Here is a 57436-nt window from a genome sequence, read left to right as displayed (position 1 = left end):
GACAATATAAACATTCAATCTTTGTAGAAAATAAACACTTTATGTACACATGTCAAAGGACTTGAGTCACATTCACACCCCTCAGAACAACAACAAATAGATGGATTCACAATTACAGGCAACAGCTGATATGAAGGAACAGTAATTAGCTTGAGGGAAGTCTAATGAAACACGAGGGGTTAAACAGTCATGACTGAGCATTTAGGGAACATGTCTTATTTACTGTACTTTGTACACAGACTGTTACGTAGACTATGAACATGATGTAGTAAGATTGACTCCTCCCCAGATTGTGCATTGTGTTTAGGAACCCCAACGTGCGTCTGCTTGTTTTTCTTTTGCCACATAGATACAAAATGCACATCACAATATTTTCTGCCACCACATACACCATGATTCAGTTCAGTTCAGTGCAGAAACACAAAACACATAATTTTGCATGTCATGACAGTTACAATGAGACAATAAAAAAAACAATATTATAATAAAGTGCACAAGCTCCAAGTAAATACTAGCAATTTATATTAAAATCAGTAAAAAAAATCAATATATTTAATATTTTCTTTCAGGGATGTACAAATTAAAGTTGTTTTCTATAAGACATATTTTTTAGACCATATGTTCACAGACATAACATTTAATTCCAAAAAAGCAAATGCATTCAAACACATCTATGTTGCATAGAATTAAGAACCAATGTGTCTGGAATTTAAAAAAAATCTAAATTGGCACAGCAAAATAATTATCTGAAAGATCAACAACGTTCCCTTTCTTATTGTATTCTCTTTTTTTAAATCCTTTTCTATAAGACTTAAGTGACATCTTGTTCTAAGAGTGTCTGTTGTTTCCTCTGTTATATTTAAAAATTGCATCAGCCCTGTGATATGTCTAAATACACAACAGTAGTTATGAGGGTCACTTGATAGTATTTTTTTCATTCTGCAGATATGGCGGCAAAACATTACAAGATGAATACATGTGTCACCTGCTCCACATTAGTACTGAGACTTAAATATGACTGAACCCCAGTGAGCCTGAGTGAGTCTTTTGGTCACAGGCAGTGAAAGAGGCTGGTTCACTGTGTTGCGGGAGTCACTGACACAAAACAGCAGAGTGAGTTTTACAGCACAGCCAGACACTCAGAGAGACCTTGACATTTGACTGGTAAGAATTGTTTTTTTTTCTTGATTTTCAATATTTTTACGTAAAACTCAGACCAGGGGGGTTTACTAATCAGAGCTGTCATAATGAGGTGATGCCAGTTGCAGACCCACGTGTGGTTTTGACACAACTTGTGTGAATTACATGTCCATTCCAACACTGCAATTACATTAAAGGCTACACAGACGGAAATATCAGCACACTCTGAGCAACTACAACAGCCTTAAAGTAAAATGTCGTGTATATATGACACAGTTGGACAAACTCTTGTCATCCTCTGTGGTTGGCATGTAACTTTCAACACAGCAACTTCAAAACACAAATGCTTTTCATTTCATTGTAATTCTAACCGGCCTTACACAACAGCGTGCCAGTGAAATAGCAATATGTCACTGTTTTTCATCCTTGACCTTTACAATTTGTAATCCATCACAGCCCTGTTGAATATCTAATGGTGTATCAGTGTGATCAGAGGACTGAAGGAGCTATATCCTTGAGCTCACGTAGGTCCACGTTCACATAACGGCTATTAAGACTGCCTACACCATAGACTGAAGTAGCATACTGGATTGTCAGTGCGCCACCCACAGCCTCAAATAAAGATCATACGTCTATATTTTATTATATATAATTCAGAGACAAGAGAACAACTCTTATAGTGTATATTGTATTTCGATATATTCTGGATCTGATATCTATGTATATTATATAAACATCACACTGTACAATGTGGTTCTCTGATAGGCTCTGTAATCGGTGTGATATCTACAGTCTGTAGTGCTGTACATATTTATCTTTACCCCATAGCAAAAGTCATCTGTCTCTTTTTTTGTCTCTTTAGACTATAATACAAAAACATTATGTGTTCCTTCACCATTAAACACTTCAAGACCACTGAATGAACATCATTTGGGAATTACAATAATGACACATTATCAGTTGATGATCAAAGTAAAAAAAAACATCTCTCCCTCTGTTAGATATGTTAGCTCAGTTGCACAGCACCAAAACAACAAAGTCGCATGTGGATTGTGGAATTGGAACTATGGTAAGAAAGACATCGCTGCTCTCAAAGCCATATTGCTGCTGAATGTGTTTCAGTGCCTGCTGTGGTGTTTGCATGTTTGCATCCTACAAGCAAAGTCCACAGCCAGCACAGACTCGATATGGGAAGAGGTGGACATGTGTGCTGGCAGTGTTGGACTGATAAAGTTGTCATGGTACTAGCACATAATTCCCTCTTTCTTATAACTTATGAACAGAGGAAGTTAATTCAATGGATCTTTTTATTTTGTCTTCATGACGTTTTGTCCCCCTCTTATTCTTCTTTTTGTCGAATCGATCGCTGAACTAGTACATTCTGGCTTCACCTTTTGTCGATCTATCGCATCTCCATCTTTTTGGTGCGGCGCTCAGGGGTTGGTCTGAGTGGAGCTGACGAACAACTTGTGCCAGCTGACCACTCTCTTCCTCATGTCCACCTTGTCCAGCCAGATGTAGGCTTCCCCGATCAGGGTCTTCTTCATGAACTTGCCTCCATTGGACACCAAGAAAAGCTGGAGATACATTGGAGAGGGAAACAGATTCGTCATGGCTTATTCTGTTGTTATCTGATGTTTTGGTGTTTGTCCTTTGTCAGCTCACACACCCATTCCATCTTGCAAAGTGCACTGGTAAAAGCATGTTATGTGTAGTGGTTACAAGACAGCAAAGTCTGATCTAGTGATTAATATTAACCTAAGGAGAAGAAATAAGAAACAAAACAAAACATTTTAATCAGAAAAGAATAGTAGTGTTATCATTAATTACAAACTATAGACTCCAGTATAAATACATGTATTTATATTTCTAACACATCACACTTCATTTTTCCTTTAGCCTCAGCCCAAAAAATAGTCGGTGAGCATGAAATAAGATTGCCGGTATTTATTAAACTGCAACAGTCGACATATGTAGAATTTACCTTTTATAAAATGTACCAGCTACTTTTAGATGCTCGTATCCTGCAGCCCTCTAGAACGAGGGTTCAATCTCCCAGCTGCTACATGAGGCAGCAGAGCGGTTTATAAAACTTACCGTGAAGAGGTTTAAGACTTGTCTGACGATACAAGTCTCCAGTTTTAATGAGCTACAATAAACCATGTTTGAGATGCTGGATGTAAACTGAACTGGAATAGGATGAATACACCACAAATTACTGCAAATCTATACATGAAATCAATTCTCTGTGATTGATAGGCCAACCAGACTTTCAAAAAATGTATTAAACGTGATTAAAAAGGAGCAATATTGTGTGACACATCATGTTGGCCAGATGGACAGACCTAGATCCACATCTGTCAGTCTACAACTGTCTCATTTGGTGGCCTGTTGTACCTGTATGGAGTGTCCGGTTGAGTTGAGGGGGAATCTGAAGGTCTCATTGAAAGAGGGCTCTCTGTCGTGTCGACAAACTCTGGTCTTCTTCTTAATGATCCTCTTCTGAGTGGCTACATTGACCACATACAACTTCACATACAGATCTGAAGGCATATTAGATCAATCATGAATATGGATTAGTGAAGTGTCGGCTATTTTTCTGTTAGTTTCTGAAAACACACACCAATATATGTGCACTCATGCATGTGCACAAGTAGGCTTCACACGACTTGCAGACCTGGTAGGTGGTCGGGACTTTTAAACTTGTAAGTGATGTTTCTGCATTGAAGGATCTCCAATACCAGTTGGTCCCCTTCTGTCTTTACTTCCTTCTTGAGAGCCACCTTGATCTCCCCCATTACTTGTGTTTTACCGCCTGAAAATAAGCATGGAAAAGAGATGTCGGTGATCTGGATTTTAGAATAAGATGTCTATTTCATTATTTCTTTTATTTGGATAGCCCTGGCTGAACTTTGCTAAGTACTTCAAGGCAGATTCCTATGGTTGCACAGAAAAGGATTATCGACTGTTATGTATCTCCATTGCATTTAAGTATGAGAGTTTTACTAAGGCAGGCTGAGTTAAATGTGTCCAATGAGTTGCCAGGCACCACGGAAATGACCTCCAGACCCTGATCTGTGTAACAGCTGCCAGGCTACAGCCTGAGATGAACTTGGGCTCTTTGTTACAAATTGTAACTAGAGCTGGATGGGAGGCGCCATGACACCTGAGCTACATGAAATGTAGACATAGTTATGACAGTGGGTAGGATAGTGTGACATCCACTTCTCTTCCACGATCACGAGCCGTGCATTCGTTAGGCAGGGTAAATATTGTTTCTGGACAATAAGCACTTAACTGAGCGTTTGACTCCATAATTCAATGCAGTCATTTTGAAAACGCAGTGGAGGTGGTTGAAAGAGGGTCTCGGTAAATAAAGAATTATAAAATGTTATACAAAGTATCCAGCAGGTGGAGACCTACAAGCAAGTAACAACTGTAAACAGAGACCATTTATGGAACTTGCCTTCGTTTTCTGGGGTCCCTAGTTGGTTTTTGTCAGTGCCGTTCGGAATAGCCTTACCACTGTGAGAGGAAAAACATATGAGCATCATCAGAACTATTGAACAACAATTTAAAGCAAGGCATTACTTTCAGCCTTACACTTTACTGGATGTGCTAAGAATGCTCTACAAATGGTCTCACATGCGTGGCACTTGAAAAATGGCACTGTCCACTCCATTGCCTGCCTCTTCTTCCCCGTCCAGACCTCCATAGGCGTCTCCCACAAGACTCGGGGCAGACAGCACCACAGACCCTGAGACATCACCCAGTCGGTGTCCTGGTCCTGAGGGTGGCAAGAGCGAGCGTGATGGTGAGGAAATGATCAATCGATCGATCTGTCTATCTATCTATCTATCTATCTATCTATCTATCTATCTATCTATCTATCTATCTATCTATCTATCTATCTATCTATCTATCTATCTATCTATCTATCTATCTATCCATCCATGTGAACATTCATATCTCACCATTTGAACACAGAAACAAACAGAGAGTGTCTTTTACCGACTCAGTTTTTACCACGCATGCATACATGTCCAACAGAAACACTTCACACCCCCAGCTCACTGACGGTGACACTGTCTGCCACAGATAACGTGACTGAGCGTCACATAACAGCATATCAGGGGAGGGACAGATCACCGTAGAGGACAGCTTGTCCTTGCATTTAGCAGTGTAGTGTAAATTACCTCGGTTAACTCATGAAGATCACAGCTATTCCCTTCACTGGCCATGAATGAAGGTCACTCAGTATAATTCACAGATGAAAATGAATTTAGTGTGATAAATATGGATGTTCTTTCATATATTTCATTATTTAATTTTGGCTCCTGGCTGCTGTTGAGTTATGTTCTTACAGTGTGGAAGAGCGTGATTAGTTCAGGGAATATGTAAAGTGTTTCTGTCTAGACTGATGGTGGACACATTCTTTGCCTTCATGAGCTCGGTGTCCACTGCCTAAATGAGCTTTTAAACAATGACCGATAGTAGTTAGATTGTGTCTGAAAGATAATCTGTGGCACAAAGGCAATAACGAAAACATAATTTTATCAAGAAAGAAATAAACAAAACAATACACGCACATGCGCACTGTCAGACATTCACAGATGTACACACATGAAAATAATGAAATGATAATTATTCCGTTACTTCAATTATTTAAACATTTGGTAATATATTTAAGTTAATTTAGTTTCTTATCCATTTTTTGTTTTTGGTAATATTGCATTATGCTTCATAAGATAGGATTAATAATATTTAGCAGTACATTTTTCCTATGTTGTCTCACCTTCCCTCGACACTTCTGTTCCTCTCATGGTTAGCTGACCGCTTTACTCTCATTGGCCGGTGAGTGAGCCTCCTGTTGACTTTTGAACCTCTTGGTGTGACTGTGTTTCCTGGTGTGACTGCTTCAGTCTCAGATTTGTGTCCCCTTTGTTTAAGGCAGCAGGTTTTGGAGAGGATTGGGTAGGGAGGGGAGCCTGTGTGTCTGTGTGTCTGTTTTGTCACTTATCTAAGGGTTCATTCATATGGCACACGCATGCACACAAAGAGAGGCTGCAGCATCACAAAGTGGCCAGGGAACAGTAGCCAGGGAAGCTGCAACTGCATGCTTAAATATTTATGACACTGTGCTAACTTATCTCAGAAAGGGACGACAACATAGTCCTTTATTGTCAGGACATCACACTAAAAATGAAGCATAAACACAACAATGGATATTGTTTCAATCGTGTTAATATGGTGCAAGACGTGAGGGATTGCCATCCCAGTTTGGTTTCTATACTGGGGTTGCTGATCTCCACACTAGGGTTCTATAGAAACCATATGCTTGGGATTGGCACATGCACAATTCATGTCGAAATAGAAGGGTCTGGAGCTCTTATTTTGGAGCGAATTAAATGTATATTTTTCTTTAGTTTTGTTCGTGTTAAACTCTTCTGTGTGTAAATACTTTAGTAATAAAGCGCCTTTATGGCCTACTTAAGATTCCAAAAATAGACAGGAAAAAATGTTAAATAAATGGGAAATGTCAAATACAATATTTGGGATGTGTAGTGCACTTACTGTGCCAGATTAATAAATGTTTAATTTTAGATTTAAAGACTGAATAAAATAAGCTTTTAACAGTTAGTTTTGATATATCTCAGTTATTTGTCTTTTTGTTAAGGAGGTGAACGCTCAGTGGTTAAGGTTTTCATCAAACGATCTCAACAAAGCTTACATGCACAGGAAAAAAGGAAGCATGTCACAGGAAGTGTATCATGGGTAGGGTTGGGATTTACTTGGTTGCAGGCGGGACTGTTGCACGGCAGCCTCTGCGGCAGCAATGGCTATCCCAGCGTCCTCAAGGTGGGCCTGAGTGACGCTGCTCTTGCTTTGGCTTCTGGAGGGGCCATGGGAGCGCAGCTGACCATCAGAGGAAGACTTGGAGCTGCCGGGGCTGCTGTGTGACTTTTCCAACGGCATCATCTGCATGTCTGGAGGAAGAAGAAATGGATGGTTATAACTGCTAATGTAGATGAAAGAGATGTAGATGAATCAGTATTTATTTTTTCTGCTCCACAGCGACACGTATTGTGCCATGTTGCAGTTGACAAGCACATGAGGTGTAGTTACAGCTGTCAAACAATTATTCTAATTTTAGTTTATATTACGACCACCTCTATCTCTATGACAACTGAGAGCTAAGGTTATGAAAAACTGTTTTTGTTGCATATGGGCACCTGTGTATGTTTCCTGGTGTAAACAAATACTTATTGAGGATTACTTTACCTTTGGATGGATCAGGGAAGATTCCATGGCTTCTGCTCTTGATCACAGAGTTCTTAGGTGAATCATGACTCCCGCTTGGTCCTTGGACCTGTCCCACAGCATACCCAGGCCCCATTCCAGGGCCTGATATATGGCCCAGGCTGTGTGCGTGACCATAACCCTGATCTGACCCAGACCCTGGTGGGCCTTGAGAAGCATTGTGGGCTTTGCTATGCTCAATGCTCTCACTCTGCTCATTCAGAGGCATCCAGCGCGGAGTGTTGTCTAGCAGAGCAGTGTTCGACAAGTCAATCAACACCTGAGACACAATTAACAAACACACACACAGTGACATCAAGAGAAAGAAAAAGAAATATTCAAGACTCACTAATACAAGTGACCACCGAGAGGAATTTGTATGACGGTACATAACAATACAGTGTGCGCAAAAAGTCTATTTGCTGAAGAATTGTGATGCATTGGCTACTGCAATTTGCACAAAAATAGCTCTTCTCACTATAGAGGTTTACAGGCATGAAGCAAAGCTTGACTGAGTTTGTGAGAGGAGGGAGATAAGGCTAATAGTATAAGGTAGTTTTAAGAAAAGCCGGTCCATCGGGGGAGGGAAAGCAGCAGAAACCTCTTTTGTGAGGTAAAAACTAAATGCAGTTGACATTTTCACACACTTTTAATCAGATTCTAAAAGCACTCACTTCTCCAAGGAAGTCATTGGAGGAGGATCTGTCATAGTCCCACACTGTCACCTCCAGCGTCTTTTTCTTTAACTGGATAGTAAGAAGGAAGAAGAGGAGAGAGGGGCACAGATTATGATGCGGGATATTGTGTGCGTGTATGTGTGAGGGAGAGAAATGTGCATCTGTGATTGTTGTCTGTGTTTGTGTGCATGTGAGTGGAGGAAGCGTGAAAGAAACAGGCACACTGCATGTGTGTGCAGTGCATGAGTGAATGCGAGCCTACAATAGGAGGGTCATACTGTAATAAGAATGGAAGCAAGGACATCTACTTACGTTAGATTGTGTTTGTTCCAATACATGTTGCATGTGTGCATGAACTTGTGTATATGTATTTGTATTTAGAAAAGTGTGGGAGGAGATGAAAGTATATCTCGGGGAGGGAGCGGGCAAATGAAAGACGCATCGGCATTTTTAATGCCGGCAGTCTCCTGCCAGCAATGAGACGTGATTAACAGAAGGCAGCCCTGGAGGAGCCAATCTATTCTCTGACCACTACAGCTAGTGCAGCTGCACTCATCCCTCTCTGTGGTAGTTACAGTTTAGGTGGTGTCTCTGTCATGTGCTACCAGCGAACACAGAAATCCACAAAAAGCACACACCCATATACACAATGACATTTACAAAGTGACAGACTAGCACACAGGAACACCATCACAATGACTTTCTCTCACTCTTTTTGTTAAAACGACACGCAATTAGGCTGTCTGCGATGAGACTGCATGAGAGCAGAAATGAGGGTTGTAAACTTGAGTCTTGGGATGCTGATAAGAGGTTGCAAAGGGATACAGAGAACAGCCCTGGGGACAAGGCATGAGGACAGAATCCTAAGAGGAATGTTAGACATCCACTTCACCTAAAGTGACACACAGCAACAGCAACACAAGTACGAGGAAGGCAAAGTTTGTGTTTGTTTGTGTGTGTTAATGTCATTCTGAACTGTACCTGCTCCAAATGAATGTTCTTGTAGATGACGGTCTGGTTCCATTCTGGGTTCATGGTCTTCTGGGCATACTTGGTCCTTCTTTTGTTATCAGCACTGATAAGTCATGATATTCAGAATGATTGGTTGTCAGTAATAAATTAAAATGTCTTTTCCCTGCCTGACCCCATGGCAAACATTCACCAAACTATGATGTACTCAATACATGTGGACTGAATAGATGCTTGTAAAACAGTCAATCTCCTGGTGTGGAGACATCAGAAACAAATTCAAATGTCATTGTTCTGTAAATTGTCTAAGATGCTATCACAAAATGACAAAGTACTTCAGCGATAGAGGCTGTGGAGAGCTAAAAGTGAGAAGCATGGAGAGAAAAAGCAATGACAGGAGTGTTGTTAACACACCATGAAATAGAGCCGATAATTGGACGAACAACAAAGGCCACAACAAAAGGATGGAAAAACACTTTGGAAACATAATTTACAGAAAGAAAAACATAGCACCAACGAAAAACAAAGATCAGCACCACACTACCTTGCATTCTGGACAACCATGACTTGGCTGAGGGAGTCCAGAAGAGGAAGAGGAGGGCAGATATCACAAACAAGAAAAGCAAAAACACAAAAAAACAGTCAGAGAAGCTCAGAGAGCTCAAAGAAAAGGCAGTAAAGGATAGAGAGCTGAGGCAATCAACATTCTGGGTGCAGGGTGTATCACTGTGTTTGTGCCCAAGCAATGTATGTGACGCAAGACTGAAAAAACCTCACAATGATTACAACTGGTTCATGGGTGAATGACTAATTCACTATTCTGTTGTTGTTGTTGTTATACCGTGGCTCTGCACTCTACTGTTAATGTCTGACAACTACATTTCAAAATACTCTTCAAATGAAACAGCAGGGGAACAAAAGTGCTCTCCTACGGAGCTTTTATTCTTAATTTACACAGGGTGTAACAGAGAGGGCTTATAATCTCATGAACATGTCCAATGGGGTCATTATCTAAGAGCAGACACTGTTACAGAGTAGATAACGGCTGTATCGATCCTTTCCCTTGCTGTTCACAGACTCTTGGTGGGATGGTGGATCAGGCAATATGCTAGGGGATAATACTAAAATTCTCAATTAAGCAGCGTAAGAGAGAACTTGTGAATTCAGCATATAGTATGTTTGCACACATGTATGCTGTGTATGACCAGATCATTCAACATATTTTAATGTTGCAGTATGGGAATGGATCTCCTCTTGCAGCTTTGTATCAAGCCTAAAACACCCATCCATTGATTCACAGAGATTGAATCAAATTCAATGATCAATTACTCTACAAATGACTGCCTCATATCATCATGTCCAGTATCATTCTCTCATACAAACTCAGGTAGTTAGTCAGTTCCGTACAGGACAGTAAATATAAAGTCAGAAAGAAATAGGGGGAGAGAAAACAGGACAGACACAGATGCAGAAAGGCAGACACAGACCAGACATTTGTGAACACACAGACACACTCAGAGCTCACCCTCTCCCCGGCAAGAGGTAGACCTTGACAAAAGGGTCAGAGTAACCGTCGTTGTCCCTCTGGGCCAGGTTTCTAGCCTGCAGGACGTGGACGATCAGGTTTCCTAGGTTCCTGTCATAGTTGATCTGGAGCTGAGGGAAAACGAGTGGAGTGGAGGCTGTGTGAGACCAAGACCAAACTACAGCTGGACGTATTTCTTCAATATTTTAATACCTGAATTTCTCCAGTGATGGGATGAGGTGTCTTCATTGCATCGATCGGCTACAAGAAAATGAAGGAGGAGCATACAATGATTGTAAAATGATTGTTTTCGTGACCTGACCCACAAAGAAAAGCTTGTACCAGACTTGCCGGGGATTAGGATGCAGCAAATGTTGCTCTGACTTCACTCTTGAAATATATATTGCCAGCTTACAGATGAATAGGTTGTCCTTGTAGAAAAGATGCAGTGTAAAGATTTCTTACTGGATCTATATCTCGCTCAGGAGAGGTTTGACTATGGAAGCTGTCTAATTGACTGGGAAGTCCTTCAGTGCAGTTTGAGAAGGTTAATCAATTATTTGAGGTACTTAGACGTTAATAAAACATGTCAATTTCAGTTTAGATGATTTCCAAAGTACAAACACAATATATTCTGTACACGGCAGACATCACCGTTTGCTTTTACATGATGCATTCTCCTTTTTCTATCAGTGTGACATGCTTTTCAAAAATCAAGCATTTAAACATTTGCTTATAATAAAGCACGTATACATATGTTTCCCATTGCATGTGTAAAGAACACCCATACACAGGGTCATGCACTGCACCACAGGTTCTTATTCTGTAATTGGCCTGCCACTATTTGATGAACACAGCCACACCAGTTGACCTTCACATAAAACCTCCCCCTTGTAGTGTCAGTATGCATGATGTAATACTAATGGGGGTGCACGGGGTTCCATACTGCGGCTCAAAACAGATCCATACTATTATTCATTCAAAATAGAGTTACATTTTACACAATGTATCAACCTTTGACATATGAACCAGTTCTTCCCTTTCTATATTCCTTTTATTCATCACATTGCAAACGTAACTCTTTACAACTGAAGTGTGTGTCTGAGATGAGGCAGCAGAAAGTGCTACTAAATCAAATCCACAACCTTGTGTCGTTGTTTCTTGTTTATGGCAGGGGATGCGGGCTGGCCGGGGCTTGGCACACCACTGGAGGCAGTTGATCCAGTACCCGAGTGGAGGATGGCAGATCGCTCCAGTGCAGAGAGGACACCCAAACCTCCTGGCCCGAGCCCTGCCCCAGCCATACCAGGCGCCAGCTGCTGGGACACCTTCTGCAGTTCTGCCGCCAGCTGCTTAGGATCTACACCAGGGGAACGCTGCCCACCTACTGAAACAAATACGTATGGCAATTCACCTTGTATTTATGTGAAATAGGTACACAGATACATGCATGCATGCAGGCGTATCAACAAATCCTTGTACATACCAGCCTTAAGCTGGACATGGTGCTCCAGGGCTTGTGGGTGCTCAGGGTCAGACAGCATATTAAGGTCGCTGTTTGGATCCATACAGGATATAATGGAATATCAACCAGTGTATTTTAGCAGTAATCAGTCATAGAGTGATATTTGATGATGGGGTGTGGAATGAAGGGAAGGGAAAGGAGGGAGGAGAGGTGTACATTGGTGCAGAGTTACCATATTGCGACTAAACATGTTGACGTTTCAGTGGGATCGAGGGGTAAATGATGACAGATGTAACTCACAGTCTCACACTCAGCTCCGCCTCTGCACATGGCTGGCCCATGATGCACTGCACCTCTTCATAAGTCTTTCCCGTCAGAGGGATTCGGTTCCACTCCAACACCTGCATTCCTGGGGTGTGATAAAGGCAGGCAGGCAGATTCAGAGACAAAAGCGTATTATCAATTCCCACACAATATGTTGTAGCCTTTCAGCAAACTCCTTTCACCCCCTCTCTGTATATGAAACATGATTCCGCCTACATACTCACGTAGCAGAGGAAATGCTTTAATTTGTAGTACACCCAGTGGGAAACTAACATTTTTAATTTGGCTCTGGTGTTGACTTCATCATTGAATCATTACAGCATTGCACACACAGCACAGCAACATGCAAATTGATTTTAACAATCTTATTTGTTTTTACTCAAACGGCATATCAAATTTAAATAAATGAGACAAAACAATGCATCTCAAATAGTAATATTAAAATGTATACAGAAATGAGTGCACAGCAAACTCAAACTTGCAACCCAAGGCCAGAGCTTTAAGAGGCCTCACTTACAAACAAATCGAGTCTTCATATTAGACTTTTGCTTTCGAAGCAACTCGCCAGCTGCTGTGATAATAAAGGCTTGATTTAATATCTCTACATCCTTCTGCATGAGCCAGTGCTCACTTAGAGTATTCCCTCTTCTCTCTCTCCGTATCCTCCCCCACTTTATTTCACTTTGCACCTGAAGGCATGTTCCGCTGAAACATACACATCTTTCAATTCAGCATATGCTTGAACACTGCCAGCCTGACCACGATTCCTATTTCTTTATTCCAACTAATCATGCCATGAAAGGGGAACCCGGTCTAACCTTTTATATCCTATTATTTCCACACTAAGAAAATGAATAAAACGCATCAGACCAAGAAAAAATACATAAGCTGAATACATAATCTGTCCTTCACCACCCTCCCTTGTGCAATAACAATTCCCTATGATGTAGTTCCCTTTAAAGAGAGAAACTAGAACAAAACCAATTTTGTTCTCAAAACTATGGCAATTACGATTAATATTCAGGCTCATCTCTGTCCAAACAATAAACACAGGAAGATCATTTGAACAATTTAATGTACAAATGAATGATTTTGGATTTCTTAACATTTATAAAGCTCATTATTGTGTGTTTGTCTATGCCTGCCTCCATGTATTTGTGAGCCTATAACGATGCTAAATATAACCTATGACTAACACAGCCCAGCGCTGTCGAGTGTGAGTTGACAGGCTTTTTCTGTATTTGGATGTGTTGTGTTGGGGGAATGAGACATGACAGACCACAACACAGAAGGCTACTGCAGCCTCTCACATCTCCAGGGATTTAACTGAAAGCTTATGCACTGCCCTAAAAATAATAACAGTTTAAAGATTTGCATTTACACCCTTAATCTCTCCGGCTTCAGCAATGTTATTTCTTACCATGTGTAGCAAAGACAAATGAACACACCTTCTCTACCTTCATTTGAACAGCATGTTCTCTTGTTGAATGATGTGAATACCGTAAGTAGTATTTTTCTCACTATTACAAACTTAATTGTAATATTCCCTTTTTTCCATTCTAAATGTGAATGAAGTATTTCCAGATCAGAAAATAATAATAATGGACATTTTAAATATGCCAAATCAGCCAGTTGGGGCAGATATACACTCATTTATACCACCACTTTTTCTCATTTTCCTCTTACCCTCTGCAACGTTTCCTGTTTGTTCGGCCACACCACCAGGGATAACCTTGGCAATGTAGGCTCCAATCTCTCCTCGGCTACCCGGAACCTCCTTCCCACCTACCACACGGATCCCAAGACCGTTCCCTGAGGGAAAAATAAATAAAGCAAATACTAATTAGCTAAAAGGTGATAGAACATGATTGTGTGCAATCATTGAATGCAATGTCTTTGTGTTCTACCTGACACACTGGTGTCTTTTAGGTCTCTCTTCAGCTTGATGCAAGTGTGAGGGAAGGCATAAGGCGCCAGATTCATCTGAAATTTCAAAGAATTTACAACATGAAGAAAATTAAATTCCTTACAGAAAACATATCAGGTTCAGTGTTTGAGTGAAAATGTAAATAAAGAACGCAAACTGTGAAGTGTGCATAGTGTGAAGTTGAAGGATGTTAGCTTGGATCTCACCTGTCTCCTGTCCGACATGTTTCCACTCTGCGGATGTCCTTCTCTTGGCTTATCAAACCAATCTGTGTCCTCTCTTCTCAGGTGGTAGGCTAGACAGGGAGAGACTGCGGTTAACAGCCATGCTCACAGAAAAACACACCTACTTTATCCCCAATAGCTTGATAAATATCTGATATAAACAGGGTAATGACTACTTGGACAGAGATCCATCTTGCAATCAAGCTTTGGAAACAGTTAGTATGCATCACAAAGTGTATCACACATCCCTTCATGTTAATACAAATGCAGGAAGATCTTTCCTGAATGGATAGGTGAAAGCAAATAGGTATAACATATAGTTCACCCTATCAATGCCGACTGTGAGAACAAATGATCACTGCAAGCACTGAATGAAAGATGAATACATTTCAAGAGCATTTTAAGTTTAGCATGCTTTTGATACCATGCATTGCTCCCCGTCTCAGTGTGAGGGCTCTTCTTTGTCCATATTTTCATAGCTGCTGTGTATGAAACATTGTTGTTGAAAGAAGCCCTTGAAAATGATGTACTATTACTTAATAATTTCAGACAAAACACTGTGGGTTGGAGTTGTCCCATTGTGTGTTTTATTCCAATAATAAAAACAAAATAAAAATAATAATGCTCTTAATAATAGTAATAATATGAATAATAAGAATATAGTATAACAGTATGTTGTAGTATAGTAGTATAAATAATAGTGATAGTAATTATTTCGTACTTTTTTCTTAATAAAATAATTTTGAGAGTGAAGGGGGAGAAATATCTTCACAGTATCTTAGACCTTCCTATAGTCTATAGTAGAGGATCAAAAACCATATAACTGTAAAGTGATACTACACTACGCTAATGCATTGATGATGTACTATGTTCTGTGTACTGTGAAACCCCCCAAAGCCCATCATACAGACATCTAACACCTTTAAAGCATGATATGTAAAACCAGAAGACAATGAATGTCTTGTGGTACATTTGGCATCATTATTGCAAGGCTCAAAAACCATCTAAAGCCATGGTAACAAGGCAGGTTGGTGGAGAATGTTATATAATAGAAATGTGAGTCATCACTTTGGTGTTCCATGCAATGGATCGTCACTAAGGATAGAATGTGCATAGGTCTGCCAAATGTCTCTTTGTGTTATCAGTGATCTAATTCCACTAAAGAAAATGCGCCAATAACGATGAGAAGAAATGGGCTGATGACTTTATATGCTGAAGGTAAATGTTGCCTGTTCGCTAAATGTCTTTGATTAGAGAAGAAAGCACTTATCAGTTCTGATTTAGTATTCGGGTTTTCTTTGGCAACATCGACCTTCAGAATTCTCTAAACAAATTGGATAAAATGTCTTAACATATATGCGCTGCGATAGCATTTGAAACACATTTTGTGGTAACACTTATGCATGATCACGCAATACACATGTGCATTTTTTGCAAAAGTGCATGAACATTAATACTGGAAATGGGTCTGATATGCTTACAGAAGCATTGTAACGTGCAGTCATTGCAAAATGATTTATAACTGAAGTCACTTTAGTATATGACTTGTAAAAAAAAAACTTCTAGTGCCATTAAGATGGGGTTCATTCCAGAATGGATCTGACATGTCAACTAAGAGAGACCTGCTAAATGACATGTATTGTATACTACTGAGATGTGGGTCATTCCAGAATGAGTCTGGATTGGTTTCCAAAATCAACCAGAGAAGCGAACCAGTCAGAACGATGATATGCGGCATGGAGGCATACAGTCTATGTAACTACATGGAATTGTGATGCTGTCTCACCTTCTATATTCCAGTTTGGGCCTCCAGCTGGGGTACAAAGTTATATGTTTTTTTTAGAAATGCGTTCAACACATGTTCAGTCATCTAAAAAACTACAGGAACTGCGCTAACACTAGATTTGTATTGTGAGTATACTTCAGCACATGCACTGAAATCAGTATTCAATGTTCGATGCATGCTTGAAATTACTACAAGTCTGACATGACTAGCCTGTCGATCAGTTTAATTTAAGTGTAATTTAAGCAGTAGCGTTAAGTAAAAAGAAGCTGTCAACCTGTCAATTAATGTAAGATTGAGCCAAAGCAGTACTATTGAAATAATGTTTTTTAACTAGTACTGTAAAATACTCTACCGTGTCTGATACTTTCATGAAAGATTCTGGCATCATCTCTGTTCAAAGCCAGCATGGATTCACTTAGTGCTGTAATCAAGGCAGATGGACACTTTTACCTGGGGTCAGGACAAATATCACCTTCTTATCAAAGATTTAACCATACTGATCCTCAGTGTGCATAATGGTCCAGAAACATATCTAAAGTTGCTAAACATATTTGTTGTTGTTATGCATAATGATACTTATTTGATAACCAATGTGAATGACTTCAAACCTTCTTATTAAACTAGTCCCAATCAAGCAACTGTTTTGCAAAAGTCATTGGCCTTTCATATTGTATTTGTTTTATAATGTCTAAGTATAACTGTTTCTACTAAATGCATAACCTACTGTATCCAATTAAATCTTAAGAATAACTTTTCAAGTGGTATATTGAAATCTACAGAAATTGATTTGTCTGACCTAATGGAACACTACCAATCCCACTCTTACAAAATGGACATGGTACATGTCAATATTTGCCATCAATCACTTGGGGACATGGACATCTCACATTGCAACGACATCCACAGCAACAACCAACAAGCAGAAAACATTCACTTTATTGAAATGGAAATGGAAAACATAAATATTGCACAACATGCAAGGATGCAAAATCAGATACAGATAGACAATTAAAGACATACAATTACATACAAGACAAATAAGACACGATAATATGGTTCTTAATGTTATTTGTAACAGTACACATAACTGCACGGTAGTCCTTGAGAAAAAGTAATTGCATTGCAGTATGGGTTGAAATGTACTCCTGGACATTTGATTGTTCTTTAATTGGTAGGTGCGTGTCACTGACTTGCTAGTAGTTAAAGAAAAGTGAATGCCTTAACTGCACCCTGAGTACATCTAGACGCAATGATTCAGCAGTATTCCTTTAAACTTACTGCTGCTAGTTGTATTCCAAAATAGCTGAAACGATGTGTAAGACAAGTAAAAATATACTTCTCTTCTGAAACGAGGACCTACATATTGTGCTTTGCAGATTAGTGGGGGAGGGTTTGAAAAAAGACTGAGAGGATCCCTAGACACTCCTTGTCAATCCTTCATGTAAAAGTCCTTGACAGTAAAAGTCCTTTACAGCGTCTCAAACACTCTAAATGTCATTAACCAAACATTCTGAAACATGTATATCATTAGCATTATTATTATCATTAAACATGTGTATATGTACACATATAATCATACAATATGTAAGTGATGCATAAGTTATTGCAATTTAGTGTATATTTAAGAGGCACATATGATAAAATGGTAAAATATTTATTTGTTCTATTTGAACATACTTTTACGTGATTTAAGAAAGACTTACACGTCACACATTTTAGAGATTTTTTCTTAATCTTTTATGTAGCTTCTATCAAAAAATGCTCTGTGGTATCTCACTTTTAAAGATTAAAAAATGCATTTACCCTATCAGCAAGTTTCTGAATACCATTCATGTCTGCTATTATGTGCCACAGCTTTTTGTGCAATTACTGCATTATATCTACCATGTATTCACTGAATATGCCCAGTGAAGATAGTCCGGGTTGACTGTCAACAATATATTTCTTATAATTATAATAGTAATAATAATAATAATAATACATTTTTGGCTTTCACTAAGAATAAGGCAGCCTCAATGAGGACAATGTGTATGAATAACTTCAAGCCCTAGATTTTGTGCATACCAGTTGTGCTACCACTGAGTTTTAGAAGCAAGGATAATAATGTAACTATGAAGAGGTAGAGTCATTGTAAAATAAAAAGACAAAGCATGCTAAAGAAATTACATGACAAACATGGATAGAACTGATTAGTGACATACATAAACTCAGGCCAAGAGTATTATGTGTCGGTGAGTAAGATATTAAAAAGAAAGGAAACAGCAGGCAAACATCGAATGGGACATTTACCGTGAGAGAGGGAAATATAGTAATGAACAACCAACAACAACTATCTGGAGCACTGATGATTAAGAAAGAACCAGTTAATGCAGAAACTTAGTAAGACCACTCAGCATTTGCATGCATGACAAGCATGTCCACACAGTCGTGTTGCTGCAACATTATCAGGCTCCATTTACCTTCGCTGTCAGACATGGCACCTTGCAAGTCATCCATGATGAATGCGATGTCTCGATCATAGCCTCGTGTCCGAGATTCCTCCCTCATATGTTGCTGTACCTCTGGCAGGGAATGGCTGGACCCAAATTGATCCCTGGAATCAGCAGAGATGGGAGGAAGAGGTCCAGCTGAGGCTCGAGCCATACCCATAGGCTGCCCCACCGGGCTCAGAGGGCTCTCCTCCTCAGAATTCTGAGACACAAAAGGGATGCGTCCCCTACTTTGGCTAATAGGGAGACTGGTGGGCTTTGCTCTGGCCACCCCAGGAGCAAATGCTGCATCTAGGACCTCTCCTTCCGTTTTTAGTCGAAGTGAGGAGCTGGATAGGTCCCGTTTGATAGATAGATCCAAACCATAAACAGAAGAGGGGCGAGAGGAAGGGCGTGATGAGGGTCGGGAACAGCTGCCACTTGGGTAGGTACCATCATCCTGGGCAGGGGCCCTGATAGCGGATCCAACTCCGAGGGGCTGCCCAAAATTAAGAGAACCAGCTAAATTGGCCCCTAGGGAGGAGCCTAAATATTTTTGCTGCTCAGACAAGTTTTTTCTTAGCCCAAATGTAATCTCATCCTGAAGCAACCTAGCTGTAGCAGCCAGATTGGTCACAGAGGAGGCCCCAGATCCCATGTAGCTACCAAAGTCAGGCTCCAGGTCCCTACTCTCTTGAATTGGGGAACATTTTATGATAGCCTTAGGATCTATTACGGCCTTTTTGTTCTTCATCTGTTTCTGGTAAAGCACAGCTGCTGGGAGTTGCTTTGCAGCCTGTTTTTCAAGGGTGAGCCTGCCAATGCTGTACTTCTCTCCTTTAGGGAAGTGACGAAAACTGCCATCACTGGGGAGATAATGAGGAGGGCCAAGCACTGTTAAGTGTTCTAGTCCCTCAGTTCCTCGTCTGAACTCCTGTTTGATCTGCTGTTTCAGTAGCTTTAGCTCATAAGGCTCCTCCATTGTCTCATCTTCTCCTTTGCCATAACCCTGAAGTCGAGATGAGCCTAAAAAATCTGCCACCTAAAAGGGAAAAATAATATGTCACACATTGAATGTTTTCTGAAAAGTAATTTGACTTTACTAAGAATTAAACTCACACAACAAATACATTTTTCTGTTACCTACACGTCAAAAATGCATGATCAGTGACATATATACAGATGTGGCCAGACTGAACCAATGTGTCTTCATTTGTTTATGCAAGGGCTGAACGTTTAGGAACATAACCTTTCATACACCTCCACATCTGTTTGGCCAAAACCCTGTAGAATTGCGGCAGTGTATGGTTGATTGAGTACAGCGTAATGTAAATCTCCTTTACTTTTGCCTTTATGTTTTTAATGGTTTCATGTGAAGCACTTTGAATTACCTTGTTGTTGAAATGTGCTATACAAATAAACTTGCCTTGCCTTGCCTTGTAGTATCAACCCAACAGCTAAAGCTTTGTTTTGCTGCCATCCGTTTTGCATGCATTCATCATTGGAATAAAAACAGCAGTATAGCAATGCTCTCAAATTTCAAAATTGTGTATGTTCAGTGGCTGTACCCTTAAAAGCAAAATAGAAATATAGCACGAGGAGATAAGAAAGATAAAAATGCGTATGATGTAACAATACAGTATTTACCTCTGCTGTGCGCCTGACTTCTGCTGCCCTGAGTAGTCTGTCTGCCTTGGACAACTCCTTATCAGCAATGTTGAATCCAGAACCCAAGCCGGTGTTGCTCAGCCCCGTTGAGGCCTTGGTGAGCTCCCCTATGTCCTCTATCAGCACGTAGTTCCTGGAGTTGTGGTGGTCAATATCAGCATAGAAGGAATCAGCAGAAATGCTAGACATGGGGCGAGAGCCCATGCTCCTTTGGCCTAGCCCCAGCCTCAAGTCCAAGCTGCCATACTTGCCCCCCAGGTGAGCAACACTATAACCACTTTCTGTGGAGGTTGGCACAATGAGCAGAGGCTGGTTGTGTATCACTTCATAGTTGGTGGTGAGCTTAGGCTCTAAATCAGACAGGGTAGTTTGTCGCTGCTTTCCCTGCTGCAAGAGCAGCGCATGTTGGTAGTTGCTAGACTGACCCTGGGCATGGGGGAGGGATAGGGTTGAGTAAGGAGACACCTGTTGGTGGTAAAGGGACTGCTGCTGATATAGGTTCTGTTGGGTGTAGTGGCTGGTGGTTAGGGTCTGGGGAAGATACTGAGCATAGTGAGAGTAGGGACTAGTTAGTGTGTTGTACTGGGAATCAGCTTCAGTCTGGGGGGGGATGAACTGATCCAACTCAGACTGGGGAGCTGTCCGTGGTCTCTCCTGGCCATCACCCCTGGCCTCTCTGATGTTGCTAACCTCACTGTCTGACATGTAGTCTCTTTCCTCTGCCACCCCCTGGAGATAGGCCCTCTCTCTCTTCTCTCTCTCCTTCAGCAAGGCCTCCTTACGCCGGTTGATACCCATCTCAAGGTACCTACAGTAATAATGAAAAAGGATACATAGTTTTACAATTTAAGCATTATCAACTCTATCAACATTACAACCAAAGAGGAAAAAAAAAATTCCAGGTTCTCACACAATAGTACCTTTTGTATGAGTGTGACATGTGTGAGTGTTGAGAGGTCTCACTGAGTGATGTCAAGGCAGCCTTTTAGCCCATAAGCTATCAAGGTAAGAGGGGAATCATGTAGATTAATTAGGAATAATTATTGCATGAGAGGGACAAATGCAATGATATTAGTTGTAATTGATTCATGACATATTATTAGTTATTAAATTAGTTGTCAATGACATAATGTCACAGGGTCTGAAAAAAGGTGCAAGCCTAAATCCTGAATATTGTTGATGTCAAATCCGCAGCATCTTACCGTAGCTTTGCGTCAATCTCTTTCTCTTCTTCATCTAGCTCAGCTTGTTTCTTGCGAAGTTTAGAAGATTCTCTTTCCACCAGATCAAGCTCCTTGTCAATGTCCTGCAGGATCTTTGCCCGGGCCATTGTTGTACTGCGGGCAAGACGACGACGTGCAGAGTTGGTGCTGTAGCCTGAACGTCCTGCCAAAGAGTCATCCTCAGGAGGGGGATCTGGTAGTGTCCGTTTTACCTTCTTACCTGTACCAGAGGGAGAGCCTCGACTCTAGAACATAAAACAAATTATAAATCTGTCAATCATTGAATAATGATTAAAAACACAATTATATTACAATGCACTGTATTGTTCTCTATCATTTTTGAATTTAAAGCATTTTCATCATTCTGAAACTATCATAAGCAAAGTAATTATTGTTATCAATAATAATGAGACAGTTTTTTCCATTTACATTCTGCTACGACTTACAGAATAGCTGTCTGCGTAGTATCCACCCATCCTGTCATCTGTGGTAGGACTAATGGATTTAGGATCAGAGTGAGACTTCTGACCAGCCTTTAATATATGAGGGCCAGAGGAAAATCTGGTTGGGTCAGCAGTCAACATTCTTTGCCCTCCAAGGGACTTTTCCGGGGACATGGGGGAGACTGAGGTGTAGAAGACTTTTGACTTGAATGGGACATCTGCTGTTAGGTGTGTGCTGTACCCCACCTCAATTGGTGTGAGCCTTCTATCTGAGTCTGTCTGACAGCTCAGACTGCCACCTCTCTGAGAGTTCTCTGGAGCTGAAATATGCTTGATAATTTCCACCTTAGTGTCCATCTGGACTCTGGGTCGTTTGATTGTTCCAGAGTGGTCAGTCTGCACAGATATTTCGGCCACTGTTTGGATAGCAATGCTAGAGACTTTGGAGCCATGTTTCCCATCGCTGCTGTGTTTTCGAGAGCGTCGTCGAGCTTTTGTGGGAGCATCCCATTCATCTTGGTCCTCATCATCAGTCTGAGCTGAGCTATCAACATTTCTCTTATTCTTCTTTCTCCTTCCTACATGTTGCTTCTCTGCTGAGTCTTCATCATCTGTCTGCACTCCACTATCAATTATTCTTTTCCCTGTGTCCTGATCAGCCTTAAGGCTCTTTCCCAGATTAAACTGGTCCTGACTTTCCTCTAACTGTGTCCCAATTGATGGAGTTGTAGACTCATCTTTGACAGGCCAGTACTGGCCACTGTCCCCTACCCCTGCATATTTTGCATCTAGGAGGTTTCCTGTGGTACCAGTGCTACCATAGTGCTCATCAAGCTGGCGTTGGAGTTGCAGTTGGAGTTGTTGGATTTGCTGCAACTGCTCTTTCTGCTGGGTATAGGTCTCCTGCTGGGCCACCATGTGGGCATGGTGCTCTTCTTCTTGCTGCATGAGAAGCTGCTGTTTTAGAGCTTGAAGCTCCTCAAGCTCCCTTTGGACCATAAGCTGCTCCTGTTCACGGTAACGCTGGATCTCTTGCCTCTCCCACTCCAGCTCCTCAGCGAGACAAAGCTGCTTAAGCTTCTCTAGCTCTAGAAACTCTCTCTCCATCTGATACTGGGCCATCTTTGTGTTGTCTAAGCCAGGGAATATTGGGGAAGAGGCTAGGGCATCCAGAGAGGCAGCAATTGCTTCCAGGGTGGTGTCTGAGTACATGTCAGGATATCCTGTAATGATGTCAGCCAAAGCTGTGGGTAGAAGCTCCTTAGGTAGCCCTGTGTCAAAAGTAATTATCTGTCCAGGGTCTGTACTGGGAATGAAGCCATACGGATGAGGCAATGACTGGTTCTGGACTGTTGATGTAGGTGTTAAGGTATTGCGAAAGATGGAGCCCGGTTGAGTTATAATTGCATACATGGATGGAACTGGGGCAGCAATAGAGGAGTACACTATTCCATCTGAGGTTCTTAGAACACCATTCACACCAAACTCAGCTGCAGGGACCTGGGAGTATGGAGCAGCAATCGTCCCAGAGTAGATTCCAGTAGCTCTGCTAGTGTAGTCTAGAGCTTTACCTGCCATAATAAGTCCAAAGATATAGATTTTACTTTATCAAATACATTATTATTTCATAAACAAACATACTGAACTGTATGAGTTGAAGGTCATGCAATTTTGATTTAAAAAGACTCTCATTTCACATGCATATCTGTAGTCATTTTGGCTAGCAAGATGCAAAACCAAAATATTGAGGGAGCACACGGAGGCACACACATGCATCTGTATGAAGACAAAAGAAATAAAAGCAGGTTTTAATATTGATTGAAAACATGCATATACCAAAAAATCGAATTAAACAGTAATGGAAAGCACGACTTTATAAACTTAAAGGGAACAACACCACATATGCCTTAAGTAAGCAGAGAAATTAACTGTAATGATGTATGAGTTAAAGAGTAAGCACACTTGGTAAATAAAAGTTTCAAATCTATTAAAACATTAAATGCAAGCCCATAAAGCAAGCACAGAGCATGGTCATACAAATACTGCAAATATACAGAAAAAGCTCCATACTCACCAGAAGAAAGTTTGGCAGCAGTGAGGTCTATAGCGCCATCTGAAGATCCACTGAGATAGTCATAGTCATTCTTGGGATCATAGGAAAACAGTCCTGCCTCTGTCAGGTTGGTCTCAGACATTGAGGCTTTTATACCATCCATGCCTTTGATGCCATACAGTCCAGCATTATCATATTGGTAGTGGTCATCTCTATAGCCAAAACGGTTGTCAGGTTGGGTTGTAACAGGGGGCTGTGTTCTGCAGCTTCCTGTAAATGGTAGCTTGTAAATGACATCACAGCACACAATCCTCCTACCAGCTGTAAGGTCGACTGGAGTCCCATCATCCTCGACAACAGTGGTCACCACTCCTGGGCTTGTGTCAGACAAAGCGACCATCGCTCTCACTGGTCTGTAGTTTGACAGATCCATAGCCCCTGTGGCCTCTAGAGAAAGGACAGCACCTTCATTGCTGATAGCTGCTGAGGAAGTCATTGGCTGTTTGCCACCCGAGGAGACCAGAGCTCCAAAGGAAAGATTAATGGGTATGTCTTGAGCAGTGGATGCTACAGCACTGACTACAGGATGGGAATTCACAGGTCTGTATACAATCTGAGCTAGCGGTTCGAATGGTTTGTATGTAGTGAGAGGCAGCGGCAATGAAGAAACAGGGCCTTGCAAATCGAGGGGTTTCTCAGCTGGAGTAGTGTTGTATGAGGCAATGGTGGCTGTGCATGTGACTATTGTGATGATGTCTGTGACCACAGACAGCGTGGTTGCAGTGGTGATCTCTGCACTAAGATTTACTATCTCAGGCTGCACTGCTGTGATTTGGCGGCCACTAGAGTCACTTGAAAAAGACTGTCGACATGACTCTGGTGGTGTTAGGTCCATGCCTTGCTCAGTCATCTTTATTTCAATCTTCATGGTTTGTAAATCGATGACATCACCAGGGTAGATTATCTTTCCATTGTGTTTTGGCAGAGGTTGGACTTTAGCTACGTCTGGTTGTATGGTGATTGCTACACTGTGTCGAGGTACTTGTGGAAGTCTTTCATGAACAACAGATACAGTGGTCCTCTGGACCTCAGTGGTAACCACCTGAGTGACAAGGCTTGGCAGGCTTTCAGGAGGCTGGCCTGAGGTGGATATTGAGGAAGAATACATGTGACTCATACTGGAGACCACCTTTTCTTGTCGTCGAATCTCTTGGCTCTCAATAGACTCCTGCTGAATTTTAGTGATAGTGACTGGAGCCACAGATACACCCTGTGGAATGGCCTGTGCAGTGGGCATTGATGTTCTTCTAGTATATGCCTCAGTGGTTATTATCTCCAGAGGATGATCATATTCCGATGAATAAGTTGATACCTGTGGTATTTGTTCCGTTGAATAAATGGATCCTCTCCTGTAGGGGCTCTGAACAGCATAACCATCAATCGGAATATCTTTTTCAGCTGGCATGTTTACTACATGTGCCAATGGCAATGATTGCTGCATGGTTATGGATTCTCTCCTGGTGGCAGCAAAGGCCTCAGTTGCAATCACCTGGGTGGGTATTTCATACTCTGCAGGATAGGTATACATATCACTTGTGCTGTATGTTGGCTGCACTATGGACGATATAGATGACCTCCTCCTACTGGTAGTTTCCCCAGTTGAAATAAATCCAACTGGCATCCCAGCAGCTGCCAGGGACTGCAACACTGATGGTGACATTGAAGCTCTTACATCAACATCCTTTGGTATAATCTCTGTGGTTGTCTCACGTTCAGGCTCCAATGCTATGACCTCCAGTGGTGGCGTTGAAGGTGACATGACTGAGGATGTAATCGCTCCATAGACCTGTGGAATAGGTACTACTGGCTGTACTGCCATTGGTTGGACTTGCATCACGAGAGGTGATGGTGTCACATTTCCAATTGTAGGAGTTATCGTCTTTGTAACTGTAGTTAGTGGCATTAACTTAGCTACTTCTGGTGTTGGGGTAATTTCAACAATCACAGATAGAGGATAAGGAACTGGACATACTGTTGCTAATCCTGGTATTCTAGGAGCAGTCTCAATTGTAATAATCTCTTTAGGTAATTCAATTGCAGGGAGGGGCAACACTTCAGCAACAAGAAGTGGGTAGTGTGAGGATAGCTGCCGTGTCACTAAATGCAAAATTTCAGTTTGTGGTGCTAATGGGAGTTCAGCAATGGTGGGAATCTTGTTAAAAATGGTAGACAAGTCTTGCTCTGTAGAGTGAGTCACTACTTCAACTAATGTAAGTGGCTGTTGAGGAGGAATTTGCTCACTCACTCCTGGTATTGGTGATTTAACCATTACGGCCTCGGTGACTATGACATGAGTAGGCATATCTTGTTCTTGGTGTAGCATTCCTATTTGAGCTGCAACTTGTGGATAAGGAACAGTAGTGGGAACTGCAGCTGGTCTTTCTTGGGGAACTAGTGCAACTAAAGGTACCTCTGTTGTCAGTGGTACAGTAACAACTTCTGTCAAAGGCTGTGGCTGCACAGGTACAGTTGGTATTGGGGCCTGAGGAACTAATGCTTCAGTTGGAGGAACTGTTACAACTTCCGTGAATATGTTTGGATGTTGAGCAACAAGTGGTATAGACTGGGATCTTGCTGTGGCTTGAACTGTTAGTGGTTGAATAAGAACCTTTGGCTGTGGGGGCATTGTGATTACCTCATACATTATTTGAGGTGGTGGCAGTGGCTGAGTAATGAATTGCTGCTGTTGCACATAATATGGTTTCTTAATTGGAAGAGGTGCACTATGTGCCTGAATAGATGTGACCTGACCTGATGACACTACAATGACATCAGCAATAGATGGTGGTGGTAATACTGCAGAAGCCACGTAGTCTCTGCTGGCTGGCACTTTATTAGCCCCAACTTCATAGCATATTACCTGCTCTACTGCCACAGTTGGATCTATGGATATTGGAGGTGGGTGCCTTACATTGGGGACAGAGGCTCTCCTAACTGTAGCCTGTTCTGAGAATGCCTCAGTGGATGTTTTTTGCTCTGAAGGTGTGGTCCGTACCCCTGATACTTTTGTAGATGGGATGGAGCCTCGTCTTACAGGTGCCTGGACTGTTATAACTTCTGTTGGTGAGCCAGGCTCAGATGGAAGGGTTATCACCACATAGGTTTGCAAACATTTGGAGTGTCTAGGAGACAAAGGTGACTTAGGAGATGTTGCACTCAACTTAGATTCCACTGGCCGTGTCAGGCTAAGTGACAGAGCATTTGGAGGTTGTTTGATCCTAGGTAGTGTTGCAGCTTTGGGGGCCACAGGAGGAGGAGGTGGCTTGACACTCTCTCCTGGCTTATGGCTGAAAACCAGTCCAGCTGGAATTGATATAGGCTTAGGTGGTATGGGTGGAGGAGGCTTTGCGGTTTGACAAGAGCCAGCTGTTGTATCAGAAGCTTGTGCTACTGTTGCTGTGGCAATCATCACTGTAGTGGGAACCATCGGCTTTGGATACACAGTTGGCGTGGGTAAAGTGGTAGGAGGTGGTGGAGATGTATCTGCTACAGGTATTTCGACTGTGTCTACAACTTTTGTACCTGTCATAGGTTTCGGCGGAAGGGGTGGAGCTGAAGCTACTGGCACTGCTGACACCTTAGTGGATAGTGAATCTGTGTCTGTCCTGGGTATATCTGAAGCTATTTGACTACTTTGTTGCAGAGAAGTAGTGGCAGTTACTGACCCTGTGCTAGCTATATCTTGTGGGGTTTGTCTAAGCAGAGACATGTCTTCCCCACTTGGCACTATGATGACTACATGCCCTTGTCTGGTTGGGGTCACTACCTGAGGTACAGCCACACTATCTGGTGGCATGTCTTCCATTGCTGGCTGTATATCCACAAATACAGACTGCATTTGCTGGCCGGCCACTGTGGTTCCCCTAGCTATGGTGGTGGTCATAGTTGGGGTGACATGCTGAACAGTCCTTACCAGTGGAAGCTCTGTGCTAGTCTCAGGTAATGACACTGAAGTAGATCGAGGGGGAGGAGGGGGTGGGATCTTCCTTTTGGTTATAATAGTTGATGCTGGAGCTGGTGCAGGCACCTGGGCTGTTTGAACTGGAGCTGGGATTGCAACAGGGCTCATTGAAGAGACGGCTGCTCGGAAAGGGACTGAGTGTACCACTTTGGCTTGGACTTGAGCTGGGGTAGTTACGAGTTGTGAGACCGGTAGTGGGGTTTGTGCAGAGATTGGAGATGTAGTTGAAACAAGGTTGGGCATCTTCTGGTCTATGACTGGCCAAGGGTATGAGGCCAGAGTGACAGAATCAAAAACAACATGGGTTGAAGCTTGAGTGGGGACTGTAACAGGTGCAGCTGTAAATACAATTGTGGGTTGAGCTGAGACAACAACAGGTGCTGGACTTTGTGGTGAGACCTGTACAACAGCTGGTGCCACGATAGGCACCTGAGATGGAGATGAAACCAGGTCTGGCATCTGAACCACAACAGGCACAGAAGTATACATCCCCACTAGGGTTGGAGTTGGAGCTTCAGCTGAAGAAGCCTTACCTTGAACTACTGCAGTTGTTTGAGCTGTGGATGGATCAGACACCACATCTGGTATTGTAACAGTAACTGTGGTAAGGGTGGGATGAGAAACTGAGCCCCCACGAGACGGTACTGCTGCAATTGTGGCAGGAGATAGTGGTGAGATCTCTTGAGGTGATTGGGTTACGAATACAGTTGGAGGTGTTGGTGTAGACAGTGGAGTTGAATCTGATGAAAGAGGTGTTTGAGCCTGGAATGAGGATGAGGATGTAGCATTAGAAGCCAAACTGGAATCTGGAGTGGCTGGTGAAGTTGGAGGAGACATTGGTGATACAGGGGAGGGTGTAGTGTTTAGTTCTGGTGCTGAAATAGGAGTTGGAATAGGTTTTGGCTCTGGAATTTCACAGACTACACAGAAAGGCTCCATCTCAATGGTTTCAGACAAAGGTGGGCTTATGGATGGATCCTCTTTCGTCTCAGAGTCATCACTGGGGGTAATATCAGAGGAAATACCAACACCATACTCATCTGCAAGACTGTCATCATCTTCCTCCCCAGATGAACAGCGGGTAATTTTGAGGTCTGGTATTGGAAACAATGCCTTTCTGAGTGCAGGATCTTGAGGAACCATAGGCCTAACAAAACCAATAGATCCACTAGGAGTACTTGGAACAACATTCACTTCAGAAAGCTTAGGGGGTTCAGTGGGGCGTGGTGGGGCTGGCCTTTTCTTTTTCTTCACTGGCACTGCTTCAGAAGTTGCAGTGCCTGTAAGAAGCATGTCAAGTTGTTCAGTTAGGGATATCTCTTCTGTGGATATGATAACCACACAGGTCTCAGCAATCGAAGGAGGACCAGGGACAGAAGCCCATGATATGGATGAATCCATGGCAGTCTGGGCCTGTTGAAACTCTTGCTCTATCATCATCAGTTCTCTTTTTTTCTGCATCATCTCCTCATAAACCTCCTCTGGAGACCTAAGTTTTTTGAGACACTCAGAGCTTGTATCTTGTTTAACTTCCTCCTCTTGAGATTCATCCATCTTGATTTCAGGCTCCTCAACTAAGGATTCATAAAGATAGTCCTCTATTGCCATTCCTCCATAGAGTGGCTCAATATCAGGAGGACTCTCCCCAGGAATAGCTTTTGTCTTCTGAATAATTTCCACATATGCTTCTTCAGCACTCTTCAATGATTTTGTCACAGTATCCTCTTCGTTAAAGGGATCAGTAGGATTGTATGGTATCCCCGTTGGTGAAGGCTTACCCCCTCTCTGTACAGCTCGGCAAGCCTCTGGTTCTGATTCTATACTGGCAGAGTACTCCGAGCCAGATGTTCTACTGGTTTCATCCATTACGGTGACCTGCTTCAGATTCTCTGTGGAGGAAGTAGTTTCAGTTTGAGACAGTGGTGCACCATGGGTTCTAAGTTCCTCTTTGTCTTTTCTAGACTTCTCCCCCCCTCTCATTTCCTCTTCCTCAGATGAGTCTTCAATGGTTGATAGAGGCTGGGTTGGCTGCCTGTGTCTTCCTTTGCGATGCTGCTTGTCCCCACTGACTTTCCTGTGTCTGGGGCTGCTGTCACTGTCCTCCTCCAGAGATGAGGCTGACGTGGGTGAAGATCCTGGGGTAAAACTAGATACCTGAACACTGGACGATCCCTTTGACAGGGATTCTGTGATGCTCTCTACTTCTTCATCAGTGCTTTGTCTGTGTCTCATGACTGGAGTAGCTTTCTTGAATGTAGTGCAGGGCATTGTTTCAGGAACATCTTGAGTAGTTTCAGCATCCATTTTTGGGAGGGCTTTTTTCCTGGTTGGACTTTCTTCATTCTCTGTATTATCTTTTATAGACAGTGATTTGGCTGTCACTAAAGCATTATCAAGCTCAACCTTTTTGATAGCTTCCTCATCTACTAAATCCTTTTGTCTCTCATCATCTGAAAGATTAATTTCTTCTTCATCACCCATACCCATTATCTGCTTGCGGATGAATTCTTCATCTTCCATAGAGGAATCAGCGCTTTCAGTTTTAATGTCCTCACTGCTGGATGAAACATTGCTGACCTTCAGTCTTCTCCTCTGGACTTTAGGAGATGGTGTGAGTTCACTTTCACTGCTCTCAACCGTTGCTTGGAAACTTAGGCGCCTTCTCTCAGCTCTGAATTCCTCCTTTATTAGAATTGATGGGTCTGTATATTCCGGTAAATCATTTTTACTTGCATCACTAACCACCTGCCCATCTTTCAATTCTTCTGATATGGGTAAAATATGGGGTTGATCTTCATCATGGTCCCCTGTTTCGGATTCAGGCTTTGTAGGTGTTGCAGGTACAACTTTATTTTCAAATATACCCTGCGAAGTAGGTAGGGTGACCATTATTTCTTTCACTGGTTCTTTATTTCTTTCTTCTTGCTCCTAAAAATGTAAAAAAAACAACAAGATAACAGTAAATAAATTCCCTCTTTGAAAGAACACCTTGAGATACACACTACCAAATATTTCAACTTGCTTTTACTTGAAATTGAGCCTGAACATGATTAGACCCGACCCCCCAGGTTTGGGCCTGGCTGGGCTGTCATTTTTTCCCCCGGGCTCGAATCACGTCAGGTTCACGCCAATTTCCAGGAATGTCATACCATCTTTATTTATATGGCTGTACCGAATAGTTTGCTGCTTCATTCATTATGTTGACATTCAAATCTATCTACATCATTGGTATTTAAAGTACATTTTAACTAATAATGAAAATGGATAGCCAGAATGGCAGTACCTCTCCATCGTATCACATTGTTTTCATCTATAAAATATTTATTTTATCGATTTGGCAATACAAAAAAATATAGTTTTAACAAAGAGGATGCATACTTACTTTTATTATGATGTTATTTGTAGATACTTGTGTCTCTGGAGTTGAGGTGATGTCAATCATCTTTTCAATAAATTTATCATCCATTTCCTTGCTGTCCGCTTTCATGACTGGTTCTACTTCCAATACCAGCTGTGGTTCTTGCAACTTTGGTTGCACCTCAGATTGTGGTAAAGATTTAGTTGGCTCTGTCAGTTCAATATGATCATCAGTCAGTACCTCCTTCATGATCTTCTCTGGAGCAGACATTTGTTGCTTTGTTTCATTTCCTGGGACAACATCTGCAGCAATAGGGGAAGTAGGTACAACTGTAGCTTCAGTCCTAGGGAAAGAGGAACCTGAAGCAGCACCTGCTTCAACTTTGACTTTTGGAAGGTCAGGTTTAGACTCTTCAGCTTTGGGATATTCTGGTTTACTGAACTCCACTTTCACTGACTCTTCTCTATTCTCCACTGTTACAGTTTTGGGAGCATCTGTGTTTGGCACTTCAACCTTTGGTGGTCCTTCTATCTGTTGCACAGTGGCCATAGAGATTGTCATGAATTCTGCTGTGGATGCTGCCAATGGCTGTTTTTCTGCTATAACAAGTGAAACCTTTGCTGTTGTGGGTACGCGTGTGGGCTCGATCTTGATTTGTGCGGAAGCTGCTGTAGCAGGGGTTTCCATTTTGACAGATGTAGGTTCCATCTTTGGTTTTGGGTTTGGAACTGTTGGTACTGACTTGATGGATGCAGGTGTGGGCTGTGATTTTGTGGCCGCAGATGTAGGCTCTACCTTTGTAGGGGAGGTTTTGGGCTCTGCCTTTTTGGTTGCAGATGTGGCCAGGTTCCCTGGCTTGGCAGATACAAGTGAAAGCTGGGGTATTTTTCCTGAGTCTCCCAACTGTCCAGACAAAGCCCTCTGAGTCTGGCAGTTCAGGCACAGCCAGTCCTTCTGTGATCAAACAAACAAACACAATATGTGATCAGGATTTACAATTGAAGGCTTCAGTTATAAATCCAGGTGGTGCTAAAACAGCATTTTGCAGATTTCTCATCAGATCACCATTCAAAGTATAGGTCTAGAGCAGGGGTGTCAAACTCATTTTCACTCTGGGCCACATCAGCATCGCGGTCGCCCTCAAAGGGCCGGTTGTAAATGTAAGACGGTGTAAATGTAACTTCTCCTAACATATTGGTAAATAACTGTCTCTGCATTTGATTATTGTTTAGTCAAGTGTAAAAATATTGTACATGCAGTTATATAGATGTAAAAATATATTTAAGCACATTTCTGTTATGATAACTTAAATCCTTTTAACTTAGGGTTAAGAAACTCACATTACTCTATCATATATCAAAGACAAATATCAAACGCAAGTTATTACAATAACTTTGTTCAAAGCTTAAAATCATTACAAGGGTGCGTTCGCACAATCCCACATGAAGTATTTCATGTGTTGTAAAGCCACGTTTCAAGTAGTCTTCAATGTACTAACAATAGATTTCCATTTCAAGTGTAGGGTAACCTGCTAAAGAGCTGCTTCTATGGCTGTGTGTTAAAGTATCTCATCATTTTGACTTTCTATCTCACAATTTTTACTTTCTATCTCATAACTTCGACTTTCTATCTCATAATTTCGACAATGGGGATATTTTTATTATCAAGTCTAACTTTAAATTATTATTATTAGTATTATTAATTATTTCGTTTTTTTAATCTAATGGATTCGCGGACCACATAAAATGACATGGCCCGCCGGATCCGGGCCGCGGGCCGTATGTTTGACACCCCTGGTCTAGAGAGTTAATTCATAAAGGAGGATAAGAAAAGCAGGGCTTATTGTTGAATGTCTGACTTGAGTGAAACTAACTTACAGGTGCACAGGTACAGCTTTTGTAACCCTCTTCTTATAATTGACATGAAGATGATATAATACAACACAGTCTCTTATGCTGAGTAACACAACAGCACTCAAAGTAATATAAATCCAATCTTCATCCAGCTTTCGTTGCTGGACAATTCGCTCAACCAAAGCATTCACTAAGAAATGGCAACAATAAATAACATTTTTAATATATGCTTGTGGTTCCTTCACATTTTATAAGCATATGCTATTACTTTGAAAATGTAATCCTCAAAAGACACTTTTCTTATCATGTCTAAGCTCCATTAATGGACAGTTAAGGAAGAGAGAAAGACTGACAATAAATAAAGCAGCGTGTCTGAAGCAACCTAGCAGACCAAATCACAGCAATGTGCCTGGGTCTGCAGAGCCAGGGAGAGCAGTACTGATACACAGGACAGAGGAGATTACATTTCACACATAGAACGCATTAAATACATCTTAATAATGGAACAACAATTGCCACATGTGCATACCAATGTTCATGCAGTTTATAAAAAGGAGAATTTTCAGGATGTTGATGACATGATTACAGCTGATAAATAAAGTCTTGACTTGACTTAGTTAGGAGAAACCTAATACTTAAGCATCCACTTTGATTGATACTGAGATGCTTTTGTTCAGTCTGTTGTGATTCAGTCAGGAATATGATAATCCTATTGGCACCCAACAGTAACAAACAAAGCCTCACCAGCATAGTGCATGATGCTCATAATCGTGTTAACCAATAAATCATTAAAACCTCAATTTCATGTGATCTAATGCAAGCTCAGCCTCACTGATGTTTACGTTTAAAGTTTGACCCTAATCGTTATATGGGTCCACATAAAAGCTAAATCCTATTGAGGGGTAATTTATTTTTACTTGCAAAAACATAGGAAACTGTTTTTCCTTATTGTAACTAGTTTATCTACATTTAGAATAGCTTATAAACCAGTAAACAGAGTTGATAAAACAGATAGTTATTCAGGCTAATCTAGACATCTGTTTGCACACAGCTAAATCATGTCACTATTCATGACAAGTTAGTCTTCACAAACTCCAGCTCTTGCTACTTTCCTAATCATCTCATAGACCCACCACAATGGCCTTATCAGAAGCAGCTCATATGCACTGATGCTATCTTTGCTATGGAAACAAATGCAATTATATCCATGTATAAATGAAGAAGGAAAATATTCTTATCAAAAACTCATTTTCAACCACTGAAAATAATTGTACACTGACATTTTTTTTTTTTTTTACATTACACAGTTTGTTAAGAAGCAGGGTTGTCAAAACCCACATTTGCATAACTCATTACACATTTTGGCCTATTTCCCACTTTACTTCTGCTTCCTTGTAACAGGAACATCTTGAAAGAGCTATCAAGAACGATTGATAAAGAAGAATGAAACAGCACTGTTCGCAGATGGCCATGGCCGTGCACTCCTGAGCCTTTCTGCTGGTCTACTGTATTCTCCCTCTCATGCAATCTAAATGTGCTTCTGCCCCTCACACCTCTCCAGGTGCTGGTATTGCACAGGCCTATATTTTATCATGATAATGGAAAAAACAGATAAACAGATGGACAGAGCAATCACAGAATAATCCAATGTTAAACACCAAATATTTGCCAAAACGAATCAGCAAAGATAAACATGCACAAGCCACACCTGTACCAACCTTGCATCTGATAACTCATTTAACCTTAACCTAATTATAAATCAGACTGCAATGAAAAAAAAATAAAAATAAAAACTCTATCAACAAAAAATACATAATCCCATCACATTCCCCTCCAGTGCCAGTCACGGCCTCACAGCCACACAGTCTCAGAGCCATGCATCAGAGCCACAGGGTTTGGAAAGTCGCCATCATCCTTTTGTCTAATTAAATCAGTTTTATGTGTAAAGAGCAGGAGCCCCAAGCAGAGAGCTGTGGGAGAGGCTGCTCCCTACGATTAGCCTGAGCTGGATTACCAAACCTTCACAATGACAGCAGTCAAGAAATTATGCTCTTGACACACAGGCGTGCTGCATTAGGCTGGATCTGCTGAGCTTTATAAAGAAATGCCCACTTAACATTATTTACAGCAAGACATTCTGCATTAATGCGATACCTTGGGGAAGTAACCCATTTACTTTGGGCACAGATTACCTTAAAAATTTGACTTTTTAAGATACCTTAATATTTGGTACTTTCATTCCAATTACACAAATGTGTTTATTAGTTTTCAAATCGTACATACACATTTGGGACATCCATGCATGATGGATATCTGACCAGGGGAATAAATGTAGTTCACTATCAGCATTGGGTATAGTAAGTGTGTGGTTCAACAAAGAGATTTAAATGCCCGAACATCTATCAAACTGCTCTTAACAGGAAAGCCTGTCACTCTTTGCCCCACTAATGAATCAATTCCGTAATTTGAGTTTGCATTGTTTGTGCAAATCTACACCTTCTTATGATACACCAGTCACTGGGTATCAATGTTCCTGAAATTTACATTTAGTATATGACTAGACGGAAGGGATGGTCTTTGAACTGTGGACTACGCCACCATTTCTCAGCCTCTCTTCAGTGGTGTTGATTCTAGAACTGATAAGTTCCTTATTGATTTTCTGGCCGATGCCTTTGGCAAAAGCTGTAGCTGGCTAATATACTTGGCTTTCAGTGGCCCCTACAGAGCAGAACTCCTCATAAATCAAGCCCTCTGATAATAGAGAATGTTGACCCACTAATCTGTAATAAGCAGAGTGCTTTATTCTAAAGACAAAGAAATACACCTTCTGCCCACACTCTGACAAATGATGCTTCAGCAACCTTCCTGTTCATGGCAGGATGCGATGGGAAAAGAGAAAAAAAGAAAAAAGAAAAAAAGAGAAGGGATGCAGCAGGTGGGCAGTGTTTGGTCTCTCCACAGAGTGGATATTTTTAACAGTCACTGGGTGCACCGGTCTGTCGTCAGTCTCTCATGGAAGCTTTGCAGAACCTTACTTTAAGACAACATATAAAGGTCCACATTGCTTTGTAGTGGAAAATCAAAATACATGTCAGGCGAAAGATACAGGCACATGGTAACGTTTTAGAAAATGACTGAGAAAATATCATTCATGCTGCCTTGTCACACACAAAGCTTTAGCTGGCAAAGCACGACACACGTGTGTCCTACATATAAGCCAACAGTCACTCACAGGCTTTTGATGGCATCAGCTGAAGCAGAAAATGAAAACAGAAAAATGGATGGACTTGCTGTAAGCACTCACTTTGCTCAAAGTGGCTTTCTCATCTTTTGAACCTTACAGGTCCTTCTTATATTTTAAAAGGAGACATGTTTGCCCTTCCACTAAAAAGCCACACACATTCATACTTGTAGGCAGGCACAGCCCCTTTGGATAAAGCAGGTCGTAGGACAGCAATAAGTATGGCGGCTCATCCTGTCCAATGGTGTTAAGGGCAAGCTATTTCTTTTTTTCCGTGGCTATTATAATAAGAGGAATGAATCAATGTTGTACACACAGCAGCAATCATCCACGTGTGTCCCTTCCCCCTTCCCCATTAAACATCTTCCCTTAGGCTCTTCCCCCTCTCTAGTGTTCACAAAAAACGTGACAATTACATGAGAACCACATCTCTTCTGTTTCTATTTGTATTCTATTTCTCCACAGTAATGTGCCATTTGGGATGAGTGTATGGTAATCTGTCCCTGGAAAACCCAACTAAAAGCAGGAATAAATAAAAAAAATAATGCCTACAGCCACTCAATCCCTACAGAGATGAGTTTTGTTGTTTACTGAGAGTAAAGAATTCAAAAACATTGTCCCCAGTCGCAACTGTCAACTCTTAACTGTCAGACAGAAATACTTTGTCTTTCATAGAAAGTAGAAATAACGTCTTGCCCTAAATTTAATAAAAGGTAAAAAAAGAATATGTTTTTACATATTTTTCTGATTTAATGTAACCAACTTTGTCACTTGTTTATAGGATCTCACATTATGAAAGTATTAGCATCAACATTAACCTCATTCAAAAGCCTCCAGTAAAATGACTAACATGCCTGTCATGGCACATTATTGAACTGTACTGTTTCATAAATACTTGCCATGCACTGTTATATCATTTGAGCACCTTTAAACTGAGCATTGAAATAACTTTAATGTTTTCACCGAAACACTCACAAGATGGATCTGACAAAACCCATCTAACTAATTATTCAAGGCTTTAACTGCTAATACTGTTTGCAAGGGAAACAGACCAACCACACAGGGGAATGTGAGCTGTTCAGAGAAGAAAATATTACTGCACCACAACAACATGTAAGATATGAAAAAGCTCCACAGGGTACACAATCATGCATCTTGTGCTACTGCCACCCACATAAAACAAAGGGGGAAACTGTAGAATTATATGGCGCCACAGGTCTGAGTGAGCAGATGGCCTGAAAGGAAATGTCTGCAGCTCTAATGTACTGGACAGTGTTGTGTTGGACTTAATCTGTTTCACCTCTGCTTATTGGCATATCACAGGGCTTTACCATCTCAGATCTCTCACAGAGGCTGGAGGTTCCCTGGCAGCTGCGGCAGCAGATCCCATCTCACTAATGCTGTTGCACAACCCTCAATCACTTTTATACATTTGCAGTGCTGCCGGTCTGCTGAAGCTGCCTTCTCATGAGCTGTTGTGTAATAACTCGGGCCACTCTAGTGGAATGAAAGAAACCACTACATAGCCTGCATTTTGCTATGTTTTTAAAACTCTTTTTCATTAATTCAAATAGATTACATTAATTAACTGCACACAGCCTTCTTCAGTCATAGTCTGAAAACCAATTCAATCAAGCTCTCCCTACGTATATTTTCTCGGCTGTGGCATCTTCATCTGTTATTCCACCACACTTGGAGTACATGCTTTTGAAGAAATCTAATTAAATCAACAATGGTGTCAAATTCGGTCTATTGTGTACCACACTTTCAATAGAGGTGAGGCTGTATGCCGAACAATCTCCCAATTAGCCACACTTTACACTCTTATTCCACAAAGTAAAAAGAAAACAGTACTAAAAATCAATGGTATTGCTTGCATACTCCAACCGAAAAGAATGTGTCCTTGACTGCTAAAGAATGAACACTAAACAGCAGGGAAAACTTACTTACCAAACCTAAAAAGATGTATGTCAAAATGATATATATGAAATATATTGCACTTACCGCTCCTGTATGGGGCATGGGGTTAAATCCACAAAGGTTGCAGACAGTGTTCTTGCATTCGGTGCAGGTTTTGTAATTGGGAGGATCTGTGGAGCCCATGTTGAGGTCGACCTTACAGAGTGGACAGGTGGACAGAGCTGCTTTAGGAGCAACTTGGGTCACTTCTGTCGATTTTGGAGGCTGTGGTGGAGCTTTCTCTACTTTGGCCTCTGCTGATGGTGCAGGCTTGGTCTGTTGAGGTGGCTCTGATTTCCCTGCAGCAGGTGGTTTGGGGTCATTTGCAGCTGGAATCTTAGAAACTGGAGGTGTAGCTTTAGGAGAGACACTGGATGTAGTGGACATCTTACGTGGAGTAGGTGGTGTAGCTTTAGGAGAGACACTGGATGTAGTGGACATCTTACGTGGAGTAGGTGGTGTAGCTTTAGGAGAGACACTGGATGTAGTGGACATCTTACGTGGAGTAGGTGGTGTAGCTTTAGGAGAGACACTGGATGTAGTGGACATCTTACGTGGAGTAGGTGGTGTAGTCTTAGGTTCCACCTGAACAGCTGAGGTTATCAATGTAGATGCAGAACTGAAGATAGAGGAACCAAAACCAAACATCTTCCCACTCACTGACTCAGCAGGCTTAGCAGCAGCAGGTTGTGTTTTAGGGCCACCAAAGCCAAAAAAGCCTCCTGACTCCTGTTTAGCAGGCTGAACTGGTGGAGGTCCAGATTTGTCAGGAAGGGTTGCAGATTTTATGGGCTGTTGTGGTGTTTTTCCAACTTCTTGTTTTGCAAGTACAGTCTTAACTTCTGGCTTTAGAGTTTGTGAAAGCTGTACTTGTGGGGATTTTTCAACAGGTTGTTGCTGGCCAGCCACATCCTGGCCTTGGCCTTGCCCTTGTTCAGTACCCGAAAGGACCTGTGTCTTTTGCACAGAAACTCGTTGTGGTGTCTCCGTCTGTTGGACTGCAATCGGCACTGGAGCCTCAGGTTTGGGGGTTTCTTTTGTCTGTGGAGTTGCTTGAGTAACCTCTTTTTTGACTGCTGTATATTCTGTAGACTTCTCCTGCTGGACTAATGTCAGTATATCCTTCAGTTCAGAACCAGGAACCTTGCATGGGGGGGTCTGTGGTTTCAATACAGGATGTCCAGTTGGCTCAGATGCTCCTATGGCTCTCTGCATCTGACAGTTCAGACAAAGCCATTCTTTCACCTGAAAAAAGTTAAATATAATGTAAGTATCATTGTTGACAAACCAAGGGGCAAATGTTTTACGGCACAAATTTGAAGTAATTTCATAACTAAAGGAATACAGAGGATATTCAACCACTTTAAGCACCTTCATGTCACATGTTTATTCACAGATATTTAATTCATACCAACTAAAATCATGTCTATTGACCTGTGTCACCGTGGGTCCTTATGGGATAAAGATGAAATTGGTTGATTCCTAATTCATGTAGGTTTGGCAATTATGATACTGATATGATAGACAGAATAAACCTGTTGTACAGTACAAACCATGAGGTTAACCAAACAATGTATGTGAAAGAATTCTTTTTTCAGTGGCAAAGACTTGTAAGGACAGTGACTTACCTCTGCCAGAATTGCCATTGTATTAAATCCACATTGATTGCAAACAGTAGTCTTGCATGCTGTGCAAGTGTTGTAGTTGGGAGGATCTTTGGAGCCCGTGTTCAGGTTGACCTTGCAAAGTGTACAGATGGTTGGAACTGCTTTTGGAGCACCTTGGATGTCTGTTTGTGCCTTGGGGGTTTCTGGTAAAGCTTTGTCCACTTTGGGTTGTACTGTTGAAGGAGTCTTTTCCTGTGGTTTCTCTGGTTTCTTCTCCTCAGTTTTCGGGACAGCAGTTGGCTTGGTGTCATTTGCAAGTGCCATATTAGGGGAGGCTGCCAGTGTAGTTCTAGGTGAGTCATGGGTTGTAGTAGACATCTTACGTGGAGTTGGTGGTGTAGTCTTAGGTTCATCCTGGACTGCTGAGGTTATCAAAGTGGATGCAGAGCTTAAGAAAGATGACCCAAAGCCAAACATCTTTCCAGTCACTGACTCAGCAGACTTTGCTGGTGTTTTAGGACCACCAAAACTAAATAAGCCACCCGATGCCTGTTTTGCAGGCTGAGCTGATGGTGTGGAAGATTTGGCTGGAGAAGTAACAATTTTAGCAGGCTGTTGTGGAGGTGGCTTCCCCACTTCTCGATCCGGTGTAGGAGCAGACTTTGCAATAGAAGTCACGGCTTTTAGAGGCTGTTGTGGATGCAATTTTTCTGCCTCTGGATCTGGAGGAGGAGCAGACTTAGCGATAGAAGTCACTGCTTTTGGAGGCTGTTTTGGGGGTGGCTCTCCCGCTTGTTGGTCTGCTGAAAGAACAGACATAGCGATAGAAGTCACAGCTTTTGGAGGCTGTTGTGGATGCAGATTTTCTGCCTCTGGATCTGGAGCAGGAGCAGACTTAGCGAAAGAGGTCACTGCTTTTGGAGGATGTTTTGGGGGTGGCTCTCCAGCTTGTTGATCTGGTGAAGGAGCAGACTTAGCAATAGAGGTCATAGCTTTTATAGGCTGTTGTGGGGGTGCCTCTCCATCTTGTTGCTCTGGTGGAGAAGCAGCCATAGCAATAGAGGTCACAGCTTTTCGAGGTTGTTGTGGGGACGGATTTTCTGCCTCTTGATCTGGTGGAGGAGCAGATGTTACAGCTTTGGGAGGCTGTTGCTGGGGTGTACTAAGTTGTCCTTTGTGTGTGTCTTCATAAGGCTTTTGTAAAGCTGGTGAAACATCAGTCTGTGTCGTAGTGGATGGAACAGTTTTGTCAGGCAATGAAGCAGCTGCAGGGGTAACTTTCTTTGTTGGTGCACCAAGGGCTGGGGATTCAGTTTCCTTGGTTGTGGCAATAATAACAAGCTCATTTTTGGGTGTGGCTGGTTTATGGATGTCCTCCTGAGAAGCTGACATCAGGGTCTCTTTCTTCTGTGTGGTGGGAGGAACCTCTTTGCTTGGTAAAGGTTGGGGTTTCATCATGGGAAGGCCGAGAGGTTCAGAAGCTCCAAGTGCTCTCTGCATCTGGCAGTTGAGACAAAGCCATTCCTTAGCCTGAAAAACAAACATAGAACATGAATAACATTCTTTGCATTTGTTATTGACAAACACTCAAAACATTGTTGTATTGGTCCAAATTAATACTTTGTTAAACTGGAAGTGAAAACAGAGAAACGATGAACAAATTTCAATTGACATCAACTTAATTAAAAGGGCATGGGAACATGTCAATTTGCAACTAACAGTTTTCCAATACTTTTGTATTTCAAAATGTCAACCCAAAATTAAACCTGTGACTTGTACCATTGCCAATGTGTAAAGATAAAGCAGAACAACTGTCTGCTGACAAAAAATGCAGAATGCTCCAGCCATTTATTTACCTTTGCTACATTTGTCATAGGCCGAAATCCACATTTGTTGCAGACAGTGGTTTTGCATTCACAGCAGGTGTTGTAGTTGGGAAAATCTTTGGAGTCCATATTAAGTTCCGCCTTACAGAGTGGACAAGTAGTCTGGCCCACTTTGGGAGCAGCTTGGGAGGTTTCTGGTTTTGAAGGGTCTGATGGATCTTTGTCAACTTTGGCCTGTACTGATGGGAGAGCCTTGGCCTGCTGAAGTTGGCCTGGTATCTTATCCGGATGTGGTTTCTGAGCAGCAGGCAGTTTGGCCTCCTTTGCTGAAGTCATCCTCGGAGAAACTGGGGGGCTGGACTTTGGAGAAATCTGTGATGTTGCCATCTTGCCAGAGACTTGCGCTGGGGCAGACATTTTGCGGGAACTTGGTGGTGTTGTGCGGGACTCCTCCTTAACTGCAGTTGTTATCAAGGTAGATGCTGAGCTGAAGAGGGATGAACCAAATCCCAACATCTTCCCAGTCACAGCTTCAGTTGTTTTTGAGGCAGTACGCTGAGATTTAGGACTACCAAAGCTGAAGAAACCTCCTGATTCTTGATTTGTTGGCTGTGCTGCTGGTGGAGCAGATTTGGCAAGGGATGTTTCAACAGAGTTTGATTCTTTATTTAGGGCTTTTGGGGGATGTACTTCATCAGAGGATGTGACTGGTTTATCAGCTGATTTCTGAACTATTTCAGCTTTCTCCTCTTTCTTTTCTGATAGTTTGTTAGGTGCAGGGGAACTTGGTGGAGTGAAATCCTTTTTCTTCTGGAGAGAAGTTACAATATCTGTGTTGACAGGAGGAGGTTGAGCAGGCAATGTTTTATTGAGTTCTGAAACTACAGCTGTCGTCTCTTTGATGGGAGGTGCAAAAGAGTTTGTAATATCCTTGGTAGGTGGTGAAGCCGATTTCTCCACTTTTGTGGGGGCTGAAACAGTACCTGGGGTCTCTTTTGCAGGTGTTGTGGCAATGGTTGATGTTTGGGTGATGTCAATTTTAATTAAAGGTGTAGTTTCTTCTTTCTTTTGTGGTGCACCTGGTGTTGGACGGTACTTTGGATTATTTTCTGGCACTTCTACCTTTTCTGTGAAAACAATGTCTTTCCTTTGATTGGTAGTGGCCTCTTTTTTGTCAGCGGCAGGTGTGGACACTTTGTTTGGTGATGCCTGAGGTTTCATCAATGGAGGCTCTACTGATTCGGCTGCTTTGAGAGCTCTTTGCATCTGACAAGTCAGACACAACCACTCCATCATCTAAGGGGAAAACCATATTATTTTGAGTAAGTGTGTCTATTAAACATAAACAATGTTTTGTACAATAACATCATAGTATAGCACAATGACATCTATGTATGCATTCATACATTTTATCTTAGGTACACCACATCATATATTTATTTTATAGAGTGCAATTATATATTTTGAATGTAAAATTAAACCCATATAAAATGTAGATATTATACGAAATAAACATAATTAACATACACATCTTGAGCAAATCTTACTTACTTCTGACACATTTGGCATGGGGTTAAATCCACACTGGTTACAGACAGTGTTCTTGCACTCAGTGCAGGTATTGTAGTTGGGTGGATCTTCGGAAACCACGTTGAGTTCCACCTTACAGAGTGGACAGGTAGATTTGCCTGGTTTGACAGCTACTTGGGATGCTGCTGAGGCCTTTGGAGGCTCCGATGGGGCTTTGCTCAATTTAGCCTGTCCTAATGGAGGTGTCTTGGTCTGCTGGGATGACCCTGTTGTCTTCTGCTGATCAGGCTTATGGGCACTGGGAGACTTGATCTGTTTTGCAGGAGACATCTTGGGAGACACTGGAGGAGTAGTTTTGGGTTGGTCATGAACGGCTGAGGTCATCAAAGTAGATGCGGAACTGAAGATTGAAGACCCAAAGCCAAACATTTTCCCAGTCGCTGACTCTGCCAGCTTTCCAGGTTCGGGTTGAGTTTTACCACCACCGAAACCAAAAAAGCCTCCTGCCTGTTGTTGTGTTGCTGCTGAGGCATCACTCTGCTTAGGTTCAGTCTGCCTATTTGTTACTGACTCTGCAGGGTTTGCAGAATCAGGTTGCTTGCTTCCAGGTTGGCTTGCCTGATCTGGTGGCTTCTTCTGACCTGCCTTCTGTATTTCCTGTGGTCTTTCATGATCAGGCACTGGGCTGGCCTGTTTCAATGGTACAGAAGTAGCTTGAGGTTTCAATGACTGCACAGATGGTGATTGTTTTCCCTGTGGTGAGACTGGTTCTGAAGTCTCCTTCTTTAGTACAGCAGGGCCTGGAACATCCTTCTTTTGTGGTGTGGTTTGTTTGGGAGAATCTTTCAACTGGACTGCAGCAGGTGAAGTAACTTTACTCGTAGATGTGGCGGACTTCAATGTGGCTGGTGGCTCCGATGCTCCAACTGCTCTTTTCGTCTGACAGTTAAGACATAGCCACTCATTTGCCTGAAATACAGTAGACACCAGTTATGTGTTGCTTTGGAATTGAGCATTTCAATAATTGACAACAACCTGAGTATTTAGAGAAACAGACTCCTCAAAACTGTACTACTGGTCAATGAAGTAATTGTAAAAAAGACCACAGATCACAGATTATAGTATAAATGCATACAGTATGTTCAGAAATAATGTATTGTTTATTCACTTACCTTGCCTATAGGCATTGGGTTAAATCCGCATTGGGTACAGACAGTGGTCTTGCACTCAGTGCAGGTGTTGTAGTTTGGAAGGTCCTTGGAGCTGATGTTAATCTCAACCTTACACAGTGGACAGGTGGCCTGGCTTGTATTGGGAGATGTTTTGGAGGTTGTTGCTGCATTTGGTGGCTGTAATGGAGCTTTGTCATGTTTGTTCAGGTGGAATTCTTCTGGTTTCTTATCCAGGGTTTTGGGCTCTCTTGCTGGGGACATTTTGGGAGAAACTGCCGGTGTAGTTTTTGAAGAAATATTGGGTACAGCAGACATCTTGGGTGAGACTTTTGCTGGTGCAGACATCTTACGAGAGCTTGGTGGTGTAGTACGTGATTCTTCCTGAACAGCGGATGATATCAAAGTTGATGCTGAGCTGAAAATGGAAGAACCAAAGCCAAACATCTTCCCAGTCACTGACTCTGTTGTTTTTGAGGCATCAGGCTCTTTTTTAGGACCACTCAAGCCGAATAGGTTTCCTGACTCATGCTTTGTATCCGGGTTGACCTTACTCTGTTTTAGTTCACGTGCCTGGTCAGTTGGTTTCTGAGAAGCTGATGCCCCCCGGATATCTAGAGTAGTGTTCTGGCCAGGAGTAGAGCTAGCATGTGTGTCACATTCTGGTACTTTAGCAGCCTTTGTTGCCTGTGTCTTCTGAGGAGAACCTGGTGTTGGACTTCCCTTCTTTTGAAGTACATCAGGCACTGGAGTCTCCATCTTTGAAGGTGCATCCAATTTTGATGACTCCTTCTTTAGAGTTTCCACTTGATTGGGAGCTGTTATCTTCTGATGCACAGCTGATGGAGGAATTTTGTTAGCTGTATTGTGAGGTGTCAAAAGAGGTCCTGTGAGTTCAGATGCACGAAGAGCTCTCTGCATCTGACAGTTCAGGCATAACCATTCTTTTACCTACAGAAAGAAAGAATATTTAAATGAAATTAAAATATGAAACATGTACAACACCAGCATGCAATAAGTTCACTATGTCAAGATATGTACGTTATAGATCATGGTGTATTCCTGTTAAATTATGGGTTGCCGTATGCTACTTTTACCCTTCATAATTTTGTATATTATTGTATATTAAAATTCAATTCAGGAATTGTGTCATCTTTGCTGTTATTACCTCTGATACGTTTGGCATTGAATTAAATCCACATTGGTTGCAGACGTTGTTCTTGCATTCAGTGCACTTGTTGTAGTTAGGAGGATCCTCAGAGCCAAAGTTGAGTTCCACCTTACAGAGTGGACAGGTAGGTTGGCCTGCCTTGCGAACAACTGGGGAAACAGCTGCATTCATCGGAGGCCCTGATGGAGCTTTTTCTACTTTGGCTTGATGGGATGGAGAGGTCATGGGCTCTAGTTTCTTCTCCTCTTCTTGTTTCTCAGCAAGCTGAGATTTGGTTGCCTTTGCAGCAGGCATCCTGGGAGACAATGGTGGGGTTGTTTTGGAATCATCTTGGACAGCTGTGTTTATTAAAGTGGATGCAGAACTGATGATGGAGGAACCAAAGCCAAACATCTTTCCACCCAGTGATTCAACAGGCTTTGCGGCATCAGGTTGAGGTTTAGGACCGCCAAATCCAAAGAATCCTCCGGATTGTGTAGTTGAGGTAGTATTATTCTGCTTACGTCCAGTTTCACTTATCTGGTCCTGTGGTTTCTGAGGACCTGTCTTACGGCCTTGCATTGGAGTTTTCTGACCAGGAGCTGGGTTGACCTGTTTCTGACTTTCTGATCCTTTAATGTCTTCAGACTTTGCTGGCTGCTCTGCTGGTGTTGGTAGTTTCCTCTGAGGGGAGCCTGGTGCAGAGGTCTTCTTTAATTCAGCAGCTGTTTGACTGTCTGTCTTTTGAGATTTATCTAGTGGGGGAGTTTCCTTATTTATGGTATTGGCAGGTGCAGGGACTTTATTTGGTGAGGCCGGTACTTTCGTCATGGGAGTTCCTGGAGGCTCAGATGCTCCTAGTGCTCTCCGCATCTGGCAGTTGAGACACAACCACTCCTTTACCTATATTTGAGCAAACAGTAAAATTTAGATCAGTGTTCTTGTACAATTGAAATTGTTGTACTTCTAAATTAATTCTATCAATAATTAATTACAGCAATAATAATAAAAACATAATGCAACTATCACTGTTCTAGTAACTTTTCTGTAATCTACAGTACTCTTATCTTACCTCTTTAACATTTGTCATGGGATTAAAACCACATTGGTTACAGACAGTGTGTTTGCACTCGGTACAGGTGTTGTAGTTGGGAGGGTCTTTAGAGCCCAGGTTGAGTTCCACTTTACATAGAGGACAGGTAGACTGGCCTGCTTTGGAAACGACTTGGGAAGCTGATGCTTTCTTTGGCGGCTCTGATGGAAGTTTGTCTGCTTTCAGCTGTACTGATGGAGAGGTCTTGGCCTGTTGTTCTGGTTTCTTCTCCTGTTCTGATTTCTTGGCAGTGGAGTATTTAGAGTCCTCTGCAGCAGGCATTTTGGGAGAAGGTGGTGGTGTAGTTTTGGGCTCATCTTGAACAGCTGAGGTTATCAAAGTAGATGCGGAACTGAAGATGGAGGAACCAAAACCAAACATTTTCCCAGTCACTGCAGGCTTTGCAGCATCGGGCTGACTTTTAGGACCACCAAAACCAAAGAACTTCCCCGACTGTTGCTGTGTAGCTGCTGTGGCATGCCCATGCTTTTGTGCAGTTTGGCTTGTCTGGTCTGGTTGTTTCTGAGCTGTCGTCCAGCTCTCCTGAGGTGTCTTCTGACCAGTAGCAGGGCTAGCCTGTTTATAAATGTCTGGTCCTTTAGCAGTGTCAGTCTTGACTGCTTGTGCTGTAGGTGTAGATATTTTCCTCTGAGGAGAGCCTGGTGCAGATGTCTTTTGTAGTGCAGGCTGTGCTGGAGTAGTTTTTTTGAATGAGGAATTGACCAAAGATGTGTCTTTCTGAGGTTCAATTCCGCTGGCAGCTCGTTTCACCTGGCAGTTTAGACAAAGCCACTCCTTTCCCTTAAAAAAACACAAGAAACAAACAAATTATACATGTACATGTTTAAAAAATAAACCAAAAAAGTAATAGAATAGTTGAGGCGTCCTAATCTAAACAGAAAAACACACTCTCACACACACAAAGAACGATGGAATACAGTGAGCAGACTCTGGTTACATCTATTGTTTGCCGCAGTGTTGAGAAAATTGTATATAAGATGTTTGTATTTCATTAAATGTGTTTAATTAAATCAACAAATTCCATTAGGACAAAAATGCTAATGCAAGCTCATAAAAAAGTAAACCAAGTGACAGTGCTGCCAAAGTTTCAGTGGTTTAGACTATATTTATATAAAACATTCACTTTCACAGAGTGCTTCCAAAATGCAAAAGAGGATCTCCTCATCCTGATTTTGGGTTATTACTGTTTTAGCCATTAGTTGAGAAAGCAGTATCATGAGATCAAGTAGCCTTGGACTGTCCTTGGCAAGGTAGCTTACTAACTGTGCATTGAATTATAGAGTCAAATGTCAAGTCCTTTGAGTGTCACTATGCCATGTCCATCTACCGTGTATGTGGTATTCCCTGCAAGACAATTACCATGCGATTAACAGTTTAAATAATAAACTGGTTTCCAAGAGCGTTTAATCAATTATCTTAAAATTATATATGAGACCATGCAATAGTGGTAATATTATTACCCCAAAAACTGTTATTTATAGCAGGATTATTTTTGGTTCGATGAGAGTTAAGACTAAAGGGAACAACAGTGAAACTAGAGGTATGTGGAGTAGCATTTGTATGTGTGTCTAGCCCTCATCTGCCAGATCTGGCCTAGGTTCTGACACATAGCCAGCCATCTTGCTGTTTCGAGACTAGAGGCACTGTGAGTAGGCTATGGAATGAAAATGGCTTTGCAACTTTTGTCCAAGGATTTGACGTTCCAAAGACAGATACCACTCCAATAAATACATTTTTTTATGAGAAGAACATATAATATCTCAAACATGCCTCTGTCATAAGTCTGTAGCCTAAAAAATATTGCTGCCATGTCATCTGTTCATGTATTTGAGTTATACCATCTGGGAATAACACCCCAAATAATGAAATTAAAATTGCTTAGGCAACCACTCTGAACATCAAAAGGGAACTTAACGGCTTCAAATAGCTTCATTTACAAGTAGCATGTTTGTGCTACAGTTCTGTATCCAAGTCATGAACACTTTGGAGGCAATCATGTAACTGAACCAGCCTCCAGGTTATTTAGAACCAATCGAATCACTCAGGAAACAATAGCAATTTGTTTCCAAAATTATAAAATGATACAGTGATGTATATAACTTTAACATTTTTTTTTAAATGCTTCCTTTCCTTCCTCTTTTTCTACAATGATTCATTCATTTAGATGTTAGTTAATTTAATCAATATCACATGTGTCCTACCTCATTGACATTTGGCATGGGGTTGAATCCACATTGGTTGCAGACGGTGCTTTTGCATTCAGTGCAGGTGTTGTAGTTGGGAGGATCCTTCGAGCCCATATTGAGCACCATCTTACAGAGTGGACAAGTGGAGTGACCTCCTTTAGGAACACTGTGGATGGCTGCTGCTGCCTTTGGAGTCTCTGATGGAGCTTTGTCCACTTCGACCTGTCCTGCTGGATTAGCCTTTGCCTGCTGGGGTTGCTCTTGTGTCTTGTCTTTCACTGACTTTTGGACAGTAGCTGGTTTGGTCTCTTTTGTAGACTGCATTTTGGGAGATACTGGCGGTGTGGTTTTAGGCTCATCCTGAACAGCTGAGGCTATCAAAGTAGATGCAGAACTGAAAATGGAGGAACCAAAACCAAACATCTTTCCAGTCACTGACTCTTCAGGTTTTGCAGCTTCAGTTTTAACACCACCCAAGCCAAATAATCCTCCTGAATCTTGCTGGGCACTGCTTTGCTTGCGTCCACTTTGACTAGTCTGATCTGGTTTGTGAGACCCTGATGTACGCTGGGTCTCAGGTGTCATTTTCTGAACAGATGCTGGGCTGGCCTGTTTTTGACTTTCTGGATCTTTAGCAGCTTCACCCTTGGCTGGCACTTTTGCCGATGTAGACTGCATTTTCTGAGGTGAACCTGGTGCTGACATCTCTTTTTTGACAGGTGCAGCAGGAGATGGTGTCTGGTTTTGAGCAGCAGAATCTTTGTTGGGCGTGGGCTTTCTAATGGAAGGTCCCTGTCGTTCAGAAGCTCCTTGTGCTCTCTGTATCTGGCACGGAAGACAAAGCCACTCACGTCCCTATAAAAAAATGACAATGATGACATATATATATATATATATATATGCATGGAAAGTATAAGAAAAAAAAACTGCAGTTCACAAAAATAGTGAAGTGCCATTACAAATAAATGTTATAACTTATAACATTGAATAATTTCAACACACATTTAGCCATGCTAATGTAATTAATTTGTTGTTAAACAAATAAGAAAAAAGATTACTTACATCAGAGTCTGGTGGGCTGAAGCCACACAAGCTGCACGCTTCAGTTTTACACTGTGAACAGGTTTTATGGTTAGGAGATTCCTTGGTGGCCATATTTAGTTCTGTTGTGTTACACACTGGGCAAAGGGACTTAGCTATTGCTTTTGACTGAGGTCCAGCTTTGGTTGGTCCCGGTGCTGAAGACCCTGCTCGGCACAGGCCAGGTGTAACAGGTCCCTTAGGGCCTTGTTGTTGTGACCCAGGCTTGTCGGAGGACTGCTGCTGGGTTGTAGCCTTAAAGCCTTGCTGTTGCTGTCCCACTTTAGTTGAGCCCTGCTGTGCAACTTTAGGTAAACCCTGTTGCTGCTGTGAAAGTTTAGGTGAGCCCTGTTTTTGTTGTTCAATTCTTGGTGACCCCCGCTGTTGAGTTCCTACTTCAGGTGACGCTTGCTGTGAGCCAGTTTTTTGTGAGGCAACTTTTGTGGACTCTTGCACCCCAGTCTTTGCAGGTTGTTGTTGTGCACCAGTCTTAGCAGGCCCTTGTTGTTGCATCCCTATTTTAGGTGGAACCTGTTGGGATGATGCTTTTGGAGAACCTGGTTGAGCTCCACTCTTCCCAAACTGTTGTTGAGCTCCAGGCTTAGGCGAACCTTGCAGTGGTGGGCCCTTATGTTGACTTTTTTGAGGCTCTCCTTCAAGCTGGCCTTCAGCCTGTGTCCCTGCCTTTGGAGCAGCTTGTTGCCGACCAGGCTTGTTTGGGGGTCCAGCCTGTCTATTCCCATGCAGCTGTGGTGATCCTTCTTGAGGGAGTGGCTGGCCCTTTTGCATAGGGATGCCCTGGCCAGATTTTTGTGGTCCCTGCTGTTGTTGAGGGCCTTTGCCTGAGCCTGCTGCTGACTGCTGTTCTCCAGTTGGCTTCACCCCCTGCTGAGAAGGTGCTTTCTTATTCTTATCCCCATCATCTCCAAATAAACCAAACTTATTCACAGCAGAGGACACGGCATTGAGGGGGTTGGCCCCACTAAGGAATTTGGAGGAGAACATAGTTGGGTCTTCGTCTTTGTCCTCCTCCTCCTCCTCCTCCTCCTCCTCCTTGCAGGAGCTGGAATCTATAGGGCTGTCGGAGTCAGAGCAGGAGCTGTCTCCTCTCGGTCCTGGCTCTCCCGCAGAGGCCAGGGGGGGGGCTGGTGACGGAGCTGTGGAGAGGGCATCTACAGCCCCACTGCTGCTGCTGCTGCTCCCTGGGCTCTCCTCTGGCTCAGCATCTACATCAGACTTCCTAAATGCATGAGAAACAGACACAGAGGAAGTGTGAGATGACAGGGAACAAGACAAGAGGGAGGGATAATGAAAGAGAGCACGAGGGTTTGTGAACCACATTCCTGTACTGTCTGAGCTAATAAGATGTCTGGTAAACAAAATAAAAACCTGACGCAACAGGTATAATGGATGCAGAGGAAACATAATATCACTCATCAACTGAGTCACTGTCTAAGGTGAGTTTTTGATCCTGTTATACATATTGAGACAGCATTATAATATTGAATAACATACATATTATGATATGGCTAACACTTCTCTAGCGAAATCTGCAAACTGCACATTGTACTCTATATTAATTTACATTTGCACTATAAATGGGAAGAAACCGAGTCTGTGACACACTACAGTGCTTGACAAATACAATTTACTTCCATTTCAGTTGAAGCGATTATCATTTGGAAAGCAATCGCCGCCTTCACGGAGGAACCCATTAACGATTCAGCCTCACTTTGATTTACTCCGCTCAGACTGTTGCTTTCAGGACCGTGGACAGGGTCAGAGCCGCACTGTTGATCACAGCGTATAACCTCACAGCTCCCTTTCAGCCAGCAATACAATACTGGCCAATGTGTAACACAGGAGAGTGATACAGCTCTCAATAGATCCGACTACTATACAAACGCTAATTTAAATGACTATATGCAAGGTGGACTCACGGGTTACATTTTTCTTCCACCGTCAAAAAAATTGGACTTTCGCCACTAATCGCATCGTCGGATGTCACCCATCACCCGAATAGCACCGAGCGTTGGGGGTTGAGAAATCTCTTGCAGGACATGTTTTACAGCAGTAAAACGAGTAAACAGGAAATCTAGCGCTCTCTCTGGAGAAACTGCAGGCACATCCGGGTAGGGGCCCATCAAATAATGCATGGGAAGTGAATACTGATACTTTCCTTTACACAAGGAACAATAAGGGCAATGCCGGTCTGTGATGAGTAATTATTTTTTTGTATATGTACCAGCTGGATTTCGCTTAGCTACGCTCAGTCCACTGGCAGCGATGGTTCACCCAGAGGCGGTGAAGTGGATCCGATGTATCCAAAGCGTTTTACTGTATAGTAGCCGAATGGAAAAGCGGCATGCATTACGCCCGACCGCTCTAAACCCGATACCATGTTAGTCCGCATAGGGTGCGAGGTGATGACAGCTCCGTGCACACGGGTGAGCGGAGATTTAAAAAAACAAAAAAAAACACATTATCACCTACTTGTGTGCCCTTGACCGGGAGTCTGCTCAGATATCGGAAAAGTCAAAATGCTCCTACATTCCGGAACATGACACCAGCCTGCATAAGCGAGGAAACACAGCAAAAGCCATGTCATCGGTGGAATCTCCCGAAATACCCTCTGATCTCCGCTCTGTGTCCCCCCTACTCATCTCCTCCCATCCTGCAGCTGAGCATTCTTCACCCTCCACGGTCACAATGTCAAACGCAAAGCGCGGTATTCCAGTGAAAGCGAAGGAAATTGTACCTTCAACAACAGCAGGTCTGTCTCCCTATCCTCGCCCACCGTTCCTCGGATTTCCCCTGTCCGTGTCTGTCTGATCGCCGAGGGATGGAGGGCACAGGGCAGCAGATAGAGAGCGATCAGCATCCACTCCGCCTCCCACTCCAGTGCGCAGGCGCCGCATCTGACAGGTGATCACAATATATATCACGCACGGAAATTGAAATTAAAGGGGACAAGGCGATGTATTTCCCCGGAGTCACGTGTGATCTGCGTCGAAGACCTTAAGACTTAACCCTCCCCCCCGTGATATGTTCTACATTTTCTCAGCGACCGTTGACATATTTACTATCGTGAGTATAGAGGGGTAATGTGATTTTTGCCCTAAGTGTGCTGAGCCATGAGAGCGATAGATGTATTCAGTCAGCTTTGCATTCCATTTCACATGGCTATTTGTATTTTCTATGCAACATTGTTTCAAAGCACGCATAATCACATTTCTGTTTTATATATACACTGACAAATCTTACCTGATATAATCAAACAACAAATATTGTCAGACACTGATAGATCATATGTCCCCATCTACACCATCCATATGTCAACCATCCATGTCTTAATCAATAAATTACAGAACTATCATTAAAATTGCCTTTTCAAACTTCATTGTCTTTTCCGGTTTAGCGAACCTAATTTCTCCATCCACTTGCCGCCAGACCTGATACACCAGGCACAATATGTTGGATATAATCCACAAAGATTCCATTTTTGGACATCACTCAATACTTGTAAAGCAAAATGCAAAAGACAAATGCATCTTCGACGAGACGGCTTTCTTCAGTCCACAGCAATTTCACGAATGATGTTGGTTCCATTTTAGTTTGTAGAATACTTAATGGAGATGTACGTAACAGGAAGTGAACACCCACAGGCACACACTCTTCAGTCTGTGTAACCTGTCTCTTCTGTGCCGGCCTTCTTATTCTGGCATTACTCCCACAAGAGTTTTTCTACAAAGCAGATGTGATGTGAAGAGACAATCTGGGCAATCGTATCGTGTGCCACTGTCAACGTGATACAAAAAACAACTAGCCGGCTATCTTATTTTCTCCTTCCAGCTCCAGACCAGATGAATAGACATTCAGAGACTTTTGTCCAACCGTGAACTGATTATGATTCTTGATGATTACACAACTATAGAATTTAAATCTCTATCTATCTATCTATCTATCTATCTATCTATCTATCTATCTATCTATCTATCTATCTATCTATCTATCTATCTATCTATCTATCTATCTATCTATCTATCTATCTATCTATCTATCTATCTATCTATCTATCTATCTGTCGATCGAGAGCAAGAGGAACATTGCACCACAAAATAAGGAAAACAAATTCCCACATAGATCACCCTTCTGCCACAATGAAGATTATTCAACAGCAATGATAGGTCCCCAATTAAGAAAAGGATCTATCTATAATCCCCCCCCCCCCCACCCCTCGCACATGTACACACAACATACAGTAGATAAATTCCTATTCACTGTTCAGTATGTGATAAGCGTGAGAGAGAAGTGTGGGAAGGATGGAGAGCAAGTGGTATGTGGGCGTGTGGAAGAGTTACGTCATGTGTGATGTGTCAGAGGCAGAATCGATATGGTATCTCTGTGTAAAGCGCCAGATTTGGCTTCATTGCAGACACACACACATACACCCACACACACAAACCCACACAGGAAACATTCATCAGTATGTCCATCTGGGGAAATATGCTCTGGCTTTGCAGTGGGTTTGTACATGGTCCGGAAATCCTTCTCAGACTACTAATATCCCCCTCATCTTCACAATGTGGTACTTGGAAATGTTTTAGGTAGACATAATACATTATGATCCTCTTCCTCTTTTTGTGGAGTATCAAAATAGAACATATGTCCATTCAGGCCTAATGCCCTTACAGTATATGCCACTACTTATTATTAGGTGGGAGATGTAACTGAATGATTTTGTCTCATCCTTGGACCAACATATCCTGAGAGAAATACATAACTGCTGGTTCAAGAAACAGGCCCAGTAAACAAACCGCTGTTTGAAAATACAAGTTTTTCATTAATGTTTCTGATGTTGTTAAACAGTTTTCATCCTGCTCCACAAGTGAGTCGTGTTTGTCAGTCAACAGTATGATGTAAGACTGTGGGACAGCAGGCAATCAGATGCGGCACCATCGTGTTCTTTTCTTTTGATCTCTCCCCGCTTGTCAGTTTAAATGCAATAACTACAATCTCCTCTGTCGCCATTCCTTTCCCTCCCACGCACACTCTGATAACGCCAGAGTAGACTTAAATCCTGCGCTCACACAGCTGAAGCGTCATAGACTTTAACAGCATCACTCGTTCGTAGAGACGAACCCGAAAATGAATTGCATGCGCTCGAGTGTATTGAAGAGTGAAAAGAATTCAAGCTGCTCATTGGGAACAATTTGAAAAGGTTGAGTATTAAAACGTGTTTTACCTGCAGGTTTCTTTTATCTGGCTTTACCACATGTGTAGTGAGTCAATTCACATGAGGGACTGAGATTAAATTCCCATCAAAGGCCTTTTTAATATAGTTTTCTTCAATTCCTTTCCATCCAAGCAGATTCCCGAAGGAACCAGACAGGGATGATTAATCATCAGTCACTCTGCTTCCTTCTCTGTCGTGTGATTTAGTAGTCCTAATGGAGACACAAAGTCTCAATTTATTTACCAGAAGTTTGTAGTAATATATTTCTTTCCATGTTCACCATTTCATGATTTCCTCAGCTAAGGTATAACATTCACACATCTGCATTCACATCTGGAAGAGGAAGGCAAGCATTTGATATAAATAATGAATATTAATAATGAGTGTTACGAAAGAGTGTTGCTTATTTAATGGCAGGCCTTGATGATTGTGTAAAACCGTGTGTGCTTCCAGTTTACAATTAAATGAAGTACAAATGAACTCTTGTGTACACTGCATAGCTGAAATTGAAAGATGATCTCCATGAGAAGAAACCTAACCTGTTCAAGATTCAGGTATCTGGAGCCTATAGGGAGGTGGTACATCCTCCACAGGTCACCAGTCCATCACAGGGCCCATACAGACAGATGCATTCACACCAACAGGCCTTTTAGTACCGGTAGTTTAGTTTGTACCACACTGCAAGTCTTTTGACCCACGCAGGTTTGAATCCTGGAACTGCCTGCTAAGAGCCAAAAGTGAATAACCATCAGGCCACCCTTGCTGCCAAGGGACAAACCCAGAGTCCATTAATGCTAACTATAAATGGACTTATCCCTGAATACCATTTTCCAATACATTAATGTAGACATGAGTGCCTCTCGCATCTGACAGCAGGTGCTTATGTGGTTCTCTTCTCTGCATAATTGCCTTTCTGCCCACTCAGGCATGCACCAAATACAAAGACATCATATTTAGAGAGCATTTGTATTATTCTCTGCACGATCAAGCCCGTTCCTAGCCCTCACACACACACACACACACACACACACACACACACACACACACACACACACACACACACACACACACACACACACACACACACACACACACACACACACACACACTCACACTGAAACAAACAGAGCTCAGAAGCATTACTTATCTCTCTCTCATTTTAATTAAGCCGACACACTGCAGCATAATGCTGCCTAGCAGTTTTTAACTCCCTCAGCTGTAATTCTCATGGATGAGACTGCAACTTCCACAACAACAACAAGAACAGTCCCTCACAAATGCCAAAGTATTTTGGTTAAGAGATAGTTTGCAAAAAGAGACAAACCTCTGACGTTGACCTTTGAGGAAAGCAAAGCAGTTTTTCCCCGGCATGGTTATCTCTGGAGCAGAGCCCGAGCGGTGTGAAGCAGTAACCTGCATGGAGGTGTATTGCTGTCCTCTCTAGGTCTCTAAGTTGCTGTGTCTGGCACGATCACCATGTAATCTATACAGTAACCTGATCACACACACTTTGCCAGTGTCATTAAATTTACATATCTGCACCGAGGAAGGGAAAATATGCACTCATGACACTACTCTCTAGATGGAACCAAAAGACCGCTGGAATGCACCAAAACGACAAATTCAATTAAAGTTGACAGTTGATTTATTGTTTTTTTAAGTATGACATTTACGTCTAGTTATATTAATGAAAATGGTAATTATAATAATGATAATAACAATAATAAATTAAGTTATTTGAACACCTGGTTATTCATGGTCTTATTCAAGACAGTGTCTTACATTATAAACATGTAATTGACTGACTGATAACTTGATTGTGTTAGAATGGGCATGATACACAGGTGGTTACCGATCCTTGTAAGTCTGCTGTGTGTCACTAGGGAGCATGGTTTGTGCTTTGCCTTCTCTCTT

At 42.1% G+C, this 57436-nt stretch overlaps 1 protein-coding gene across 1 annotated transcript; it reads right to left on the bottom strand.

The window, feature by feature from the left end:
• Positions 1-2035: 2035 nt before the first annotated feature.
• On the bottom strand, positions 2036-56893 carry pclob (piccolo presynaptic cytomatrix protein b; the record flags this gene model as incomplete). Its single annotated transcript, XM_079277904.1, has 33 exons — positions 2036-2717; positions 3538-3683; positions 3818-3955; positions 4607-4665; positions 4786-4927; positions 6933-7127; positions 7423-7720; positions 8115-8186; positions 9099-9192; positions 9631-9657; positions 10612-10742; positions 10825-10872; positions 11754-11998; positions 12098-12165; positions 12377-12485; positions 14087-14212; positions 14308-14383; positions 14534-14622; positions 16338-16364; positions 16690-16758; positions 18797-19847; positions 20453-21281; positions 21676-21941; positions 22143-23710; positions 24214-25891; positions 27113-30895; positions 31812-32525; positions 38670-39869; positions 40253-41761; positions 50269-51526; positions 52837-52982; positions 53045-53204; positions 56847-56893. The coding sequence occupies 33 exons, from the start codon at positions 56891-56893 to the stop codon at positions 2574-2576; spliced, it is 16512 nt and encodes a 5503-aa protein (XP_079134030.1). The 3' UTR covers positions 2036-2573.
• Positions 56894-57436: the final 543 nt, after the last annotated feature.

Source organism: Melanostigma gelatinosum, assembly GCF_949748355.1.
Source record: "Melanostigma gelatinosum genome assembly, chromosome: 1".
In the NCBI taxonomy this organism is placed as follows: domain Eukaryota; kingdom Metazoa; phylum Chordata; class Actinopteri; order Perciformes; family Zoarcidae; genus Melanostigma; species Melanostigma gelatinosum.
Note: the sequence above shows the minus strand (reverse complement) of the source record. Positions and strands in the feature narration are given on the sequence as shown.